General features: G+C 43.2%; 1 protein-coding gene and 1 long non-coding RNA gene across 2 annotated transcripts; both read right to left on the bottom strand.

The window, feature by feature from the left end:
- Nucleotides 1-47,127: 47,127 nt before the first annotated feature.
- LOC106576162 (uncharacterized) lies at nucleotides 47,128-66,858 on the bottom strand. Its single transcript, XR_001321903.2, has 3 exons — nucleotides 66,611-66,858; nucleotides 50,427-50,659; nucleotides 47,128-48,826 (listed from the first exon to the last, which is right to left on the bottom strand). It is a non-coding gene; the product is annotated as an uncharacterized lncRNA (long non-coding RNA).
- Nucleotides 66,859-68,912: 2,054 nt separating this feature from the next.
- LOC106576115 (hepatocyte nuclear factor 3-beta) lies at nucleotides 68,913-71,597 on the bottom strand. Its single transcript, XM_014153041.2, has 2 exons — nucleotides 71,254-71,597; nucleotides 68,913-70,493 (listed from the first exon to the last, which is right to left on the bottom strand). Exons 1-2 carry the CDS (start codon nucleotides 71,323-71,325, stop codon nucleotides 69,309-69,311), a joined length of 1,257 nt encoding a protein of 418 aa, XP_014008516.1. The 5' UTR covers nucleotides 71,326-71,597; the 3' UTR covers nucleotides 68,913-69,308.
- Between the last annotated feature and the right edge of the window lie 492 nt (nucleotides 71,598-72,089).

The raw sequence follows: 72,089 nt of genomic DNA, 5'->3' as shown, positions 1-72,089 counted from the left end.
TTGAGGAATGTACCACATTAGTCACAGGCTTCATCTATAAGTGCATAGACGACATTGTCCCCACAGTCACTATACGAACATATCCAAACCAAAAACCATGGATTACAGGCAATATCCACACTGGGCTAAAGGCTGGAACTACCCCTTACATGAAATGGGACATGCACATGGACACATGCACGAAAGCCCGCTACGGCCTCCGACGCGACATCAGACATGCAAAAGGACAATGTAGAAGGAAGGTGGAATCCTATTACACCAGCTCCAAGGCTTGGTGTATGTGGCAGGGCTTGTAGACGATAACCTCCAAAAGAGCGAAAGGCCTTTTATGCTCGCTGAGGAATACAACACTGAGTCTTGCATGAAAGCCCCTATTGTTCCAGATGACTGTGTGATCTCGCTCTCCGTGGCCGATGTAAATAAAGCTTTTAAACAGGTTAACACTCGCAAGGCGGCCGGGCTAGACGGAATACCAGGGCACGTTCTCAAAGCATGCGCAGACCAGCTGGTAAGTGTCTTCATAGACATTTTCAATCTCTCCTTGTCCCAGTCGGTGATCCTAACATGTTTCAAGATGACCACCATTGTCCCTGTTCCCAAGAACTTCAAGGTAACCTGCCTAACTGACTATCGCCCTGTAGCACTCACATCTGTAATTATGAAGTGCTTTGAAAGGCTGATCATGACACACATCAATACCATTATCCCAGACGCTCTGGACCCACTGCAATTCGCATACCACCCCAACAGATCCATTGACGACACAATCTCACTTGCACTTCACACTCCCCTCTCCCACTTGGACAGGAGGGGAAATAACTTTGTGAGAATACTGTTCATAGACTACGGCTCAGCGTTCACCCTGGGACTGAATACCTCCCTCTGTAAATGGATACTGTACTTCCTAAAAGGATGGGCCCAGTCAGTGAAGGTAGGCAACAGCACCTCTGCCACGCTGACCCTCAACACTGGGGCCCCTCAAGGGTGTATGCTTAGACTTCTCCTGTACTCCCAGTTCACCCACGACTGCGTGGCCACGCATGACTCCAATACCATCATCAAGTTTGTTGACGACTCAGCAGTGGTAGGCCTGATCAATGAGGGCAATGAGACAGCCTACAAGGAAGAGGTCAAGGACTTGGCAGTGTGGTGCCATGACAACAAACTCTCCCTCAACATCAGTAAGACCAAGGAGCTGATCGTGGACTGCAGGAGAAAGAGGGGAGAGCACGCCCCCATCCACATCGACTGGGCTGTTTGGAGGGGGTTGAGAGCTTCAAGTTTCTTGGCTTCCACATCACTAAGGACTTAACATGGTCCACACACACCTGCACAGTCGTGAAGAGGGCAAGACAGTGCCTCTTCCTTCTCAGGGAGCTAGAAAGATTTGGAATGGGCCCTCAGATCATCAGAAAGTTCTACAACTGCACCATCGAGAGCATCTTGACTGGATGCTTCACCACTTGGAATTGCAAATGTACCACCCTTGACCACAAAGCACTACAGAGGGCGGTGCGGACAGACCAGTACAGCACTGGGCTGATCTCCCTGCCATCCAGGACATCAATACTCTTAGAAAAAAGGGTTCCAAAAGGGTTCTTCGGCTGTCCCCATAGGAGAACCCTTTTTGGTTCCAGGTAAAACCCTTTTGGGTTCCAGGTAGAACCCCTGTGGGTTCCATGTTGAACCCTCTGTATAATGTGTTCTACATGGAACCTAAAAGGGTTCTACCTGCAGCCGAAGAACACTTTAAGGTTCTAGATAGAACATATTTTTCTAAGAGTGTACATTGAGTGTACAAAAGATTAAAGACACCTGCTCTTTCCATGACAGACTGACCAGGTGAATCCAGATGAAACCTATGATCCCTTATTGACGTCACTTGATAAAGCCACTTCAATCAGTGTAGATGAAGGGGAGGAGACAGGTTAAATAATTACTTTTAAACCTTGAGACAATTGAAACATGGATTGTGTATGTGTGCCACTCAGAGAGTGAATCGGCATGACTAAATATTTAAGTGCCTTTGAACGGGGTATGGTAGTAGGGGCCAGGCGCACCGGTTTGTGTCAAGAACTGCAACGCTTCTCGGTTTTTACACTCAACAGTTGCTTGTGTATATTAAGAACCACCCAAAGGGCATCCAGCCAACTTGACACAACTGTCGGAAGTTTTGGAGTCAACATGGGCCAGCATCACTGTGCAATGCTTTCGATACCTTGTAAAGTCCATGCCCATGACAAATTGACAAATTGAGGCAGTTCGGAGGGCAAAATGGGAGGTGTTGCGCAACTCAATATTTGGAAGGTGTTCTTAATGTTTTGTACACTCAGTGTATATCAGGCAGTGTCAGGAAGGCCCAACTTGCCAAAGACTCCAGCCACCCAAGCCATAGACTGTTCACTCTGCTACCCTCTGGCAAACGGTACTGGACCATCGGACCAACAGGTTCTGAGACAGCTTCTACCCCCAAGCCATAACCCAGCAAACCAGAAACATTCCCAGAACATTAGATTCCCCTTAAGTTATAGTTAGGGTTTTATCTAGCATTAGGATGAAAACATCCCAAAATACATTCAGAGAATGTTTTTGATCAAATCTGTTAATTTATCAAAAATGTTTTAGATAAAAAATATCCTTTGAATGGAAAACAACTGTAACAACCACCACAGAACATTCCCCAAAGTTTGTATAAAACATTTGTGTGATGTTGCAAGAACGTTCCTATAACTTTGTGGGCTATACTCGGCCTTGTCTTAGGACGGTAAGTTGGTGGTTGGAGACATCCCTCTAGTGGTGTAGGGGCTGTGCTTTGGCAAAGTGGGTGGGGTTATATCCTGCCTGTTTGGCCCTGTCCGGGGGTATCATCGGATGGGGCCACAGTGTCTTCTGATCCCTCCTGTCTCAGCCTCCAGTATTTATGCTGCAGTAGTTTATGTGTCGGGGGGCTAGGGTCAGTCTGTTACATCTGGAGTATTTCTCTTGTCTTATCCGGTGTCCTGTGTGAATTTAAATATGCTCTCTCTAATTCTCTCTTTCTCTCTTTCTTTCTCTCGGAGGACCTGAGCCCTAGGACCATGCCTCAGGACTACCTGGCATGATGACTCCTTGCTGTCCCCAGTCCACCTGGCCATGCTGCTGCTCCAGTTTCAACTGTTCTGCCTGCGGCTATGGAACCCTGACCTGTTCACCGGACGTGCTTGTTGCACCCTCGACAACTACTATGATTATTATTATTTGACCATGCTGGTCATTTATGAACATTTTAACATCTTGACCATGTTCTGTTATAATAATCCACCCGGCACAGCCAGAAGAGGACTGGCCTCCCCTCATAGCCTGGTTCCTCTCTAGGTTTCTTCCTAGGTTTTTGGCCTTTCTAGGGAGTTTTTCCTATGGAGTTTTTCCTAGCCACCATGCTTCTTTCACATGCATTGCTTGCTGTTTGGGGTTTTAGGCTGGGTTTCTGTACAGCACTTTGAGATATCAGCTGATGTACGAAGGGCTATATAAATACATTTGATTTGATTGATAACACATTTAATCTGTTCTTTAAAGGTTCCCAGAATGTTTCATTAGGTTGTGGGAACAGTCTGTTGGGAACATTGTGGGGACATCACAAAACCTATGTTCCCAAAACACAAGTTGTGCGGATGACTCTACAATGTTTATTTTGGGGTGCAAGAACGTTCCCAGAACACATTTTGTCTGTTCTTTAAAGGTTCCCAGAATGTTTCATGAGGTTGTGAGAACAGTCTGGTGTGAACATTGTGGGGATGTCACAAAACATATGTTCCCAAAACACAGAAAATGTCCAGTTGTGTGGATTACTCTACAATGTTTATTTTAGGGTGCAAAAAACATTTACCTGAAGTTACAAGGAATAAATGAGCCCATTCTCTTATAGCTCTTCCCACCATTTTACATTACATTTACATTTTAGTCATTTAGCAGACGCTCTTATCCAGAGCAACTTACAGTAGTGAATGCATACATTTCTCTTTTTTTTTGTGCTGGCCCCCCGTGGGAATCAAACCCACAACCCTGGCGTTGCACACACCATGCTCTACCAACTGAGCTACAGGGAAGGCTGGGGGCCAGCCTCATCTGACGGGCACACACACATACTTTTACAATCATCATTTGCTGCTGCAACCATGTTCTTTATTTTACTCTTATTATTATCTATCCTGATGCCTAGTCACTTTATCCTGCTTTCATGTACATACAGTATCTACCTCAAATACCTCGTACCTCTGCACACTGATCTGGTATTGGCACTCTGTATAGCTCCACATTGATCTGGTACTGGTACTCTCTCTATATAGCTCCACATTGATCTGGTACTCTCTCTATATAGCTCCACATTGATCTGGTACTCTCTCTATATAGCTCCACATTGATCTGGTACTCTGTCTATATAGTTCCACATTGATCTGGTACTGGTACTCTCTCTATATAGCTCTACATTGATCTGGTACTCTCTCTACATAGCTCCATTATTATGATGGTCCAACTGGGACTGGCCGTGAAAGATCTTGCCGTTGAGTCGCGTCCATGTAAATCCGTGTGAATAATGTATTCTACTGCTCATACAGGAAATAGAGATACCAAGCAACGTCATTGCCTGCAATTTTTCAAAACTTTTAACATACAGGTCAGGTAGTCACCATCTTGTTTTTATGTTGCCTGCATCCAGTACTCTCACCTCAATGATGAAAGGAAGCCACCGTGGAATACTGATCCTAGACCATTTGTTTATTTTCTGCCAAGGTTAGAGACTTTTCATATACAGCAGTGTTGTAAAAACAGATATACACATCTCCAGTGGTTCATGAACACTTCTCTAACTAAAGAGAATATCCAGTGATGTGGTAGTTCCATATAAAACATTCCAAATGTGCATCTGCCCTGTAGGCCTATGTTGTATGGTATCTACAGAACATTTTCACAGCGCTATAATGAAGTGAGTAGATGGCCGTGTTTGTAGTGTTTCGCTTGGGGTCTTTCCAAAGTGGGCCTAGTCTTCAGCTATGTGTGACCGGGGCACTTAGTGGCTCACACTAATGACCCTAATTGGGAAAGTGGGCCCCGTTTGGGGGTCATTGATAGACTGACTGGCATGTGTGGAATGTGACTAGGCAGCCCTTTCTCTCCCATTGTCTGGGTCATGCTATCAATTAGCTGCCTGCAATGGATATCTTAGTGGGGGAGAGACTGGTCATAGAGTGATGCTAAGAGTTGTCCACAGACACTGCCTCCAGGTTATGTTACTCACCAGCAGTACCCCAAACACAGTTTTGTCTTATGTGAGACTGCTAATAGCTGGTGTTGCTAACAGAGCTGATATGATGACAGAAATCAATGTTGCTGCCTTGACCCAAATTTCAGCTTTCCACACAGAGGTTTACATTTTTCAAACACCTGTAACAGCTATTTCCTGCAATCTAGAAATATAATCATTATACCTAATTCTATGTAAACAAAAAATATATATATATTTTCTTTTCTGTATAGGTTATCTTAGCTAAGATACAGTAGTTAGATAAGCTACTCTAACAAGATTGATAGCCTGAAATTGCTTGGTAGCAGGTTATGAGGTTGGGAGGTTGGAAACCTATGTAGCTGGCTAGCTAAAGCCAACTTCATAAAATTGTTAGGTGGCTAGTATTACAGAGAAACAACAAAACATTTTTTGTTTTATTTATTCATCAAGAAGGAATCAATAGGCTAAATAGCATGATCAAATTAATTTACTAGCATACCTCCTGGGAGTTCTGCCCATCACCAGCAGCTAAAATCAAATCGACCTCTGTGTTGTCACTTGACACTCTCTTTCCTCCTCCACTGAAGATACTACAAGCACTAGAGTAAGCTGTAGCATCTCTTTGCTCTATCTGCCTTCGAAGAAACCACTTCAAATCAAATCAAATTTTATTGGTCACATACACGTGATTAGCAGATGTTATTGCGGGTGTAGCGAAATGCTTGTGCTTCTAGCTCCGACAGTGCAGTAATATCTAATAGGTAATATCTGACAAATTACACAACATATACCCTATACACACATCTAAGTAGGAATGAATTAAGACTATATAAACTTAACAAAAAAACGGCCCGTCCCTTTTTCCCTTTTTTAATTTGTAAAAATCCAAATAACTTCACAGATCTTCATTGTAAAGGGTTTAAACACTGTTTCCCATGCTTGTTCAATGAACCATAAACAATTAATGAACATGCACCTGTGGAACGGTCGTGAAGACACTAACAGCTTACAGACGGTAGGCAATTAAGGTCACAGTTATGAAAACTTAGGACACTAAAGAGGCCTTTCTACTGACTCTGAAAAACACCAAAAGAAAGATGCCCAGGGTCCCTGCTCATCTGCGTGAATGTGCCTTAGGCATACTGCAAGGAGGCATGAGAACTGCAGATGTAGCCAAGGCAATAAATTGCTGTGAGATTGCTGTCTGTACTGTGCTGTCCGTACTGTGAGACGCCTAAGACAGCACTACAGGGAGACATGACGGACAGCTGATCATCCTCACAGTGGCAGACCACGTGTAACAACACCTGCACCACATCCTCCTCCCTCATGTGGTACCCTTCCTGCAGGCTCATCCTGACATGACCCTCCAGCATGACAATGCCACCAACCATACTGCTCGTTCTGTTTGTGATTTCCTGCAACACAGGAATGTCAGTGTTCTGCCATAGCCAGTGAAGAGCCCGGATCTCAATCCCATTGAGCACGTCTGGGACCTGTTAGATCGGAGGGTGGGGGCTAGGGCCAATCCCCCCAGAAATGTCCGGGAACTTGCAGGTGCCTTGGTGGAAGAGTGGGGTAACGTCTCACAGCAAGAACTGGAAAATCTGGTGCAGTCCATGAGGAGGAGATGCACTGCAGTACTTAATGCAGCTGGTGGCCACACCAGATACTGACTCTTACTTTTGATTGTGCCCCCCCCCCCCCTTTGTTCAGGGACACATTATTCAATTTCTGTTAGTCACATGCCTGTGGAACTTGTTCAGTTTATGTCTCAGTTGTTTGAATCTTGTTATGTTCATACAAATATTCACACATGTTAAGTTTGCTGAAAATAAACACAGTTGACAGTGAGAGGACATTACTTTTACATGGACGAGCGATGTCAGAGCGGAACGGACTAAGATACAGTAGAATAGTATAGAAAACAGTATATACACATGCGATGAGTAATGCCAGATATGTAAAAATTAAGTGACTAAGGTACCGTAGAATAATACAGAATACAGTATATGCATATGAGATGAGTAATGCCAGATATGTAAACATTAAGTGACTAAGATACTGTAGAATAGCATAGAATACAGTATATACATATGAGATGAGTAATGCCGGATATGTAAACATTATTAAAGTGGCAAGTGTACCATTCCTTAAAGTCACCAGTGATTTCTAGTCTATGCCTATAGGCAGCAGCCTCTAATGTGCCAGTGACGGCTGTTTAACAGTCTGATGGCCTTGAGATAGAAGCTGTTTTTCAGTCTCTCGGTCCCAGCTTTGATGCAGCTGTACTGACCTTACCTTCTGGATGATAGCGGGGTGAACAGGCAGTGGCTCGGGTGGTTGATATCCTTGATTAACTTTTTGGCCTTCCTGTGACATTGCGTGCTGTAGGTGTCCTGGAGGGCGGGTAGTTTGCCCCCGGTAATGCGTTGGGCAGACCACACCACCCTCTGGAGAGCCTTGCGGTTGCGGGCGGTGCAGTTGCCGTACCAGACGGTGATACAGCCAGACAGGATGCTTTCAATTGTGCATCTGTAAAAATTTGTGGGGGTTTAAGGTGACAAGCCAAATTTCTTTAGCCTACGGAGGTTGAAGAGGCTCTGTTCTTACTAAGGAGAATGGGGGGGGGGGGGTCCAGTCAGTATGCCCCCTCGGAAAAATACAGTTGACAGATCTTTTTACAAATAATTATGACAACGCATGGGCTTAAAAATGAAGTATAGTCATTCATTTAACATCTGAAAAATATTTACTGGACAAATCTAAGGGGACACGTGCATTTGTGTCCCCCCCCATGCGCATGAGGCCACTGTGGGATAGTAATTAATTTCACACGTCTAAAGTTTTCAAAGGTGATAACTAAGACCGACAAACCCATACAAGGAAATAGTGTGTGAACCATCCGATTCAGAGTACAAGCACATTCCTTCAGTGAGAGGCTGAGAACAGAGTATAGTGTGCTTTGTTACTAAGGGTGTGGTGGGCCATTTGTTTGTGTTATATATTGTAACTGAGTTTCCCAACATTGCGTGGGACCGAGAGGTCTGGATGGACAATACAGAAACTGGAGACTGGAGAATGACTAAATGGAGTGGCTCATACTGTAATGAACCACACCAGAGGTATTCCTCTCTTTGGCACCACAATGCCAATTAATTACCTTTTGAAGTGGTTTCCAATGCATTGTGGCCCACGCCTGTGATGAAGTTATAAATGCATCCTTTGTAAGTACCTTAGTGCCAGAAATATTGCAATCTTTATTTGCTTCCTGTATCTTTCAAACCCTTACTAAGATTGATTCAGTTCACTGGTTTCCTTTTAATATTGTGTTCTTGACATCATGGGGTAGAGGGATATGAAACCACATAACCATAACTGTCTATGGTTTCTTCATAGTAGTGGCGTGCGTCATACGCCTATCTTCCTGAAACGGGTCACATTTGAGCCAACCAGTCTGAGCTCTTTGTTATTCCAAAGAGAAATCTCCATCCACACAAAAACGTGTCTATGGGAACCTGTGATCTAGCATTGGGAGGCTAAATGCATTACTCTTTCTGAATACTGTCTGCCACCTGCAGACCTGCGGTAAGGTCTAGATGTGGCTCCACTAATACCACTACCATGGTACACTGGGCCAGCACCCAGCTGTCTGTTGCATTTGTAGGAGCGTGCGATTAAAGGCTCAGAACGTGCAAACTCTTCTTTTCAGAGGAATTATTAGCGGACACTGCGTTGTGGACTCCAGACACAATTCATCTAGCAGATGTTCATATTGTTAGTAACAGCAAAGAAAACATCAATGTGTTTTCTATGTTATGGTCTAATGGTTCAGTATAGATACCTTTTGATAAAAAGTGAAAGCAAGAAGCTCCAAGATTGGGGAATTGGAAGAAGGATTACTTAAAGAAGTTTTAAGAAATGCACGTATGTGCACCTAGCTATGTACTGTACCTATATTTAGTCATCCCTTTTATCCATGTTATAATATTTGACTCTACAGTGAGCACTTTCGCAGAACTACAAAAAACAATACTTTGTTTAAAGCCCAAGATATCTTCTAAGGAAAATCCAAATCCCAAATCCTTGATAATGAAGCGTCTGAATTCTCATATTGCCAGGTTTTAATTTGTGCAGCTAAATGTAAGCCACTGAGAGCCATGGGCGTGAGCCACGCGGACTCAGGTATGTGTCAATAGTGTTGCCCTGGAGCTGAACCCTCAGATACAGCTAGTTTGGAGGGAGAAGGAAAGGGTGAGGCAGAGAAAGGCAGGTGTGTCCTCCTGCTAGGTGACTCAGCCTGAGCCTGTGACTGCTGAGTGACAAATCAAATGCCCATTGAAAGACCCTGTTTGCTCCAAAGCTACTGGCTCCTTCCTCTGCACAGGTGGTCCCAGTCTCACACATCACACATATGCCAACGAACACGTACACACAGAGAAACATATATTTAAACATTTTGGGGATACAGTAGTATTATTCTGCATAGCTAAGCTTTTACTGAAAAACAATTATGTTTTGAGCTTGACAAACACTCCTGATGAAATTCAAAATCAAATATGGAAAGAGGTGGTGCTGCAAGTGGCGTGGCGGTCTAAGGCACTTCATCTCAGTGCTAAAGGTGTCACTACAGACCCTGGTTCGATTCCAGGCTGTATCACAACCGGCCGTGATTGGGAGTCCCATAGGGCATCGCACAATTGGCCCAGCGTCGTTAGAGTTTGGCCGGGGTAGGCCGTCATTGTAAATAAGAATTTGTTCTTAACTGACTTGCCTAGTTAAACAAAGGTGAAATAAATAAATTCATAAATAAACTGATGCTGTTCTTACAGGTAGGTAAAAACAGCTCACTCTTGCCTATGTCATAACATCTCTTGACAGGCCAATGACACACAGACAATTGGGAAACAGTTTATTTATTTTTATAAAGAAACTTGCACCACTTTCAGATGTCAGTCACCAGGCTAGTTTACCTAGATAGCTTTAGCATATTGTCAACTTTAATCTATAAAAGGTTGATGTTTGCAAAGTAAAGAATCCTTAAGAGTAATCTATTTGCTCACAGGGCCAGTTTAAATAAATGCATTACATAAACTTTTTCAGTATTGGTTTGTAAACACCGGGTGATGACTGCTGAGTAAATGTAGTCTCTGAACACGTGGCCATAGAGGAGCCTGAGGGAGTTCAGTAAATGTTTCAGTGTTCCAGTGACATCAGGTTTTGGGCCAGTGACTGTCTGTCAGAACTGCTAGCGTGTATATCTTCATCCGTCTGTCTGTTTTACCTCGGGAGACATGGATTAATGGCCTATTGTATGTATGGCTGTGTAGAATATGATGAAGAGGGAGGCAGACGGGCCAGATCGTGTCTCATCACCAGTAAAGCCTTTGGGTTGCCAGAAGGGACCAGAGCATCAATCAGACAGGGAGCTGCATAAATGCCCAGTGCCGACCAAGGCCTGGTTCAAGCCTTATCTATAGAACCCCTCTGGTTTTCTCCTAGCCCGCTGCCAACCTGCTATCCCTGTCTGGCAGCAATATGCAGTGTGTTATTGTGTCTGAATTCCACCATCCCCATGCCAAGCTTTACTCTACGTCAATTGCCTGTTTCAGGAATTGAGGTTGTGATGTGGTTGAAGTACTGGAAAAACAAAGAAGTGATGAGACAAAAAAGGGTGGCTTACACTTTGCTGTACGTATGTATACAGCAGGTGGTGAAAGAAATCTCTGACAGAACCCCTGATCTGTGCAGAATTGTGTTGCTTAAAGGATATTACCACCAGATGCCCACTTGGAAGAACATTAACTTTCCAATCATCTCCTTTCTGTTCAATCCAAACACCATCCGCCAAAAATCAAGCCAAGGCAACATCTTGGCTGTCAGAAAGATAATGAAGACAAAAAACTTCACCAGACTATGTACTAAACATAGGCCTATTCCAAGCTGATATTCCAAGCTGAAATATATGTGGTGACATTAAGATGCTAATAACGCAACCATGCACATCTTTCGTCTTTGTTTTGGGAAGAAGGGTCTGCATTTCAGCATTGCTTGAAACACAGCCATAGATGGCAGCATTTTGCTTCCTTTTCAGGATCTAACACAGTCCAACTGCTACTCTGTAATTATTTTTAGGAGAACATTTCCAGATATAGGCACAATGTATTTGCCAATTGTCATAAGAAAATATGGCTTTGTTAAGATGAATTACATAAATGCAAAAAAGGCAATCATCACTTCAAATATCTTCAACAGTTTGGGAAAATCATTGTGCTTGATTTCAGCTAAATTGTTTTTATGTCAAATGCTTTCTTCTTTTGAAATCATATCATCTGTATTATCCAAATGCACTATTACAATGATTTACATTATTCTATTGATAGTAATATTGATAATATATTGTATTCAGATTAATAAAAGGCATATCTGATTACTGGTCCTCGGGTGCATCAGCATCATATAATGTGTGTACTGATTCATTCTGCTGTTATGTGTTTCAGTCCGCTGGACGAGGAGGATGCATGTTTGTTTAGCCTCAACACACGATGAGTGCGAGAAAAAGAGGGAGAAAGAGAGGAATGTCTTTGTGACAGTTGTGGAGAGTGGTAGCTTTGTCTGCCTCCCTTGGTCAGTGTGGATATATACAGGGAGACCCGTATGAATATGGCATCTAATTGGGCAAAACTGTAGATAATTTGAAAATGGCATGTCAAAAATTCTAGTAGTTGGTGATCTTTTTAGTCTTGTAAAATACATCTTGATTATTTACCCTCAGGTGGGTAATGTATACAAACTGTATGATCAGGTCCTAGACTGGATACATTTGTAACTATTTGAATATTAGCATCATCTAAGTCTTTACCAAAAAAAGGTAATCCCTCAAAATTGGCATGTAAAACATAACAGAGAAAAACTGCAAGCTCTTACAAATGTATTCACACTTCTAATCATTTCTAAAGCATGAACTGTGGTGGTGGTTTTCTTTAAATTACACTTAATTAGTCCAGTTTTTAAAAATGGAAATTCATGCGAAGTGTTCCCTATACATGTTCTTGGCAGCATTGGGGTTCAGTGGTGCATAAGACAACCCTGATATCCTTCTCTTATTTGCTGATATACAGTGCATTTGGAAAGTATTGAGACCCCTTGACTTTTTCCACATTTTGTTACGTTACAGCCTTATTCGAAAATTGATTAAATATTGGTTTTTTTCCTCATCAATCTACACACAAGACCCTATAATGAAAAAGAGAAAACTGGTATTTGAAATAACTGCACATTTATTTAAAAAAATTAAAACCAAAAATACCTTATTTACATAAGTATTCAGACGCTTTCCTACGATACTCGAAATTGAGCTCAGGTGCATCCTGAGCTCAAACCAAGCCATGAGGTCGAAGGAATTGTCCATAGAGCTCCAAGACAGGATTGTGTCGAAGCACAGATCTAGGGAAGGGTACCAAAACAGTTCTGCAGCATTTAAAGGTCCCCAAGAACACAGTGGCCTCCATCATTCTTAAATGGAAGAAGTTTGGAACCAGAAATACTCCTCATAGAGCTGGCCGCCCGGCCAAACTGAGCAATCGGGGGAGAAAGGCCCTGGTTAGGGAGGTGGCCAAGAACCCAATGGTCACACTGACAGAACTCCAGAGTTCATCTGTGGGGATGGGAGAACCTTCCAGTAGGACAACCATCTCTGCAGCACACCACCAATCAGGCCTTTATGGTAGAGTGGCCAGATGGAAGTCACTCCTCAATAAAAGGCACATGACAGCCAACTTGGAGTTTGCCAAAAGTCACCTAAAGGACTCTCAGAACTTGAAAAACAAGATTCTCTGGCCTGAATGCCAAGTGTCACATCTGGAGGAAACCTGGCACCATCCCAAGGGTGAAGCATGGTGGTGGCAGCATCATGCTGTGGGGATGTTTTTCAGCGACAGGGACAGGGAGACTAGTCATGATTGAGGGAAAGATTATTGGAGCAAAGTACAGAGAGATCCTTGATGGAAACCTGCTCCAGAGTGCTCAGGACCTCAGACTGGGGTGAAGGTTCACCTTCCAACAGGACAATGACCCTAAGCACACAGCCAAGACAATGCAGAAGCAGCTTCAGGACAAGTCTCTGAAAGTCCTTGAGTGGTCCAGCCAGAGCCTGGACTTGAACCCTATCCAACATCTCTGGAGCACCCTGAAAATATCTGTGCAGCAACGCTCCCCATCCAACCTGACAGAGCTTGAGAGGATCTGCAGAGAGGAATGGGATAAACTCCCCAAATACAGGTGTGCCAAGCTTTCTAAAAATCAGTTTTTTCTTTGTCATTTTGGGGTACTGTGTGTAGATTGATGAGGAAAAAAACGAATGTAATCCATTTTAGAATAAGGTTGTAACGTAACAAAATGTTCCAAAGTCACGCGGTCTGAATACTTTCTGAATGCTCTCCATAGGGGATTTGTTGATAAGTTCCACATGAAGAAATTGTGTTCAGACATCAGTACATTTACTTGGTCTTTTGCACTGACTGGGCCAAGGTCAGTTTTATATTCTACTAAATTCAGAAAATGACACTCGAGATAAACAGAATGTTTACACTCCCCATGTGAGCTTGGGGTGATATGTAAATGAAGCCTTATTATTTCATCAAATTTGCATTTACCCTCTTAACCAAACACTACAGGGCTCCAATTCAAACAGCACTAATGATGGCTGGCCCTTTATGGCCGATTGCTGTATCGGCAAAAACGGGAAGAGCAATTTAGCAGGGAATGAATGGAGTAAAGCATAGTAGCTATCTGTGAGTGGCTGACAATAATTGGATCAACTTTGCTGAGAAATGGATGTGTTTTGATGCTCTAGTGCCTAACTGTCAATCACCTGGCTTTCCGCCAATTTATCATTCCCCTTTTATCTGCGGCTGCCAGACCTTTCCACGGCCGCCATTCAAGGTCCCGCTAATCAAACAACTTTTTAATAAGACTAAACTGCATCTCTGCAGCCTGTGAGTGGGCCTGGGGAGCTCACAGCGCATTGAGGGGAATGATGGGCTGAATATCAATTAACACCCTGACAAACTGTTTTAACACACTCTGCCTAACACAGAATTTTACTGAAATTGTCTGGTGGTTTCAGATCTGCCTATCCATCAGTGTCAGACCTGCTCTTAATCTGCCTCTTTGGGCAATATGACAGTAACCACTGAACATTTCTTCTCGCTTGATGGTTGTAGGGAAATGGTTCCCCTTTGTGATCAGTGTAAACATTATTGACTTTCAGTGCAAGTTTTCCCTGTGTTCCTTTATTCCCAAGGAAGCTATTTCAAACAACTCAAACTTAGTAAAACTAAGCTGATGCTTTTTTCATATCAAGGTATTTTAGACATGCAGCAGCAACATAATTATGCATACTTTCTACAATACCAAGCACAAATCAGACACACATAGACCCTTGGATAAAATCCACAAGTGGTCCCAGAAATAGTAATAGTTTTATTATTCAGTTTACTCTCCTTCAGCAGATGTGTTAAAGATGAAAATGATGGTGCCTCCTTGAGGTCTGGACACCACACAGCCTTAAGGCCACTGTCTGTCTAGTCTGAGGGCTAACTGGACCCATATTTTGGCCTGCTGCTTGGCGACACCGAGTGACAGCAATACAGTGGGGCGGTTCAAGGTCCTGCCAACTACAAGCTCCGCCTGTTTTCGCGCCTTGTCCTCAGAGTAAAACTGATGCCTCGCGGCCCTTCTCGAGCTCAGCAGCTGCTGGTGTCCGCGCGGCTATTGAGAAGTTAACAAGTTCAAAACAAAAGAAGTGACAAAACGTAACAAAGGGAGGGAGGGAACGGGGCATAAAGTTGCTGTGTTTAAGGAGGATCCCCCTGTTCGTCCAATACCACCAAAGGAGGGGAGAGAAAGGGGGCCTTGATTCGAGCCCTTGCTAGGTAACTGAGGGTCGGTTGTTTGGAATGCGTCTCCCACCATGTCTCTGATATCCCACCCTGCAAGTACCCTGCCTGTAGGTCACAAAATCTTGAGTCTAAATGACCAATCTATGTATTTCCTTTCCTCTACAAAAAATGTCCTTGCTAGGAAACAACATCCTGACATTTTGAGTGTGCCTGTCAAATTGCTATCTAATTGTAGCAGGGCTGCAGGGGGAGCTGATATCTGCTGTTCTCCCATTCCCTGCCGCGGGCCCTGCCATTCACAAAGCCAGGGGATGCCACACACATTCTGTTTGTTCTACATGAGCAAACAGATTGTAAACTGGTTGATAATTTTTTTCTGACAATGTCATTTACGGTTGCCAGCCTTTTGTCTGCTCTGTTTGCTTTATTCAAATATGAACCGAGTGGACCTCCCCTCCACGCTCACTTCTGCATTAAAATCACATCAATTCACTTCCATTTCGTCTTATCTGAAATTCATTGGAGGCAATCACTTGGTTGAATGCTCTGGCATTGCCATGGAAACCAAAGGTCCTGTGTGGACTTCAGAAGGATTAGGAACTTGTAAGATTTAAGTCTTGAAGTACACAGTTTCTTTGTTGTGCTTCCCTTTGATTTGGAGGGGAGCCTTTTCTAACTTTGGTTACGTGAGACAAATCAGTATCTGCATTTACGTCCTTCAGTGAGATTGATAAATATTCATTTGTCCCCATGCGTTGATCTATCTATACATTTACCAATCTATTTAACAGATGCTCCTATAGTTGTTTGTCTGACCCTGATCTGCATTCATATGGCATGGTGATCCCTGTTCACTGCTCTAAAATGTATTTTTTATTTCAACACAGCTCTGCTTCATTTGTCAAGCAGCAATCTTTGTGCTGAAACTATGACAGTCCAAGTGGCATGCGGTGCCTGGTGCCCTGGTGGCACCTCTTCGCCCCGGGCTGGGGACAATAAATCCAGCTCCCCAAAACGAGTAGGGCCCTCCTTGGGCGCTTGCCTCCCGGGGTTTCCCACTCCGCTCCCGAGGCATCTCCCCTTTGTTCGTTGAGGTTAGGGCATGCAGTGCTGAGTTATTCACATCAAACTGTCTGGCTGGAAGCGACTGCAGATGTTACTGTTTTTGTGTTTGGTTTTGTCTCCTCACTCCCTCTTTTGTCTTCCCCCGTTTCTTGTCGGCGTTGGATGCCAGGACGTTTGGCATGAGACTTTTTAAAAACCTGAAAAAACGTGTCCAGTGAAAGAGGAGCTGAGGCCTTGGCTCCTGCTCGTGAATTGAAGGTTTTTCTTTCCTTTACAGTCAAAAGTACAAAGCAAACAATTTGAAGTAAATTGATTCATTTTTAGTTGTGCCAGGCAACCAAGAGCTGATTCTTTTTGTCCTCTTTACCATCAATGCTAACATCTATTACCCTTCGTTGTCTGCCATGAACTTAACGCATTCCAAATATTTCCCTCACTTTTTACAAAAGAAAAGAACAAAAGAAAACCCTTGAATAGTTTGGACATTTTAAGGAACAAAAGGATTGTCTACATCAAAACACTAAATGAAGTCCCTCAAATATCTTGTAAATATATTGACTAATGTGCATGTAATCAACATGCTTTGTATGTTTTATGCTGTATAGGAAAGCTAGCTAATTTAATTCCATCTGTTAAATGGGACAACCAACATAATGTAAATAAAACACAGTATTCCTCCTCAATACTCAAAGTTAAATCCAGCTATAGGCAGAGATAAGTGGAGAGTGAGGACTATGCGAGGTGATATCGTTCACGTATCTATTGCGTTTAACAGTTATAATGGTAAAGAATGTACAGTATATATGATGTATTTTGAAAACAACCAACATTAAGTTTCAGATCTATATTATGCTACTGTTAATCTCATGCTAATCCTGCTTTTTCAGAGCCAAAACAGTTTTGTAATGCATCAATAGTATTTAATGCACCCACAACATTCTCTGAAATTTGAGGTGTAAACAGAAGTTCCTTCCACTGACAAGCTGTCACCTGAAGCATCTAAACAATCAATGTCCATTTGCAACTTGCTATTTACCCCTCTGTTGACACCCATACTACCTCGGCAAATTAAGGTCATATCGGCAGATATTATGCATGACATTATACATGGCATTTTTGAAAGGACAACCAGAAACATTCGATATAAAGTAAAATAAACTATTCACAGCTTCACATTCAACCCTCTCTGAATTTTGGTTCATATCATTACATAGTGGATTAGTCAACAATGTAAGGACACATTTGTGTCATTAAAATGTTGATTGATAAAAGATTGGTGTTGATTGATTAATCATTGATGCTACTATAGTTTAATTATATGGATAGTTGAGTTAGGCTGTGGAAGTAAGCTTCCAAATTGGATAATAGACATAAAGGAAATCCTAGGCTCCTTTTTCCATCTTGTCTGTTTCCCAGACCTCTGAATACATATAGTGGATTTGCAACAAAAAAACTAGCTTGAGTCATCAGTTTTACATCTCTCATTTTGGCCATGAAGGCAAAATGATTCAACCTTGAACATGGCATAGAGCACAAAGGATCGTCTCTGGGAAGCTTTTGACAGAGTCCTGTCGCTGCCTGTTGAGACAATATTATATCTATGGAAGGAGGATTATTCCCAAATACCAGTCCCAGGTCTGACAAAGGAACCTGATGATAGCAAATTAGGCCTGGGCTTTTCTATATTTAAAGAAGCAAGAGCAATTTCTGAAGACTAGCAAACTTGGTGGTCTCAGATTTTTTATAATTATATATTTACCTGTGGTTGCCATACATTATATAACAAGGTCACATCAAAGTGATAGTGATGAAGAAGGGAAATTAGCATTTGACTCAATATATGGCTATACGTAACATTTATAACTTTCCTGGGTTACAGCAACATACTACTAACTGGGCCTTCAGTGTCATCATGTATGGTCCAAAATAGAATGAAAGGTGGAAAAAAAATTGTGTAGGTTATTCTGTGGTCAAGGACATGTCTTAGTTTTTCGTTGACAGTCTCCACTGTGCTAAGAATGAATCAATAGAGCTGACCTGTCCAGCACAGTGTTCCTATTGGCTGACTGAGGCCAAAGCCAGGAAAGGTCTGGATCAGCAGAGTACACAGGAAACTGAGAAATCCTTAGAAATCCTATAACAAATGAGATGGTATGTCAATGACCAATAAGATAATAAAATAAACTCAACTGAGGATGGATAATTCATTTGTAAATGTTTTATTATCCTAGTTAAAATAGGGGTGGAAAACAACTACTACAAGGTGGTATACCAATGTACTACTTTATAATGGTTGGGTATGTTTATGGAACAAGAGAAAAATGTATGTGTTTTGTTTTTGCACCGGTCACAGTTAGCACATAGAAAAAATTTGGAAGACCGGCATTATATGTGACCATAGATTAATGATAGCGATATCACAAGATGTTGAGTCTCACCAGCTCTATCTCCGTTCTGTCGGCGTTGCCCTGTGTGTCCCTGTGTGTCTGTGTCTCTTACACAATCAGCCCCGCTATTGATCTCATTGATGCTGAAGCCACTCCATGTCCTCTGAAAGACTGGCTCACAGAGCGGTGACATTGATATGGCCACACTGAGGTGGGTCTTTTTGTGGCTGCCTGTGTGTGGGACTGGGGGTGGGGGCCGTGCACTGAGCTGACCTTAACAGAACACAAACAACAAAAACTAGAAGGAAGTTATGGAGGGGGGTGCAATAGCTAGTGCTAAAGGGTCAAACTGCTATTTTGGAGGTAAAAAGTAGGAATGCCTTTGACACTATCTCCCATTGGACTCAAAATGTTTCTAGCCTGTCTGATGTCTGTGATGGCTCCTTTGCCTGATTAACACTGGGCTTGTTTTGTAATGCTACCTACCACATGTCCCACTGGATTGGAAGGTAACGTGCTCTTCTACATACTGAGATTACCTATAATAACATTAAAGGAGAAGGTAGCATTAACATTTTACTGCAGTGGGCTAAATCAGGGTCACACAGTGTTTCTTGGTAGTCTTAAACAAATCTACTTTGAAACTAAGGTATACACCTCACACACATGGTTATGGATTTAAAAAAAGACACCTGTAGTATGTCAGATATAGAGTTGAAATATATTCAATTTTGAGTTTGCATCCCAATATTACGCTTTATATACATCACAGAAGACTGAAATATAACAAAACCATTGACACAGAAACACCGCATTTACTGGGTTTAATAATATATATGTTTATGAATTATGAAATAATAATAAAATATTAATAACATTCCACCAATGAAGCCTCTAGGTCATTTGACTGAAGGAAAGGGTTACAGTTGCCAAGTTTTCTTTTTGGGGTGATAAGTAAAAGTAAAGTTTTTTAAATATTCTGTCACAACTAAAGGGTTAGGCCTAACTTATCTTTGTGTGCCCTGTCTGAAAGGGAAAGCGTTCCATCAGAGCGGTGTCTGTCAAGTCTTTCCTCATGTAGTAGACTACATGTAGCTACACGAGGATCGCCTGCACATCTGGCTTTTATTTTGGTAGCTAAGTAGTATCTAAACATTGGTTAATCTAAAAAATGCCTTATTGTAATAGGTCCAGGTGGAAAGGATGTCTGGTTCCACACTCAGCATTTTCATCACACTGATTCCTACCTTTCCTGCATTTCATGCGTATCATATCACTGTCATTAGCCTGGCACTTGCTTTTATTGTTTTGTAAAGGAGTCCATTTTGATAGGATTAGCTGTAGCTGGAAGCCTTGTTATAGTAGACTTAGTTTACTAAATGTAGGGCTGTATTGTGCAGCCGGAGAGAAAGTTTTTAAGAGCCGCGGCCATCCACTTTCTAGATATCCAGAGGTATAACTCTACAGGCAAGGTGTGACCGTTGTCCCCCGGAGAGGAGAGGCCATATCCGTGGCAGGGCATGGAAACTATCACAGATTACAAAGGGAAACCCAGCAGCAAGCTTACAAGTAACGTAAGCCTACCAGATGAGATAAATACCTTCTATGCATGCTCTGAGACTATCAACACTAAACTATGCATGAGGGAACCAGCTGTTCCAGACAACTGTGTGAGTACGCTCTCCATAGCCGATGTGAGCAAGACCTTTAAACAGGTTAACATTCACAAGGCCGCAGGGCCAGAAGTATTATCAGAACACGTACTCAGAGCATACACTGACCAGCTGGCAAGTGTCTTCACTGACATTTTTAACCTCTCACTGACCCAGTCTGTAATACCTACTTGTTTCAATCAGACAACCATAGTCCCTGTGCCCAAGAACGCCAAGGTAACCTGTCTAAATGACTATCACCCCGTAGCACTTACATCTGTAGCCATGAAATGCTTTGAATGGCTGGTCATGGCTCACATCAACACCATCCTCCCAGATCCACTACAATTCACATATCGCCCAAACAGATCCACATATGATGCAATCTGTATTGCACTCCACAGTGCCCTTTCCCACTTAGACAAAAGGAGCACCTATGTAAAGAAGGGTAGCCTGCCGCCCTCGAGCACTAGGGAGGGGGAGCGGGAGAAGGCGTGACATTAGCCCCCCTCTAGGGGCGCCACACGGCGTCCTAGCTGGGCGAGCCCGGCGAGCCGGTTGAGGCGTGGGAGCCTGACGATCCGGCTGAGGTGTGAAAGCTGACGATCCCGCTGCAGCGGAGAAGCCCGATGGGCCGGCTGAAGCATGACGTGACATGAGAACCTGCCGAGCCAACCAAGGCAATGAAACCTCTACAGCCAGCTAGGGTGTGAAAGCCCGACGAGCCAGCTTAGGCACCCCCGGTTCCATCGGTGGTGGAATCCAAGCCTGACGTCACCAACAAAACCAAAAAACTCATGGGCCGGCTGAGGCATAAAAGCCCGACAAGCCGGCTGAAGCATGACCTAGGACTGGAACCTGCTGAGCCAACTGGGGCAAGGAAACCTCTAGAGTCAGTTAGGGCATGACAGCCCGACGAGCCAGCTTAGGCACCCCCGGTTCCATTGGCGGGGGCCCCGGGTCTGACGTCACCAACTAAACAAAACCCCCAAAAACTCCCTGATGCTTCTTGTAATGGTGTCCGCATTCTGTAAGGATCGACGCAGGAGATGAGAAGCATGTACAGGGAGTGAAGGTTCAATAGCTGACGGACATGAAACGGAACAGGAACAGCGTCTGGACAGGAACACATAACAACAATTAATGAGGACACAGGGAACACCACCGAGGGACAGACAGATTTACAGGAGGTAATCAACAACGTGAAGGAGTCCAGGTGAGTCCAATGAGCGCTTCTGCGTGTAATGATGGTGACGGTTGCGTGTAAAGAAAGGTAGCCTTGTGCTCTTGAGCACCAGGGAGGGGGAGTGTGAGCAGGCATGACAATGTGAGAATGCTGTTCAGTGACTACAGCTCAGCATTCAACACCATAGTGTCCTCCAAGCTCATCACTAAGCTAAGGACCCTGCTATTAAACACCTCCCTCTGCAACTGGATCCTAGACTTCCTGACGGGCCGCCCCCAGGTGGTAAGGGTATCCAACAACTCATCCGCCACGCTGACCCTCAACACGGGGGCCCCTCAGGGGTGCGTGCTTAGTCCCCTCCTGTACTCCCGGTTTACCCACGACTGCGTGGCCGCACACGACTCCAACATCCTCATTAACCGTTTACTGCAGTGGGCTAAATCAGGGTCACAGAGAGTGTTTCTTGGTTGTCTTAATAAACAAATCTACTTTGAAACAAAAGTATACTCCTCACACACATAGTTACGGGCTTATAAAAAGGAAGACACCTGTACCATATCAGATATAGAGTTGAAATGTATTCCATTTTGAGTTTGTATCCCAGTATTACACTTTATATACATCAGAAGACTGAAATATAACAAAACTGGATTTTCAGCACGGTTTTTTAAGTGATGTTTGTTAATTATGAAATTATGAAAAATATGAATAACATTTCACCCATGAGGCCACTAGGTCATTTGACCCAAGGAAAGGGTTGTAAATTTGCAGATGACACGACAGTGGTAGGCCTGATCACCGACGATGAAGAAACAGCCTATAGGGAGGAGGTCAGAGACCTGGCAGCAAGACAAAGGAGCTGTCCATGGATTACAGGAAACGGAGGGCCGAGCACGCACCCATCCAAATCAACGGCGCTTAGGTGGAACAGGTCGAGAACTTCAAGTTCCTTGGTGTATTAAATACACTGCTCAAAAAAATAAAGTGAACACTTAAACAACACAATGTAACTCCAAGTCAATCACACTTCTGTGAAATCAAACTGTCCACTTAGGAAGCAACACTGATTGACAATAAATTTCACATGCTGTTGTGCAAATGGAATAGACAACAGGTGGAAATTATAGGCAATTAGCAAGACACCCCCAATAAAGGAGTGGTTCTGCAGGTGTTAACTACAGACCACTTCTCAGTTCCTATGCTTCCTGGCTGATGTTTTGGTCATTTTTGAATGCTGGCAGTGCTTTCACTCTAGTGGTAGCATGAGACGGAGTCTACAACCCACACAAGTGGCTCAGGTAGTGCAGCTCATCCAGGATGGCACATCAATGCGAGCTGTGGCAAGAAGGTTTGCTGTGTCTGTCAGCGTAGTGTCCAGAGCATGGAGGCGCTACCAGGAGACAGGCCAGTACATCAGGAGATGTGAAGGAGGTCGTAGGAGGGTAACAACCCAGCAGCAGGACCGCTACCTCCGCCTTTGTGCATGGAGGAGCAGGAGGAGCACTGCCAGAGCCCTGCAAAATGACCTCCAGCAGGCCACAAATGTGCATGTGTCTGCTCAAACAGTCAGAAACAGACTCCATGAGGGTGGTATGAAGGCCCGATCGTCCACAGGTGGGGGTTGTGCTTACAGCCCAACACCGTGCAGGATGTTTGGCATTTGCCAGAGAACACCAAGATTGGCAAATTCGCCACTTGCACCCTGTGCTCTTCACAGATGAAAGTAGGTTCACACTGAGCACATGTGACAGACGTGACAGTCTGGAGACGCCGTAGAGAACGTTCTGCTGCCTGCAACATCCTCCAGCATGACCGGTTTGGCGGTGGGTGAGTCATGGTGTGGGGTGGCATTTCTTTGGGGGGCCGCACAGCCCTCCATGTGCTCGCCAGAGGTAGCCTGACTGCCATTAGGTACCGAGATGAGATCCTCAGAGCCCTTGTGAGACCATATGCTAGTGCGGTTGGCCCTGGGTTCCTCCTAATGCAAGACAATGCTAGACCTCATGTGGCTGGAGTGTGTCAGCAGTTCCTGCAAGAGGAAGGCATTGATGCTATGGACTGGCCCGCTCGTTCCCCAGACCTGAAACCAATTGAGCACATCTGGGACATCATGTCTCGCTCCATCCACCAACGCCACGTTGCACCACAGACTGTCCAGGAGTTGGCGGATGCTTTAGTCCAGGTCTGGGAGGAGATCCCTCAGGAGACCATCCGCCACCTCATCAGGAGCATGCCCAGGCGTTGTAGGGAGGTCATACAGGCACGTGGAGGCCACACACACTACTGAGCCTCATTTTGACTTGTTTTAAGGACATTACATCAAAGTTGGATCAGCCTGTAGTGTGGTTTTCCACTTTAATTTTGAGTGTGACTCCAAATCCAGACCTCCATGGGTTGATAAATTGGATTTCCATTGATTATTTTTGTGTGATTTTGTTGTCAGCACATTCAACTATGTAAAGAAAAAAGTATTTAATAAGATTATTTCTTTCATTCAGATCTAGGATGTGTTGTTTAAGTGTTCCCTTTATTTTTTTGAGCAGTATACTTATCATGGTCCACACACATGAACACAGTTGTGAAGACGGCCCTACAACGCCTCTTCCCCCTCAGGAGGCTGAAAAGATGGGCCCTCAGATCCTCAAAAAGTTCTACAGCTACACCATTGAGAGCATCTTGACTGGCTACATCACAGCTTGCTATGGCAACTGCTTGGCATCTGACCGCAAGGCGCTACAGAGGGAGTACGTACAGCCCAGTACATCACTAGGACCAAGCTCCCTGCCATCCAGGTCCTCTATACCAGGCGTCACAGGAAGGCCCTAAAAGATACTCCAGCCACCAAAGTCATAGGCTGTTCTCTCTGCTACCGCACGGCAAGCGGTACCAATGCACCAAGTCTGGAATCAACAGGACCCTGAACAGCTTCTACCCCCAAACTATAAGACTGCTAAATAGTTAATTAAATAGTTAACCAGTAGCTGCCCGGAATATCTGCATTGACCCTTTTTGCACTAATCTCTTTTGACTCATCACATACGCTGCTGCTACTGTTTATTATCTATCCTGTTGCCTAGTCACTTTACCTCTACCCATATGTACATATCGACCTCAATTACCTCGTACCCTTGAACATCGACTCAGTACTGTGCGCTGAGATGCTGTCTGTTCTATTATGTTAGACCTGTGGCTTGTTCATCATGCTTCCAGGTCAGAAAGATACTTTTTCTGCCACGGATTAAACATTGATAGAGCATACAGAAGCTCAACCTGACAACAGGGCCATGGAGTCAAGCCAGGTCCTTCAACACCATAGACTCTTCAGCGAGGTAGATCAGGAGGTTGAAACTGGACTGGAGACACCACACACTCAAAATGCTTCAATAAAATTGAGAATACAACTATAATCAATGCTTTCTGATTACATGTTGATAGTAGCATGAAGTAGCCATATTGCTAATTCACAGTCATCCCATTGTGCACTGTAGGATGAATGCCATTTTACTCCATTGACAATGCTTTGACATTTCACTAGAATAGGACATGTCTCTAAGGCTGTCTCTAATTAGACCATAATGCTGATCTGTTGTCCTGATTAGCATTGAATAGACTTTGATCACCATGTATTATCAGATTACTGTGATAGCCTACCTTTGGATTAAGACAAGGTCCCTACTCATTGTGTTTTCATGCTGTGAGGAAAGGGGGGTGTGGGCTGGCCCTGGAGTTAAGCCTGATGGCTCCTTTGTATGTTGAAAATACCACTTTATCAGGCGGGGCTGTGGGGAGCCGCGAGGTCCAGCACAGAGCGGGGGAGAGGGCTCCTCTTTCAGTGGAAGCAGCTTGCTTGCCGTGCTTGGGTCTCTCCTCTAGGTCCTGTCCTCTTTGTGCAGCCAGCAGCAGGGCGCGCCAGGGATGACACCTCAGTCCAGTGTGTTTGCTCAAGGAAATAATCACTAATTTCGGAATAACAATACCAGCCCCTGATCAAGACTAATTGAATGGCGGCATGCCATTGAGGCGATGAGGAAGCTTTGCTGAGCATCGGCCCATCAATGGTGTGTTTGGCCAGGCAGCTCTGTGTGATTGATATACAGGCAGAGATATACTGCACACATGATGGGGGCCTGGACCACGGCGAGCTGGGAGGAGAAGCCTGATATAAAAACATCATTAGTCATGAATATGCCTCAATGCCCCTGCAGCGATGATTCAATAAGGCTTTTCAATTGAGGAATGCTGGATTACCCTGCCCATGCTATTGGATAAGTTGTCTGTATTGTTGTGCACACTGGTATGGCTCAGAAAAAATATGTGACCCCCATCACGCTCTATAAAAATCCAGGGCTATTCATAACCCATCTGTGCACATGCATTTCTAAGTTAAGACGTGATGCTTCAATATTACTGGCAGCTTTGCAAAGAAATGACCATCCCTAACCTATAAAAGGGTCAGCAATCTTTACATTTTTTCACAGCATGCTATTATTTGGCACACTCAAAAGACTAAATATGTGAAACTATCTAGAGGACTTAAGGGTGACTTAAGGACTGACATCTCTGTCCTGGCAAAAGACAAGACATAATTCCATCTCCACATTATTCCATCTCCACCAAGGTATTTCACCACAACTTAATTCAGTCCAACTGAAAGGGGATCGGAGCTTTGAATGAAGTGTTGGACAAATTGAATCCACCTTTTCTCTCGGAATTCCACCTTGCATTTAAGCACAGCTTAACCTGACAAAAGAAGTTGCTGCATGTGTTTTGCCGTTGTGTTATATTATGGAAAGAAAACAGCTAGCTGTAGAATGGGATTACAAAGGAAGAGCAAAAGTTCAGTTCGAGAAATGATTAGTCTTAAATAGTTGAACATGTCAACTTGGCATAGAGACTACTGCAGCTGCTTTTGACTTGTTGTAAGTAGGCCTTTTTTGAATTTGTGCCTTGTAAGCATTTTTTTAAATTGCATATACATTAATTTTGCAGAAGCATCTTTGATTTTCAGCTACAAACATATATTTTTTGTGAAATGTATTGTAATATTAAATACTGTACTGAATGGAAAGGAAATTCCACACGTCACAGCAATCTAAAACAGACTGAGATCATTCTGAAATTTTACTCATTTATTTTTTGGAAGAAATAACTATTGCTAAATGAGTTCCCAAACACTAATGTCAATAAATATCACAACAACACATGCAGACAACAAGACCACACAGACATGAAAAAACGGAATGCCTGATATCAAGGCTCCCATCTGCTGTTGGATCAATATTTTGTGCAAGCCTCGTAGGCCTGTCTGTTTACCCTAGGCATCTGTGCCTGGCATACCAACCCTGCACAATGTTTGAGCATGTGACTGTGTAATAATGGCAGATAGGGGAACTAATAGCCACTGCAATATCTGTAGCTTGACCCAATGTGTCCCTCCCTAATTGATCTATAGATTACCATCAGACACATCAGTCAGGGGTTAACCTTCTCTGTTAGCACCACAGTCTTTGCTGTGGATTATCAGGCAATTTGAAGGGTGACGGCAGCGACGCCGGAAAAAGCTATCAGCTATCTTGGTTAAAATTTCAATGCAATTTGTTGTTGCCAGAGAGAAGAAAACATTAAATTGGTGGCCATCGTTTGGCATTTATAAATTGATGTCCTCCTCTGATCGCTCCCTTCCATGGCTGTGTGTCACATGGTCTGCCTGTCTCTCCCCATCCTGGATCCACCCAGGCCCAGCTACTGCAGCCTGGCCACCTGACTCCCTGGCCTGGCCTATATGTACACTTGGTCGGTCTATGTAAACTTTGACATGTGGATGTCAATCTCTCCCATATTTGCCATGGGCTCTATCAGACCGTGATTCGTTTTTAGAGCTCATTTGGAGCAAAAAGACAACATGGCCTGCAGTATGTTAGCCAACCGACTGCACCACTGTTGGGCCCTGAATATTTACATGGGTCCTGGTTGTTTTATTAAGGCTCTCTCTCTCTCTGTAGGTGATGTCAGAGGAGTGCTGCTGGTTTGGCTCCAGCCAAGGGTTTATCAACTACCAACCACGGAGGAGTGTGCCGTTCACATACAGTATCCGGACCTAGCCAATGTTTGTTAGTTAGTCGTGCTACTCCTGTAATTGTACTGTAGATACTTAAAATGTTGTGGAAGTCAACATTGCAACTTTGCTTGTTTGTGAAAACCTGCCATGATATTATCAGTAAGTTTGTCCAGACCTGCTCCTACAAATACAAAGGGAGAGACTTCATATGGATATCAGTAATAAAACAATGCCATTGCCAGGTGTAATCATTTTCTCTGAGATGCTCCCAGTGAACTTGATGGGATTAAACCTGTGGATATTGGTCAATGACAAATCTAAGTGTTTGCCTAAAACAAATGGCCCCTAAATGTGTACTCAAGCCAGAGTAAATTTGATTGTGGTGAATGGGGGTGGAGGAGGTACTCAGTCGCTCCTGTCAACACCGGGTAAGGAAGAGAAACATTTTCTTTGACACGGAGAAACCAAAGACGGTGATGGCATGCAAATACTGCTAGAGGCCACTGAGCGGCTGTCCTCTACAGAGCCATTCTGGACAATAGGGACCTGCGGTGTCTCGGGTATCTGCTGTGTCTCAGGACTACATTGGCTACATTGACCTCTGATAAAGGTGATAACATTTTACTATCATATTATTATAAATTAATTTAGTATTGTTTGGTGATACACGGATCATATATCTCCTTTTTAAAGTGGCGTAAGGCTCTGACTCCCTGCAAGTTAATTTTGGATGATTTCTGAAGGATTACAGGGATAGAAATATTAGTGTTTTTGCAAAAGGTGTTCTCCATCATCTTAGTTACCTAAGGGAGGTTGACCTTCATTTCCTGTATTTTCTTTATATTACCGACCCTCCCTATGGACAAACATATTCCACAGCAAACTGCCTTATCCATACACAATCTGTCTACCATGGTCAGAGATCTTATGAAAAGTTATTAATGTCGATTTTTTTTTTTTTTTTTTTACTCCCTCACTCATCATGTTACAATCCGGCCTGGTCCAGTCCTTCTCTGTGCTGCTTGATGTCATGGTAACTAGGTAACGGATGGAACACTGCAGGGTCTCGGTTTAATAAGGTGGTTGGATAGGGGATCGGGGAGAGATTCCTGTATTGACCACTCAGGGAAAGATTGAATGCTGCTGACATTTCATAGGAGGAATTTGCAATTTCCACAAATATGAGGCTGTCGGCAGCCCAGCATGACAGCACATAAAATCAATTCAAATAACCTGAAACCCTAATACCTTGATCCCTGTTAGTGGAGGGATGCATTACAACTAAGACACTGGGAGTGGGAGACACAACCCTCAGGCTGATTCCTGACACTTATCGACTGTCTCCAGGCCAAACACAGACGCAATAACAATTAGGTGGGCCAGTGGGCCAATTCTCTCCTTCACACACATGCACACACGGACTCTCACACCCACAGATTCCTCCGGTGGAGATAGATGTGAGACACAGATATGTTGCCGTGATTTAAGTTCTTTCACTGTTTGCAGAATGCTCATTTATTTATTTCAACATGTAATGGAGCTTGATAGATGAATGTATACATTATCTGATTTAATACTTTGAAAGCCTTGCATACGTTTGGCACATCAACAAACTCACAATAATCAAATGGTATGGAAAAATACTTTGGAAGTCTTTACATGGATATGCATTTACATATAGCCCCACAAGCATCGGGGCTTGTAAATAGACATTGTATTATTTTAAATAATCTCAAACTGGATTGTATCTCATTGGGAACACTTGGATCACACCTGTTGTGACACTCCATGGAGAGTGGAATTATCAGGCTTACTCCAGCCGTAGCCAAAAGGAGATGGTGAAAAGAAAATTGCTCTCCCACGGTATGCTTTTCTTGTGTTTGTTACAAGAGCCCAATTTGAAGGATTTGGAAGTTGTGCTGCACAATGGCTAGTAAGAAGGGAGTTAATGATTTAGAGTGTTTGTATCCTCCATAACCAACCCACAGTAGAGCAGGTGAAGCAGGACAGGTGGCTCCTTTACTACTTCCAGAGAAATTGGCTCCGCTTCAAAACAGCAGCCTGTGAACGTCACACTGGTTTGAGTCTATATAGAGCATGCTCTGAAACAAAGAGATACTCCTGCTAGGGAGAGCATTTGAAAATACATTTTCCGAAATACCCTGTCTCACCCCTGACATCACTCTCAAGCGTACAGTACCTCGCCATGGTCATCTGAAATGTAACAATTACTGTCTTGTTCTCCTTTGTAAGATACTTGCTATTTTTGCATTTACCTTGTCGCTTAATCATCATTACTGTCTCCCAGCAAACTTTCTTGAGGAATGTCCCACAGTTAATTTGACAAGATCATTTATGCTTGGGGCTAGGATTTAGACTTGGACTGTAGTGTACTATGCCCTGACTGGCACACGGTTCATTTCCTGTTGATTACACTATTCTATGGCTTGTGTTTCCACTGAGATGATAATACAGCTCCTGCTGCCTCAACTTCCTGTCTATGTCCTTGGCTGTAGATCTGGCTCAGTGGATGTGGTCTCTCCCATCCTCCTTCCCTCCCTGCCTGTCAGCCTAGCAGAGAGCAGCCTGGCAACACGTGCTGAGACACTGAAATTGTTCAGAGTGACCGCTGGGTGAGTCACCATGAGGCAAAACTCTGACGTGCGTACACACACACACACACACACACACACACACACACACACGTGGAAACCCAGACATGCATGCATACACATTTACGCCACAAACACACTCTCACTTTCACACACAAGCACGAGCACTCACTCTACTCTCTGTCCTTTACTGGCTACCTTGTCCCCTGGTCCTGGTCTCTGAGTGGGGTGGTTCCACACATTTCTGTGAGTTCTTTTCTACATTCCCTAAGAAGAGTGCTCACTGATGGATGTGAGAATCTGATGCCTGGTCGTAAAGCTCTCCTGTCAGGAGTTATTATAGGACCATGTTGTGATGGAGGACAATTGGAATGCCACTGTGCTGATATCTTAATCTGCGTCTGTGAGGAAGTGGTCACCGCTGGGGGGGGGGGGCACAGGTGACCCATGATGCTGGCTGGCAGGTACGGCTGGAGAAGGAGACAGGCCTGGACACCTCTCACCCCACCCTGACCTCTTACCCCTGCAGAAGGAGTGTGTAGCGGTGTGTACAGGTTTTATAAGCCAGGCCGAAGTTAAAACAGCCATCATCATTATGTTGAGAGATTGAGCTGTGGCGGGGTAATGTGTGTGCTGAGTTACTCTGTCTGTTTGTAAGGCCCTCACCAGGAGTGTGTCTGCTGTTGACGTTCTCCATTTAATATCGTTTGAATCTTTCATCAAGATGCCGAGCCTTGTTACAAGAGCCCTTTTGTTTCCAGAGCTTTTTGTAATTTTTGTGTGTGTGTGTGTGTGTGTGTGTGTGTGTGTGTGTGTGTGCGTGTGCGTGTGTGTGTGCGTTAGAGAGAATAGGGAATACATGTGTGTGCAGGTTTACGTACTTCTGTCTATGTACATTACTTTTTCTTAAACTTTTCAAGTAGAAGGTCATTTTTCTGCTCTCCCATCCATTGTCCATCCTGGGGGAGGGGGATGGGGGGTCTAAGGGTGCGAGGCCTGGAGTGGTCATCATCCAGCTGCAACTCCCCCCTCACTGGCACCTTTTGTGCAGGGGACCCTGACGCAGCCTTGAATACAGGTCACAGCAGGTTACTGACAAAGCTCTGTGAAAGGGGGGTTTTGTGTGCGTGTCTGAAAGGAGCGACGCGCACGGTTAAAATTAGCCTGCCTTCAGTCAATGCAGCGCCAGGCTGGGCCAAGCTCCTGCCTCCATTCAGCCACGTGAAAGTTGATTCTTTCATTGTGCCGCTATCTTGTCACAACTCCTCCTTTACTGCCTGCTTTGTTACCCGCTTTGTAGTAGCGTCATCACACTGGCAAAGTCAGCCTCATAAAAGGAGTTCATTTTGGATTCACTGCCCTTCAATGAACACTGGGAACTTTCTTGCTTTGTGTCTTTATCCATAAATATATGATCACTCATTGGCCTGTCAGTCTGTCACTAAAGATTATTTCTGGAGAATTTCCTCCTTACCTTTCTTTGTGCACCAGTTCACCCACGTAGGTAATCAGCCTAATCATTCACTACTGTGTTTGACTCTTTGGTTGGCCATTACAGCCTTACAAATGACAGGTAAACCTTCTCTTGACTCATATAAATGGCAGGGAAATTTATATTTTATTCAGTAAAACATAATGTGTTCTCAATTCACCTGAGTCAAATTAAAATGCAATGACTTAATCCAATCTTCATAGGTGGTCAGGTGATTTTCAATAGCCAAGTGTTTGTTTTGATTGTGCTGTCAGCTATGACACATCTGATCCTTCAAGAGATTGCCTCAGAGCCTCTGAGCGTACAGGTACAGGTAGATACATGGATCCCACCCATGGAGCAGTTATTCATCAGTGTATTAATGAATCAGCGCTAGGCAGCCAGTCAGTCATTGGGTTAATGGATGAGGAGGACATCCTCGTCTCCATGGCACAGTCCGCTCTGTCAGATGTGGCGCTTTTAGGAAGCAATCGTTTAACTTGCTTGTCATTTGACACCGCCTCCCACTGTTCTCTCTCTCCAGGGCTCTCTCACGTTATCCGGGGCCTGGGTCATGCCAGGAGAACACACACACAGAGAGAGAGAATTGAAATTGAATTGAAACTGAAATTGAATTAAAATTGTTCAATCTACTTGAACAGAGCAATACTCAGTCATGAGGCATCAAAGCCAAAGGAACTGAATAATATTAACAAATGCTATAGATGGATGGAATGTAGTGTGGAAACCTACCAAAAACAATTAGGCAACAACAAATTCAATCCCTTTCAGACAACTTCCTAGAAAAAAACATTCCACTGTAATAGTGAAGGTGTAAACTTGGCAGTAGAAAACCTAAACAGTATATTTGACCTCTCAGCTTCCTATCAAATCAAAAAATTTCAAACAGAAAACTGAAGATAATTTACAAAAATGCAAAAACCTAAGAAAGAAATTGAGAAACCTATCAAACCAAAAACATAGTGTCACGACTTCCGCTGAAGTTGGTCCCTCTCCTTGTTCAGGCGGTGTTCGGCGGTCGACGTCACCGATCTTCTAGCCATCGCTGATCCATTTTTCATTTTCCATTGGTTTTGTCTTGTCTTCCTTCACACCTGGTTCCAATCCCATCAATTACATGTTGTGTATTTAACCCTCTGTTTCTCCTCATGTCCTTCTCAGTGATTGTTTGAGTGTATGTTATGTGCAAGTTATGTTCTGGTGTGCGACGGGTTTTGTACCCAGTTTTATTATTTGGATATTTTGGTTTTCTGAGTTTTGTGAGCACTTATTAATTGGCTGACTCCCACCACGGTAAAGGAGGTGCAGCGGTTCTTAGGGTTTGCCAATTACTACCGGAGGTTTATCCGGGGTTTTGGTCAGGTAGCGGCTCCCATTACCTCACTGCTGAAGGGGGGCCCGGTGCGCTTGCAGTGGTCAGCTGAGGCGGACAGGGCTTTTAGTCACCTGAGGGCTCTGTTTACCTCGGCTCCCGTGTTGGCCCATCCGGATCCCTCTTTGGCGTTCATAGTGGAGGTGGACGCGTCCGAGGCTGGGATAGGAGCTGTGCTCTCTCAGCGCTTGGGTACGCCACCAAAGCTCCGCCCCTGTGCCTTCTTCTTGAAGAAGCTCAGCCCGTCTGAGCGAAATTATGATGTGGGGGACCGGGAGTTGTTGGCTGTCGTCAAGGCCTTGAAGGCATGGAGACATTGGCTTGAGGGGGCTAGATACCCTTTTCTCATCTGGACTGACCACCACAATCTGGAGTACATCCGAGTGGCGAGGAGACTGAACCCTCACCAGGCAAGGTGGGCCATGTTTTTCACCCGTTTTGTGTTTACCCTTTCCTACAGACCAGGCTCCCAGAACGTTAGGGCAGACACATTGTCCCGGGTGTATGACACAGAGGAGCGGCCCATGGATCCTACTCCCATACTCCCCGCCTCTTGCCTGTTGGCGCCGGTAGTGTGGGAGCTGGACGCGGACATTGAGCAGGCGTTACATGCAGAGCCCGCTCCCCTCCAGTGTCCATCTGGGCATCTGTACGTTCCATCTGCTGTCCACGACTGGCTGATCTATCGGGCCCACACGTCACCCTCCTCTGGTCATCCTGGGATCGGTCAGACGGTGCGCTGTCTTAGTGGGAAATACTGGTGGCCCACTTTGGCTAAGGATGTGAGGGTTTATGTTTCCTTCTGCTCGGTGTGCGCCCAGTGTAAGGCTCCTAGGCACCTGCCCAGAGGTAAGTTACAACCCTTTCCCGTTCCATAGCGGCCATGGTCGCACCTGTCGGTAGATTTCCTGACCGATCTTCATCCTTCACAGGGTAACACCGCGATCCTGGTCGTTGTGGATCTTTTTTCTAAGTCGTGTCATCTTCTCCCTTTTCCCGGTCTCCCTACGGCCTTACAGACTGCGGAGGCCCTGTTTACTCACGTCTTCCGGCACTACGGGGTGCCTGAGGATATAGTGTCTGATCGGGGTCCCCAGTTCATGTCAAGGGTCTGGAAGGCGTTCATGGACCATCTGGGGGTCTCGGTCAGCCTTACCTCAGGTTTTCACCCCGAGAGTAACGGGCAGGTGGAGAGAGTTAACCAGGATGTGGGTAGGTTTCTGAGGTCTTATTGACAGGACCGGCCGGGGGAGTGGGCAGCGTTCGTGCCCTGGGCAGAGATGGCCCAGAACTCGCCCCTCCCTCCTCCGCTAATCTCTCTCCCTTCCAGTGTGTATTGGGGTATCAGCCGGTTCTGGCTCCTTGACATCAGAGTCAGACCGAGGCTCCTGCGGTGGACGACTGGTTCCGGCATGCGGAGGAAACATGGGACGCCGTCACCGCAGTGAGGCCCCGGTGTTCGCACCGGGCGACCGGGTCTGGCTCTTGACCCGAAATCTGCCCCTCCGCCTGCCCTGCTGGAAGCTGGGTCCGCAGTTTGTCCTGAGGAGAGTGAACGAGGTTACAGCTTCCCCCCAATTACCGCATTAACCCCTCGTTCCATGTGTCTCTCCTCAGGCCGGTGGTGGCTGGCCCGCTCCAGGAGTCTGAGGTGCGGGAGGTTCCTCCACCCCTTCTGGACATTGAGGGGGCCCCGGCGTACTCCGTTCATTCCATACTGGATTCGAGACGTCGGGAGAGGGGCCTTCATTACCTCATGGACTGGGAGGTGTATGGTCCGGAGGAGAGATGCTGGGTTCCGGTGGAGGACGTGTTGGATCCTTCAATGCTGCGAGATTTCCACCATCTCCATCCGGATTGCCCTGCGCCTCACCCTCCGGGTCGTCCCTGAGGTCGGTGTCAACGCGCTGCTGGAGCCGCGCGTTGGGGGGGGGGTACTGTCACGACTTCCGCCGAAGTCGGTCCCTCTCCTTGTTCGGGAGGGGTTCGGCGGTCGATGTCGCCGATCTTCTAGCCATCGCTGATACATTTTTCATTTTCCGTTGGTTTTGTCTTGTATTCCTTCACACCTGGTTCCAATCCCATCAATTACATGTGTATTTAACCCTCTGTTTTGTACCCACTTTTATTATTTTATATATTTTGGTATTCAGAGTTTTGTGAGCACTTATTAAACGACTCCGTTTATACCAAGTTCGTTCTCCTGCGCCTGACTTCCCTGCCACCAGCACGCACACATTACACATAGAGACCCAGAAAACCTGAGTCTACGCCTTCACTATGGTGAATCACTAAAACAATACAGAAATACACTACGGAAAAAGAAGGAACAGCACATCAGAAACCAGCTCAATGTAAATGAAGAATCCATAGATTCTAAACACTTCTAAGAAAACACTAAACAAACAACAACATGAAGAGTTATCTATCCAAAACAGAGATGTATGGGTAAACCACTTCTCCAATCTTTTTGGCCCTAGAACAAACAGCAAAAACATATATATTATCAAATACAAATCTTAGAATCAACTATTAAAGACTACCAGAACCCACTGGATTCTCAAATTACCTTGAATGAGCGACAGGACAAAATACAAACCCTCCAACCCAAGAAGGCCTGTGGTGTTGATGGTATCCTCAATGAAATGCTGAAATAAACAGACAACAAATTCCAATTGGCTATACTTAAACTCTTTAACATTATCCTTAGCTCTAGCATCTTCCCCAATATTTAAAACCAAGGACTGATCACCCCAATCCACAAAAGTGGAGACAAATTTGATCCCAATAACTACCGTGGGATATGCGTCAACAGCAACCTTGGGAAAATCCTTTGCATTATCATTAACAGCAGACTCGTAGATTTCCTCAGTGAAAACAATGTACTGAGCAAATGTAAAATTGTATTTTTACCAAATTACCATATAACATACCACGTAGTCACCCAGCACACCCTAATTGAAAAACTAACAAACCAAAACAAAGGCAAAGTCTTCTCATGCTTTGTTTATTTCAAAAAAGCCTTTGACTCAATTTGGCATGAGGGTCTGCTATACAAATTGATGGAAAGTGGTGTTGGGGGAAAAACATAGAACATTATAAAATCCATGTACACAAACTACAAGTGTGAGGTTAGAATTGGCAAAAAACACACACATTTCTTACTACAGGGCCCTGGGGTGAGACAGGGGTGCAGCTTAAGCCCCACCCTCTTCAACATATATATCAACAAATTGGTGAGGGCACTATAACAGTCTGCAGCACCCGGCCTCACCCTACTAGAATCTGAAGTCAAATGTCTAGTGGTGGCTGATGATCTGGTGTTTCTGTCCCCAACCAAGGAGGGCATACAGCAGCACCTATATCTTCTGCACATATTCTGTCAGACCTGGGCCCTGACAGTAAATCTCAGTAAGACAAAAATAATGGTGTTCCAAAAAAGGTCCAGTCGCCAGGACCAGAAATACAAATTCCATCTAGACACCGTTGTCCTAGAGCACATGAAAAACGATACATACCTTGGCCTAACATCAGCGCCAAAGGTAACTTCCACAAAGCTGTGAACGAGCTGAGAGACAAGGCAAGGCCATCAAAAGGAACATGAAATTTGACATACCAATTAGGATCTGGCAAAAAATACACTGCTCAAAAAAATAAAGGGAACACTAAAATAACACATACTAACACACTAAAATAACACATACTAGTCAAAATGAGGCTCGGTAGTGTGTGTGGCCTCCACGTGCCTGTATGACCTTCCTACAACGCCTGGGCATGCTCCTGATGAGGTGGCGGATGGTCTCCTGAGGGATCTCCTCCCAGACCTGGACTAAAGCATCCGCCAACTCCTGGACAGTCTGTGGTGCAACGTGGCGTTGGTGGATGGAGCGAGACATGATGTCCCAGATGTGCTCAATTGGTTTCAGGTCTGGGGAACGAGCGGGCCAGTCCATAGCATCAATGCCTTCCTCTTGCAGGAACTGCTGACACACTCCAGCCACATGAGGTCTAGCATTGTCTTGCATTAGGAGGAACCCAGGGCCAACCGCACTAGCATATGGTCTCACAAGGGCTCTGAGGATCTCATCTCGGTACCTAATGGCAGTCAGGCTACCTCTGGCGAGCACATGGAGGGCTGTGCGGCCCCCCAAAGAAATGCCACCCCACACCATGACTCACCCACCGCCAAACCGGTCATGCTGGAGGATGTTGCAGGCAGCAGAACGTTCTCTACGGCGTCTCCAGACTGTCACGTCTGTCACATGTGCTCAGTGTGAACCTACTTTCATCTGTGAAGAGCACAGGGCGCAAGTGGCGAATTTGCCAATCTTGGTGTTCTCTGGCAAATGCCAAACGTCCTGCACGGTGTTGGGCTGTAAGCACAACCCCCACCTGTGGACGTCGGGCCCTCATACCACCCTCATGGAGTCTGTTTCTGACCGTTTGAGCAGACACATGCACATTTGTGGCCTGCTGGAGGTCATTTTGCAGGGCTCTGGCAGTGCTCCTCCTGCTCCTCCTTGCACAAAGGCGGAGGTAGCGGTCCTGCTGCTGGGTTGTTGCCCTCCTACGGCCTCCTCCACGTCTCCTGATGTACTGGCCTGTCTCCTGGTAGCGCCTCCATGCTCTGGACACTACGCTGACAGACACAGCAAACCTTCTTGCCACAGCTCGCATTGATGTGCCATCCTGGATGAGCTGCACTACCTGAGCCACTTGTGTGGGTTGTAGACTCCGTCTCATGCTACCACTAGAGTGAAAGCACCGCCAGCATTCAAAAGTGACCAAAACATCAGCCAGGAAGCATAGGAACTGAGAAGTGGTCTGTAGTTACCACCTGCAGAACCACTCCTTTATTGGGGGTGTCTTGCTAATAGCCTATAATTTCAACCTGTTGTCTATTCCATTTGCACAACAGCATGTGAAATTTATTGTCAATCAGTGTTGCTTCCTAAGTGGACAGTTTGATTTCACAGAAGTGTGATTGACTTGGAGTTACATTGTGTTGTTTCAGTGTTCCCTTAATTTTTTTGAGCAGTATACTTTAATCAGTTATAGAACTCATTGCCCTTAATGGTTGTGAGGTTTGGGGTCTGCTCACCAACCAAGAACTCACTCCCAAGAACTCACACTGCATTTCAATGCTAGAGGCATCACTACAGACACCCTGGTTCGAATCCAGGTTCTATCACAACCGGCCGTGATTGGAATTCCCATAGGGCGGCACAATTGGCCCAGCGTCGTCCAGGTTTGGCCGATGTAGGCCGTCATTGTAAATAAGAATGTGTTCTTAACTGACTTGCCTAGTTAAATGAAGGTTAAATAAAAAATATAAAAAATAATAATAATGTGACAAGCACCCAACTGAGACTATGCATGCAGAATTCGTGTATATATTTCAAATGTAAAACACCAAATAATGCACGCAGAGCAGAATTAGGTCGATACCCGCTAATTATCAAATCCAGAAAAGAGCCGTTAAATTCGACAACCACCTAAAAGGAAGCGATTCCCAAACCTTCCATAACAAACCCATCACCTACAAAAAGATGAAGCTGGAGAAGAGTCCCCTAAGCAAGCTGGTCCAGGGGCTCTGTTCACAAACACAAACAGACCCCACAAAGCCCCAGGACAGAAACACAATTAGACCCAACCAAATCATGACAAAACAAAAAGATAATTACTTGACACATTGGAAAGAATTAACAATAAAACTGAGCAAACTAGAACAGAGAGTATACTAAACAGAGAGTACACAGTGGCAGAATACCTGACCACTGTGACTGACCCAAACTTAAGGAAAGCTTTGAGTATGTACAGACTCAGTGAGCATAGCTTGCTATTGAGAAAGGCTGCCATAGGCAGACCTGGCTCTCAACAGAAGTCAGGCTATGTGCACACTGCCCACAAAATGAGGTGGGAACTGAGCTGCACTTCCTAACCTCCTGCCAAATGTATGACCATATTAGAGACACATGTTTCCCTCAGATTACACAGACCCACAAAGAATTTGAAAACAAACCCAATGGGAGGGGAGAGAGAGAGAGAGAGAGAGAGAGAGAGAGAGAGAGAGAGAGAGAGAGAGAGAGAGAGAGAGAGAGAGAGAGAGAGAGATCCGAAAGTCTCCAAGGTGCCTCTTATCTCGTTTGTCATCTCTTGATCAGGTCTGTTGTTAAATCGTTCATGCTGCTGCTGAGACTCCTGGGCCCTCCATTACTGAAAAACTGCATTCAACATTTTCCTCTACACTTTTTCACCTGATCCAGTAGAAGATGTCTCTCCCAACAATTGTAAAGTGAATACATTATAATTGGGTCATTTTGGTCCCTTTTATTCTACTTTTAATCAGTATTCCCATTTCCTGTTGTTGTCAGGATGAAGTGACGTACTGTGACTGTTCTAACTTTTTATTCAACCTTTAACCAGGTAAGTAATTGGGAACAAATGTCCAATAATAAAGGTGATGATATTCCATTCGGACTATAAGACACAAGGTAAGTGGCTGAAAGATGCCTGTTCCCAGGTTGTTCTGCTCCTGCATCCTTCCCTCCCCCTCCCCTGCAGGCCTTTTGTTAGATGTCTCTGGGTGCTTTAGTCCAAGCTTTTCCTGCCTCTCTACTGCTGATGGAAGGGATTGGTCATGTTCATTTAAACAACAGGTGAGCCAGCCCAGCTGCTTCCTGCATGATCCTACCTCAACAGCTGTCATACAGACACACACACAAACAAATGCATACGTACACACACACATACACACAAACATGCATGCATGCATACACACACACAAACAAACATACACACACACCCTCCCCCCACAAACAAATGTACAACAAAAAAATTGACTCTCTACTCCACACCATACATTTTTGTTGCATCTAGCTATTATAATATATAAAACTGAATTTAATGCAGTTCACTAGATTTCTGATGTTTTGACATGCTGTCTGTTCATTATAATGACTATATATCTCTTCTAAGGAGTTGGCTGGACTGGTAGATTAATCATCTGTCACTGTAATTTTCCATGCACCTTTGTGACGGTCATAACATTCGGCCCTTAGATGTACCTTATGAATTGCCTTATTTGCAGGAGACCAACAGATTAGTATTTACTCCAGTAATTGAATGGAAGGGTCCTATTTAATGATTTATTTTACCTTTATTAAACTAGGCAAGTCAGTTAAGAACAAATTGTTATTTACAATGAAGGCCTACCCCAGTCAAACCCAGACGACATTGGGCCAATTGTGCGCCACCCTATGGGACTCCCAATCACGGCCGGATGTGATACAGCCTGGATTCAAACTAGGGTCTGTAGTGATGCCTCTTGCACTGAGATGCAGTGCCTTAGACCGCTGCACCACTCGGGAGCCCAAATAGCCTATGTTGTAATCATAAAGAAGAGACAGAGTGTTTGAGTGAATGAGAGGTTATTAGAGGCGTGATGGCGGTACAGCTAAGAGAGCTGTGCTTACCATCAAGTAAACTTGGGTAATCTCATGACTCTGTATCAGAAGGTCAATTTTTTGGGGGGAGGGGGCAGGTTTTAACCCTATCCCAAACCTTAACCCTTACCTTAACCATTCGTAATGACTGCCTAAACTTAACAGGGGACACAGGTAAGGTTGCCTTGTGAGAATTTGTCGGCGAGTGGGTAACACGCTTCTACCATCCGTCCTATTGGCCAACGTATAATCATTGGATAATAAACTGGATGAGCTCCGTTTGAGACTATCCATCCAACGGGACATTAAAAACTGTATTATCTTATGTTTCACGAGTCGTGGCTGAACGACAACATGGATAACACACAGTTGGCTGGGTTTTCTATGCATCGGCAAGACAGAACAGCAACCTCTGGTAAGACAAGGGGTGGTGGTCTGTGTCTATTTGTCAATAACAGCTTGTGAGCAAAATCTAATATTAAGGAAGTCTCAAGATTTTGCTCGCCTGAGGTAGAGTATCTCATTATAAGCTGTAGACCACACAATTTTTGCAGCTGTCTATTTACCACCACAAACCGATGCTGGTGCTAAGATCGCACTCAATGAGCTGTATATCGCCATAAGCAAACAAGAAAATGCTCATCCAGAGGTGGCGCTCCTAGTGGCCGGGGACTTTAATGCAGGCAAACTTAAATCCGTTTTACCTATTTTCTACCAGCATGTCACATGTGCACCCAAAGGAGAGAAAAAAATCGAGAATACCTTTACTCCACACAGAGACACGTACAAACCTTTCCCTCGCCCTCCATTTGGCAAATCTGACCATAATTCTATCCTCCTGATTCCTGCTTACAAGCAAAAACTAAAGCCGGAAGTAACAGTGACTCGCTCAAAACGGAAGTGGTCAGATGACGCAGATGCTAAACTACATGACTGTCTTGCTAGCACAGACTGGAATATGTTCCAGGATTCATCTGATGGCATTGAGGAGTACACCACATCAGTCACCAGCCTCATCAATAAGTGCATTGATGACGTCGTCCCCACAGTGACTGTATGTACATACCCCAACCAGAAGCCATGGAATACAGGCAACATCTGCCCTGAGCTAAAGAGTAGAGCTTCTGCCTTCAAGCAGTGGGACTCTATCCCAGATGCTTATAAAAAAATCCCGCTATGCCCTCAGACAAACCATCAAGCAGACAAAGCATCAATACAGGACTAAGATTGAATCATACTACACCGGCTCCGATTGTAACGCCCTGGCCATAGAGAGGGGTTTTTGTTCTCTATATTTTTGGTTAGGCCAGGGTGTGACATGGGTGGGCGTTCTAGGTTTCTTTTTCTATGTTGGTGGTTTACTTTGTTTTGGCCGTGTATGGCTCTCAATCAGGAACAGCTGTAGATCGTTGTTGCTGATTGGGAGTCATACATAGGCAGCCTGTTTTTCCTTTGGGGTTTGTGGGTGAATGCTTTCTGTTTAGTTTTGTACCTAGCAGAACTGTAGGCTGTCGTTCATTTTTGTGTTTTGTTTAAAGTGTTTCTATTAATTAAATATTGAATATGAACACTCACCACGCTGCGCTTTGGTCCCCTACTTCCACAGACGACGGTCGTTACAGATTCACCCACCAACAATGGACCAAGCAGTGTGAGAGGAAGGAGCAGAAGGTTCAGGATTCTTGGACGTGGGAGGAATTACTGGACGGAAAGGGACCATGGGCTCAAGCTGGGGAATATCGCCGCCCGAAAGAGGAGCTGGAGGCAGCGAAAGCTGAGAGGCGGTGGTATGAGGCAAGGGAGCGCAACAGGCACGAGAGGCAGCCCCCCCCCAAAAAAATTGGGGGAGGCACACGGGGAGTGTGGCAGAGCCAGGATGGAATTCTGGGCCAACTTCCCATGAGACTAAGCACGCACCCCTGAGGGGCCCCAGTGTTGAGGAACAGTATGGCAGATGTGTTGTTGCCTAACCTTACCACATGGGGGTGGCCTATCAGGAAGTCCAGGATCCAGTTGCAGAGGGAGATCTTTAGTCTCATGGTCCTTAGCTTAGTGATGAGCTTTGAGGGCACTATGGTGTTGAACGCTGAGCTGTACTCAATGTACAGCATTCTCACGTAGGTGTTCCTTTAGTCCAGGTGGGAAAGGGCAGTGTGGAGTGCAATAGAGATTGCATCATCTGTGGATATGTTGGGGTGGTATGCACATTGGAGTGGATCTAGGGTTTCTGGGATGATGATGTTGTGAGCCATGAACAGCCTTTCAAAGCACCTCCATCATTGCGATCAAGACAAAGGAGATGATCGTTGACTACAGGAAAAGGAGGGCCGAGCATGCCCCAATCTCATCTATTGGGCTGTAGTGGAGCTGGTTGAGAGCTTCAAGTTCTTTGTTGTTCACACCCCAACAAACACACCAAGACAGTCGTGAAGAGGGCACGACAAAGCATATTCCCCCTCAGGAGACTGAAAAGATTTAGCATGGGTCCACAGATCCTCAAAACATTATACAGCTGCACCATCCTAACTGGTTGCATCACCGCCTGGTATGGCAACAGCTCGGACACCGACTGCAAGGCGCTACAGAGGGTAGTGCATACGGTCCACTACATCACTGGGGCCAAGCTACCTGCCATCCAGGACCTCTATACAATGCGGTCTCAGAGGAAGGCCCTAAAAATTGCCAAAGACTCCAGCCAATCTATTCATAGACTGTTCTCTCTGCTACCGCATGGCAAACGGTACCGGAGTGCCAAGTCTAGGTCCAAAAGGCTTTTTAATAGCTTCTACCCCCGAGCCATAAAACTGCTGAACAGCTAATCAAATGGCTACCCGGACTATTTGCATTGACCCCCCCCCCCCACCCTTTTTTTTTACACTGCTCCTACTGGCTGTTTATTATCTGTTATCTATGCATAGTCACTTTACCCCTACCTACATGTACATGTTACCTCAATTACCTCGACTAACCTGTACACCTGCACATTGACTCGGTACCAGTACCCCCTGTATATTGCCTGTTATTGTTATTTTATTGTAAAAATAAAAAGGTTTTACTTTAGTTTAATTAGTAAATATTTCTGTAGGTCTTATTTTTCTTAAAACTGTATATAGTGTTGGTTAAGGGCTTGTAAGTAGGCATTTCACGTTATGGTCTACACCTGTAACTTCTAAATTTAACGTTTGGAAAAATGGAACAATACAGAGCAACAGGAGCAACAAAAACATTTTGAAATGTGGATGAACGTCTAATTCTGCAGTGAGACTGTGAGAGCTTGTTGCAGAGAGGTCTCCTGCCCTGTCTCGCCTACGACCTCTATCCATTATCCTGGCAGACGGCCTTTGTCTTGGCACCATGTAGAAAATGAATACTCACTGATGGGTTGAGCGGCACTTCTCTGGGTGAAAGAGGCCAGCTGACAGACAAGGCGAGTGGGGGAGAGGGGGGTCAACATTTACCTGGCTGGAGGCACACCTGTCACTGAGAATAAATCAGATATCAGATGAAACTCAAAACATCCCACTGTTCCAGGAGGGGAGAGGTGCTCCACAGTAAACCAGCTGTTACGTTTTGTTCCACGTTCTTTATGATGATATACAGCAGTGGTATCTGGCCGAACCATGTAAACTAGAACTCTAAGTAGCACAATCAATGAAGGGAAGTTGATGTCCAAAGCTGATCTATTTTTACACTGGGCATGTATCATTTTATATATTCTGTGTGGGTCAAACCCTGCAACCTAATCTCTTAAACAAAAATAGGTATGTTTAATTGCTCTTCTTGTCTGGAGAGAGGTTTGCAGATGCCTGATGTGGAGAGATTGGCCCTGCAGTGACCCATGACAAGCGTGACTGCTGTGTATGTTGCCACCTCCAATGAGCAGTCAACCAATTGAAAGGAACTAAATGGAACACCTGATAACAGGTTATATATATACAGCGCATTCGTAAAGTTTTCAGACCCCTTTACTTTTTCCACTTTTTTTATACGTTACAGCCTTATTCTAAAACGGATTAAATAACATTTTAAAAATCAGCAATCTACACACAATACCCCATAATTACAAAGGGAAAACAGGTTTTTAGAAATGTTTGCAAATGTATTCAAAATAAAAAACAGAAATACCTTATTTACGTAAGTATTCAGACCCTTTGCTATGAGACTCGAAATTGAGCTCAGGTGCATCCTGTTTCCATTGATCATCCTTGAGATGTTTCTACAACTTGTTCGGAGTCCACCTGTGGTAAATTCAATTGATTGGACATGATTTGGAAAGGCACATGCCTGTTTATGTAAGGTCACTCAGTTTACAGTGCATGTCAAAGCAAAACCAAGCCGTGAGGTCAAAAGAGTTGTCTGTAGAGCTCCAAGACAGGATTGTGTCGAGGCAAAGATCTGGGGAAGGGTTCCAAAAAATGTCTGCAGCATTGAAGCTCCCCAAGAACACAGTGGCCTCCATCATTCTTAAATGGAAGAAGTTTGGAACCACCAAGACTCTTCCTAGAGCTGACCGCCCGGCCAAACGGAGCAATGGGGGAGAAGGGCCTTGGTCAGGGAGGTGACCAAGAACCTGATGGTCACTCTGACAGAGCTCTAGAGTTCCTCTGTAGAGATGGGAGAACCTTCCAGAAGGACAAGCATCTTTGCAACACTCCACCAATCAGGCCTTTATGGTAGAACGGCCAGACAGAAGCCTCTCCTTAGTAAAAGGCACATGACAGCCCGTTTGGAGTTTGTCAAAAGTCACCTAAAGACTCTCAAACCATGAATAACAAGATTCTCTGGTCTGATGAAACCAAGATGGAACTCTTTGGCCTGAATGCCAAGCATCACGTCTGGAGGAAACCTGGCACCATCCCTACAGTGAAGCATGGTGGTGGCAGCATCATGCTGTGGGGATGTGTTTCAGCAGCAGGAACTGGGAGACTACTCAGAATCGAGGCAAAGTTGAACGGAGCAAAGTCCAGAGACATCCTTGACGAAAACCTGCTCCAGAGCGCTCAGGACCTCAGACTGGGACGAAGGTTCACCTTCCAACACCTTCCGTAAGCACACAGCCAAGACAACGCAGAAGGGGCTTTGGGACAAGTCTCTGAATGTCTTTGAGTGGCCCAGCCAGAGCCCGGGCTTGAACCCGATTGAACATCTCTGGAGAGACCTGAAAATAGCTGTGCATCAACTCTCCCCATCCAGCCTGACAGAGCTTAAGAGGATCTGCAGAGAAGAATGTGAGAAACTTCCCAAATACAGGTGTGCCAAGCTTGTAGCGTCATACCAAAGAAGACTCTATGCTGTAATCGCTGCCAAAGGTGCTTCAACAAAGTACTGAGTAAATGGTCTTAATACTTATGTAATGTTTATGTATGTATGTTTTTTTTATATCAATTAGCAAATATTTCTAAAAACCTGTTTTTGCTTTGTCATTATGGGGTATTGTGTGTAGATTTATGATGACTTAAAAAAAAAAATGGAATAAGGCTGTAACGTAACAAAATATGGAAAAGGTCTGAAGGCACTGTATCTACAGTACCAGTCAAAAGTTTAGACATACCGTCTTTTTCTATAGCTTTACTATTTTCTACATTGTAGAATAATAGTGAAGACATCAAAACTATGAAATAACACATGGAATCATGTAGTAACCAAAAAGGTGTTAAACAAATCAAAATCTATTTTAGATTTTAGATTCTTCAAAGTAGCCACCATTTGCCTTGATGACAGCTTTGCACACTCTTGGCATTCTCTCAGCCAACTTCATGAGATAGTCACCTGGAATGCATTTCAATTAACAGGTGTGCCTTGTTAAAAGTTCATTTGTGGAATTGAAGGTCTTCATGTCAAATATTTCAATGCGTTTGTGGGAAAGTGATTTCATTATATAGCAAACTAAAGCATATTTCCTTTAAATACAAGTCAACACTATCCATCCCTTGATCACCTTTTCTAGAGAGGAGTCAAGTACATTGGTGGTGAGCTTTCTTTTCAAAGAGCATATCATTCATGAATTACATTTTCCATAGAATGGAATATTCCTTAATTGAAAGTGTAGGCCTGACAAAAGACTAGGGGTTAATGCAGTGCATAGCAGCTTAGGCACACTTTGCTCTTTTGAAATTTTAGCATTGTGCCTGCGACATCAAAAGGGCCTTTGAGCATGTCGCTATGTTCAATGAGCTTTCATCTTCTTACCTCATTACTGGAAATAGTTATTTGATTGAGCCGAGTTTCATCCGACAATAGGCTAGACAACTTTGACAGTAGCACAATGACTTGGCAACAAAGCTGTTGTCTGAAATCCTCCCGAGATGGTTGGCCCCCATGCTTTAACTCAACCCCCCCACGCTTTGACTCAGATCCTGCATGTGAATTATAGTAAAATCTCAAAGTGAGGATTTGTAACTCCTCAGATCAGACTGTTCACAATCACCTCACATTAAATCCCCACAGGGATCTACTGTATGACATGAGTTGAGCTGATCAGATGGGTCTCCTTGGTTAGTTTCTATTGAGGCCTGAACAGCATGTCCATAAAGAAAGCTTACAAGAAGTGAAACATACTGCTATTCTTTCAACTGTCCATCTTCTTTTTCAACATTTTAGCAAATTGAAAATGGCAGGTAGTAGCTACAATAAACAATTGCAAAGAATTTCAGGCAATAAAAGGTAGAAAACATATTTCTTAAAAAATAATACTTTGAATTATAGATAGTGTTTTTATTATTTTCCATTTCCAATATTCTACATCAGGACCCCAATATTTCTTCAATCAGTTTCAGGAGGAGAGCAAACACAGCTTTGAGTGAGTCCCTGGATTGTGTACACACACAAACTCAGAGAATTGGGCTCAAAAAGTCAGCTAGATCGTAGAGTTCCAAAGGTACTGCTGGCCTCAGAGGAAACTAGTTTTGACCTCCAGCTCATTCTCTCTCTCTCTCATCCCCCCCCCCCCCACCTCTCTCCAGCTTCATTTCCTCTCCTGTTGATTTGGAGTGTTTGTTTTTAAACACTTTTATCATCTCAGCTTTACAGGCTCACTGTAATTGCAGGGTATGAACCGAAAGACCTGCTAACACACAAATAAATATTTGACTGAAACAAAAGCTGTCCGTCTGACCCTGGTCATGTAGATTGTAGAAAATTACAAATCTAATGAATTGCCCTTATTGTGGAGACTTTCCATGCTGCATTTTTTCTATTCATAGACCAACCAATCAGAACCACACTTTTGTTCACGTTATCATGCTGTTCATTTATCTCGCTGCCGGAAAGCCGTGTTCAGATAACGCCAACATATTATATGATTGTGTTATCAAAGTTGTGCTACAGAACGCTCTCAGTCGTTTTACAAAGGGACAGACGTTATTAAAAAGAAAAGGGTTAAGTGCCCAGACTGTGTTTATAGAACCTTGAAAACAACTCAAGAACATTTTCAGAACTCAATCAAATCAGAACGAAAAAGTATACTTTGTTGACAGAAAATATGCTTTTATGTATTCATGATTTATTCGTCATCCTCCTGTCATGAAACATTCATGAAACAATCAAATCAACCACTCCATTTTCTGAGAATCAGATTGTCTTCCTGCATATTTCTGAGAACCCATAGCACCTTTCTGAATATCTCGCTCTCATTTCCCACTACGCTTCCCAAGTACCGGAGTGTTGAACCCTGTTTGACACCAGGGTCACTGGAATTGACACACTTTAGGAAAACCACATTTGGTTTGTTTTAGAAAGTGAGAAATGGAACACCATTCATATGTTTGCTCTCCCTCTATACTCAAGACCAGAGCAAGTGCCAAGTGGGCTCCAGTCCTCACATTTTATTTGTTTGTTTCTTTGGAGAGTGGGAAAATTTGTGGAACACTCGGAGGACATTGGACTTGGGCTGTGGTGAGTATCTCCAGCCACTGCGGTCAGTGACAAAGCTAAGCTAGCCAGGGAGTAAGTAAGGGGATGGGCTCTCATTTAGCCAGGCATTGCTGCTCTTGTTTGTGGTTGTCCCTGACAGCGTCTGCGACGGCAGTCCAAAGCACCTGTGTTTGCTCACTAGCGTTCCCCCAATCTGCTTGAAAAACACTGCGAGCAAGTCACATGGCTGCAAGATAACCCGGGAACCATGGGAATAAAAAAGCCAGGACTTTTAGAACAGTTAATCATTAATGGTGCCTCTTTTTTGTCCCTATTCAGCGCTGCCTGACACAAGCTTTGATATTTCATAGATGCAGACAGGTCAGAAGCAGACGTAGCCAGGTAGACATGCACTCAGAGAGGAAAGTGCCTTTGTGTGTCTGTGGATCTGTGGTGATGCGGGGAGAAAGCCGTAGGCAGGACTGCATCGATCCCATTGGTCCCATTCCACACATAAGTCAAGGTAGGCCGTCTCCATCTGTGGAGGATAAAGCCAAAATAACACAAAGAGTTAATCCCCAACAAAACACCTCTCAGAAAAACTTCTTCAACACTGCTTTCCTCAAATATACAACAGCACAAGACTTCAACCATTATAGCATATCACTGAGCTTTCAATATGTCGTATAGTGTCAGAAATGGTGTGGTGATAAGAACGAGAGCTTGACATTTCCCAATAAATGTGTATTTTGATCGAATCTAATCAGGACCACCTCTGTTTGTCCAACATTGTCCCTGTTTTATCCACCCATAGTTCATTAAAATACCATATGCTTGGTTTGCTCCCTAGTTCATGATGTGAATGAGAAGTCCAGGGCTCATTTCATGGCTGTCAAAATGGGCTTTATGGCAGAAAGGGGAAGCATAAACTAGCTTTCAGAAAGGCCACATTTATCTTACAGGAGAATTAAGTCTACACAGCCTCAATCTTATAACCCACAGAAAGGGGCAGCGACAGCCCTTATCTCCCATTTGCCTGAACTTGCCGATGGTTTTCTAAAGAGAGTTTGTCACAGTCCACCCACTCCAACCCCCAAAGCCAATTATACTGTATGAGAGTTGGAGAGGGTTGTGGAAGCTCAAGGGTGTATGGCTGAAAATATAGTGAAACGTAAGTGAACAAAGTGGCTGCCATATGTAGGGTATTTTGCAAACTACGAGTCAATCATTAACGCGGCGTATTCAGAGATATCTGCTCTCTCCTAGTGAGGAGAAGTGAGAGATAAATGGAGGTTTGTGTTTCAAGGAACAGTGTGAAGCTGGGACTAAAAGTGCTTGGCACACAGCAGTAGAGAAACTACAGTTAAAGAGTTTTCATGCCAGAATCTCACTCAGAAAATGTCACCTTTGTTCCATTAACAATTAGGTCAAGTTGATTCATTCAGGTAAGAGTAAGGGATCGTATTAATAGTAGTTTTAGAAAGAACTGCTATGAACAACTGATGTTGTTGCCTTGACTGAAAAGCTTTTACTACATCCCCTCACTTCCCAATTTCTCCTTGCCTCAACTCCCTTCATCACTGATACAACAACATTCAAAAACAATTGGTAAACAGCCGCAATAATATTTATCCATTTATTAGCTCTAATGACTTGGAAATAATTGCTTCCTTCCTTTCAGATCCTCTTATCCATATTGTTTGTCTTATGTTGTTAGCCATTTTCTTTTCAATTTCATACCCTTGAACCATGTGCTTGTTTATAACAGGCATGTCTGAACGTCATAGAGTGGAAATCCTCCCAGTACATGTGTGTTGTCTTCCATGGCCAGTTTATTTGCTAATCCTGGCTACCCATGATAAGGACAATTGCTGCCCCTCTCCATAACTCACCACCTCTCCTGACCACAATCAGCCACTCTTCTCTGAGTCATGTAAATACATTAGCATTGTATAATTTTTTTTAAAAAATGGTCAAAACTAAGGTGGCAATAAATTCCATGCTGCTTCACCCACCAGGAAATAAATTGGGTTAAGCCGAGTCAAAGGGTGGCTTAACGACTGTATGCTTCTAACAAAGGTTCCTGTTCCAGAAGGGCAGGTAGGAGATGGATGGCTTGGTAAACATGGCTGACATACCTGGCGGGTGCCATGGGGCGGTCACAGCACAGCCCACGACTGAAGGGACATTGTGTGTGGCAGTCAGATCCATCTGCTTCTTCTGTCCGAACCAGTACTCTCCTTCTATGTATCATTATGGCCTCCTCTACTCTTATCCCTCCTTACGTTGAGGCCTCCTCTCCTCCCTATCCATCCTCTCTCCGAAGGCACCTCTCCGACGGCACAGCCATGGAGCTCTCCCCAGCAGAGCCCTGATAGACAGAGAGAAAGAGAGAAGCTCCGTAAACCCTTTTCCCTTCTTTATTTGATGTGTGGTTATAGCTCTGCTGTGATCCGTCCTCAGAGACCCAGCATTTCAAAACCACTCAAACAGGCTGGATGTGCTGATAAGCATGGGATGGCGACACTGAATTCCCAAAGCATAACATTTTATCCAGTCACAGTTAAGAACATACAGGCTATTGCAAAGAGAAATCTCACAGATTATACAAATGAGAACTTGTTCATACACATTTGACTTCTTAATGCTGTTTTATACCAATGTCTATCCTAATATTTCGGCAATAACACAACATATACATGCATACAACTTTTAACATTAGCTTTGATATTGTCCCAAAAAAATAGGTTGAATAGAGAGAGGTAAATTGTTATATTCCCTGTGAGAAAGTCAACTTTGCATTGTGGGAGACAGAGACAGAACTAAAGCAGCTCAGTGTGGGTAGTGGTAGGTAGGTAGGTATAGAGAGGAGAATGGGGAACACCCAGGAATGTTTAGCCAACTTGCCCGCCACATTCAAGCACGTGTGTCAAAGGTGTTTGCAGGGTGTTGACACCTCTGCATAGTGAGAAAGGTAGTGATGTGAACGACATGGTCAGTGGGCTGCTTGTGCTGAGTACTCAGTGTGTTTAGCGGACCCCATGCAGAGGCACAGTATAAACATATACTCAGAAATACCACAAAACAAGTGCCACACAATAGGCACACTGGCATAAAACAAATATAGAATATTGAGCAGGATCTAAAATAAAATTGCAGTCGTAAAATATGTAAGTTTCCCATTTATATAATATATGGTCATTTGTCTGTAACCGGGGAAAGGAAAAATAACTTGAATTCAACAACAAATCTTAGATTAACAATTGTCATCCTTTTAGAAATTGATGGATGGATGTATGTTGCTCTTTTGTCAATTACTCAGTCAACATCACCTCCATTTTGGGATATCTCAGAATTATATACCATTTCGGGATATCTCAGAATTATGTGCCATTTTGGGATATCTCAGAATTATATTATGACCCTACATGCTGAGGAAGAAAATTTGCTGAATTTTCTGTCTGTTAACACAACTCCAAGACATATTAAATTATTTTTCAATTATGTTCTACTAATGTAATTAATTTGGTCTTAATTTTCTATTTATAGAATTCAAGAAAAACAACACAGTTACATAATTATAGTCAAATGTCATGTAATTGAAATAGTAACTTTACGAAACCCACAGACAAATGGGTCAGTATATTGACTTTAATTATTCTCAAAATCCTATGAAAACCTCGGAACTATCTCACAAAAATTATAGAAATAAATCATTGCATTTATAGAATGCTAAGAAATGCTTTCCTATTCATTTGACATTCTTCCGTGGGGAATAATGTTCTTGTTCATTTTCTATAGCTCTCGCAAAAGTAAATAGTATGTAGCCCTACAGAAGATGTGTAATATTATCCACACAGTGAAGTCATTTCATTATGAAGGCATTTCATGATGTATCTATTTGCCTCTAAATTATATAATATACAAGGACAACTTGCAGTTCTCCTAAAAGTTTTAATTGTAGTACATAATTGTATATTTTCCTTATAGGAGCTACAATCCTTAGTTGCTGCATTCATTTTTGGACTTATACATTAGTGATATACCCATTGATTCTTGAGCTTATTTCAACTGTCATATCCCATCAGAACCAAAAATATAAGCTTTTTTTAATCCAATGTTTGTAAACAAAGGAAATGTAAACAAACACTGTATAGCCTCAACAACAACAAAAAAAACATTTTAAACTATAATTGTGATATTATGGATCGTCAGCCCTTGCATTCATTTCTCTGTCTATGAATTTGAGGATTTACATTTTTCCAGGCCCATCCCTCAGCTTCTTCCCAAAACAGAGACGGGGTGTCCGCTTTGTTATTGTTTCAACTACAGATTCTAGCTTTATAGGTTTGTAAGATGCTTCATAAAAACAAATAAAAATGGTATTATATTGTACAAAGTCTTTCAGTTGATCAAATCAAAGTATCGTGAGGAGAGCTTAAATGAATGTCTTACTAAGTGAGATATGGTTTAGTTAAGAAAATAGAAAAGGCCTATTTACCAATATCTTGTTCTGCAATTTAATTCAACATAATGTTCTAGTGGTTATCAAATCGTGAGTGAACATTGACATACAGTACATTGTTGAATCAGCTGTTAATTCAATCCACCACAAGCTGCAATTTAAGAAAAAAGACAAATAATGCCCTTGAAAGTATATACTTATTTGAAGAGAAAAACTATATATTTACATTTGATTGCATTTCCCATACAATGGCAAACTAATATTTGCCAATAAAACATGCATTTTTAAATACATACAATGCAAAGTGCATCACCTCATTCAACTTCAGGAGAAGCCAATGACAATGAATTCTGCCTATGACCATCCACTAGGAGCTGCAGGGCCTGATATTTCACGGCTGTGAATGTAGCCTCATGGCTTTAGACAACCGTACAGGTGACAAAAGACCACCTTGAACACAGTACATGTCAGACGGCCTGAAGCATCATAACATAAACTCTGAGCGAGTCCTCCGAGTGCTCTCTGACACAAGACAACAGCACAGTGAGCTAGAGGTCGACAGTGCTTGGGGTAATTGGAGGAGTGTTGTACGTTTTATCTTGTATGACTCACTGGCTCATTCTCCATGTTTGAATGCCAGGAGATTGTGTGTTGTACGGAACCCAAAACTGATGTTCTCAGAAGTCATAAATTACACGGCCACTGACAACCTTAAGCAGTGTTAAAATGCCTTGAACATAGCTTTATTTCAGGGTCATTGGAGCGTGAAGCTGAGAGGTCTGCCAAGCCCGGCACCACCCACCCCACAGGCGGCTGCAGCTCCGCTCACACAGCCCAGTAAGAAACGCATTTCTCCTCCCATACCTGAGCTCTGACATGCTCACCAAACGTTTAGAGGCACAATAAACTGTCAAGCTGCTCACTCTCAACCAAAACAAGCACTTATTGTTCCTTAAAGAAGATTTTCTCTTTGCTAATATCCAAGCTACATTTGATCTATATTTTATATTTGATCTCTTTTGTAAAATCATTGACATAAAATTGCTCCCTCTTTGGGTATTCAGCTCCACTTCCATCGTGTTCCAGAGTTCATTCGGAGCAGGTATTAGCACATCTCTTTGAAACATGACCAGCTTGTAATTGCCCATTCTTACACTGGGATAATCAGGCTCACATGCTGTCCCTCTGAATTGTAATCCATGCATAAAATGCATAGTAGAAATTGACAAGTCAATGACAGGAATTACCTATAAAATGGAAGCAACCTCACAAGGTTCATTGTAACTTTGAATTAAAGGCACTATGTTCCACCACCATCCTCTCACCATCTGGATCTGACCACCCACAGGGCCCTGTGACATTACAGCCTTTAAGGTGGGGGATGGGTGTGTATTTGAGTGTGTGTGTATGATATCAGACGTTTTTTGGAGAAATTGTTACCATTTTTACATTTCCTCAGTAGACTACAAGAGGGAACTGTAGTAATTGCTGTTCCTGTCAAATAGACATTACAAACACTCTGTCTGAATACAAATTCCACTAATAACTAGTCAATGTAACGCAAACACAAACTAACAAACTGAAACAAAAGACCACAACATGGATCCTGGTCTCAGTCAGGGCGACTACTGGCTTTATTTGGTTCTAACTTGAGTTGACATTTGGTAATTGAATGACTGCATCTGATCGCTCTCTCAAGGGCCGTCTGCAGTATTCAGCAGTATAGGAGCCTAAAGGACATCTCTGTCAACGTCTGAGGCTGAAAAGCAATGTTGAAATGTCTATTTCACTTTGGTGGCTCCTCCCTGTGTCTTAGTTGTGTATTTGAGCTGCGTTTCCTTCATGGTGAGCCCTGCTCCATGTGAACTATACATATGCAGTATGAAGTAACTGTTGATGGGGATCATTATCATATCCTGTTCTTGACTTGTGCTGCCTCCTTTCTGGAGAGAAGAAGGGTCATACGTTATTCCTCCACCCTAACCACCTCTCCGCTGTTTAGCGAAGAGAAAGGGATTCAAGCCTTAAACGGAAGCACATGCTAAGGTGAACCTTAGCCACCGAGATACACAGGCGATAACCCGTTCAATTAGACAGAAACATCATGTCAGGCAGTACGTAGGCAGATAAATGACGATACAGTACGGTGTACAATGGGAATTAAAAGTATAGGGCAGCTGGGCTCTTATCTGGCCAGGGCGAAGAAAACCGGCAACAAAGGGAGGCCTAAGACTAAGAGGCTTGATGCATGGGAAAGCCATCCGTCGGCCATTGTGGCTGCCCTTCTGCTGAGCAAATAGTCCAAACTGTTCATTCCCCATCTCCCATTCTCTCCGTGGTACATTGTTTGTGTCCTTGCATTTCATTCTGACTGAAGAAGATTGCTCTCAGGGCCAGTGAGCAAACAGTCCAGAAAAGAGCCGGCTATCTCCTGCCGTTCCCAGGAGAACTAGCATTTTTATTTCAGCTCCAAGCTGTCAAAGGATTGGAGAGTTTATGTCAGGATCCTGAATTAATTAGTTTTAAGCTGGGGGGGGAGGGCGGGGCGACCACTGCGTTTTATCACCAAATGTTCAGTCAAATGTTTCCTAGCAATTATGCACCCCCGCCTGCTACGTATAGGCTTTCAGTCACCAGACATTTGGTATTGGATACATACAGGATGGATTTCGGGAACACAAATGATGCGTTTAGTTGTTGTAATGGCAGTACAATGGTATGAATAGTGATGGACCAACTTCTGTCCAGGATTTGGTGGTACGGGGGTGAATTGAAAAGTTTCTTGTTTGTTTTTTTCTATGATGATGATGATAGATACATGACTCAGGCTTGGCAGAAAATTGACAGAGCTTGCAGATGCCGCCATAAAACATATCTGGTCAGACATTTGGTGGAATGGGATATAGAGTCTGGAACCTCCGTCAGAACAGCTAAAGTGACCTTAGAACCTTCTGTCACCCACAAAATCATCCCAAATCACTGCTTACTTAGCAACTAGATATGAAACATTTTGGAGACATTTTGGAGACAACAAACCAGACAACTGTTCCTATTCAGTCCTACTTAACAACTCCTCTATCATCAGAAATGTCTTGTTTTACGGTGCAAACGCCATACGACGCCACCCTGACTATGACAGGAGAATTGTATGTGTTGATCTTATAGTTTGTCTAAACATGAAAACCAAAACACAGTGTTATTCAAACCTCTGTGAGAGGCTGGTATGCATTTCCATCCTCAACTCATTAGCACTGTCCCACACGATGCTGTAGCATTTGTATGGATTAGTCCTTTACAAACTACCTTTCATAAACACATCACTGACAATCATCAATCTGCCCAGTGGTTTACATCAGCTTACTGACTCAGTGTTCATTTTAAGTATGACCCCACCTGAAATTTGCATCATTACAGTAACGCAACAGTCTCTGAAACCTCAGACAATCCCAAACACACAGCTACTGTAACTGGAAACAATATTTTTCAGAAGAAATGTCAATGGGGTGTTGCACCAATACATTGAAGAAACCAGAAATAACATGTTTTATGTGTCTTTGGTATAAATAGTTGAATACTTGCCGCTATAGCACATAGGGAAATAAAGGTATCCGATCATGGATGGGTGACTTCTTCATCAGACAGGATATTAAACCCCAGTCCAGACTATTTCACAGACAGCGGTGAACAGGCGATGGGTTAAATCGTGTGTATCAGGGGAATAGTCTGTTAGAGGAAACGTACAGCTCTTGTCTTTAATGATAATCTGCTCAACTGCTCTATAGACACCAACGAGCTTTCCAGGACCCTTCAGTTAAGCATCAGCCTGTACATGATAAACGCCCCAGCCATTTATATGGGATTCAATTGGGGATTTATTTAACTCAAGTCAGGGTATGAGAATTGATTAAATGGCTGACAGTGCTGCTACACATGGAGGGAATTTAATTTGAATCCTTGGAGGATACCTCTATGGGCCGTGGGAGGTCATGTTAAAGTGGGTGGTTATTGTTCTACGCTTAGTTTTCAATTGACACTTATCTTTACACACTTTGCCATGTTATTGCTGTCGATTGGTTGTTATTAAATTGAGTTGAAATGTTATTAGATGAGGGCTTCCCTGGGCAAGACTGAGAGGGGTGGGTTGCTTTAAAGGGTTGAAATAGCCTATGCATGGTAAACAATGCACAGATCAGGAGCAGTCCTCTGTACTGTTATACCATGAAGGAGAACAAATACAGGATTTAACAATGATTTTTTTTCTCACTCGTATGGTATTAAAATGAGCACATTATTTGAATGTCATTGATTCTCATGAATGTTGAAATGGCATATATGTCAGCCTCCCTGACAAGCTGAGGCAGTGTAAAGTAAAGGTATTAAATTCAACTTGGAAGCAGATTACAGAATTCACCCCTGCAGAACACTTTTTCCCCGCGTTCAATAAATTGGACAAGTCCCATTGTAAGATGGCCTATCACACTGAACATGTCTGCATAGGGAACTTATACAGAAGAAAATATTACGTAGTTTGTTATTCAGAGCGTTGGGGGGCCACACGGGCTTGTTTGCCTTTGCTGGAAGAGGAGATTGCTTTGGGGTTTAAATGAATCGCTGGCGCACTGCGTTTATAGGTTTCATTAACTTTTAATGAGTTGTATGTCCTTCGCTTTGACTGGCCTGTGGGCTCAGGCCTCAGCTCCCTAGGATTGGAGGTGGGTGAGGAGAGAGCTTAGCAGCCATTCCTGTGAATGTCTGCACTGGATGGACACAGGAAAAGGAAATACAAGTCGTGAGTCCAAGGCAGAGAAACCTTCAGCTAGATATCCATCAGTTATGCCAGTCTGAATTTAAAACCCCACTCAAAGGTTTTCAGGCTTCAGGGGGAATAAAGGAATCATGTCGGATCAATATATGATAACTGAGAAGAAATCTCTTTACCACAGCTGAATGAAATAATGTTTTATGGTGGCTTTCCAACATAGTTCCCTCTCAAACACTTGCATCAAACCCATAGAGAAATGTGACTGTCAAATTCATATACACGTTACAGAAAAAGGCTATAGAAGCACTTAAACAACACAATACACATGCATAACTTCTCCATTTCAATCCCGATAATACCTAGATTCATATTTTGGACTTCTCTAATCTTGATTTAATAAAGTGTCTTGCTGCATGGTTGAACACATGTATTATCTTGCCATGGGCTTCCTGAGCTTCATGTATGTCTTTGGGAAGCTAATCTTCCATCCTAGCATGCCTGAGCCTCTCTTCACTGTTCTCTCCTCAGAGACAAAGGCCTTGCCTGTCCTCCCCATTTCATGTTCTTCTGCTTTATTCAATAAGAATCAACACCACTTGTACATTTTTGATCTTATTTCTCACTTAATCCTGTTTATCCACAAGGCTGTGCATTCTGTATTGCTGATTACTTAGTATCCACATCACTGCGTATATTTTCAGATGACTCTTCGGTAAATTTAGGTTAATATCTCTCCTCACCATGACGACCTACAATGCATACTGTAGGACAAGCACCGACAATCCATCCACTCTGAGTGATACAAAAGCAGCAGGGGACTGAGAGGCACCCCATCCTGCCCTGAATAGGTTGTCTTCAGGTCCGTGCTTGTCCCATCAGCTGCTGCCTCCAGACAGTCAATGGGTATTGTTGCCTGGCCTCTCTGTGATGCCAGCACAGCCCTGTGTGTGTGTGTGGATGTGTGGACCACACGGCCATGCGGCCTGGCTCAGGGTGAGTGGAACCCCTGGTCTGAAATGTCACACTGCCGTGTTAGAGAGGTACAGACACATCACAGTCACCCTGTCCCCCTCCTCCTTTTCCTATCGTGTCAGGTATTTATACTGACCCTCTCTCTGACCACTACCTGCTCTGCTCTGCTTGGTCAAATCCGAAATGATGTCTGGAATGTATCTTCTGAGAATATCAATAAATAAGAAGCCAGCTGTAATGTATAGTGTTACCTTTACTTCAAATAGGAGTTGTTTCCTCAAAACTGTCTCTATATTTTTTCCCCCGATATATCTGTTCATATCTCAGACATTGTGTATGGGAAAGAGGTGTGTAGAGTTAAGAGGTGTGTCTGGGAGGAAGGTGTGTATAGGAGAGACGTGTGCAGCCTATAGAGGCAGAGGTATAGGAGAGAATTTGTTTTAGTTTTTAGTTTTTCCCAACAAAAGGGATTTATTACAAACAGAAATGCTCCTCAGTTTCATCAGCTGTCGGGTGGCTGGTCTCAGAAAATCCCGCAGGTGAAGAAGCTGGATGTGGAGGTCATGGGCTAGCTTGGTTACAGGTGGTCTGCAGTTGTGAGGCCGGTTGGACGTACTGCCAAATTCTCTAAAACGACATTGGAGGCCGCTTAAGGTAGAGAAATTGACATTCAATTCTCTGGCAACAACTCTGGTTTCAAGTTTCAAGAGAGTTTCAAGTTCCTTGGTGTCCACATCATCAACGATCTATCATGGTCCAAACACACTAAGACAGTCGGGAAGAGGGCACAACAAAACCTCTTCCACCTCAGGAGACTGAAAAGTTTCGGCATGGGTCCCCAGATCCTCAAAAAGTTCTACAGCTGCACCATCGAGAGCATCCTGACCGGTTGCATCTCAGCCTGGTATGGCAACTGCTCGGCATCTGACCGTAAGGCGCTACAGTGGGTAGTGCGTACGGCCCAGTACATCACTGGGGCCAAGCTCCCTGCAATCCAGGACCTGTATAATACACAGTCAGAGGAAAACCCATAAAATTGTCAGAGACTACAGTCACCCAAGTCATAGACTGTTTTCTCTGCTACCGCACAGCAAGCAGTACCGGAGTGCCAAGTCTAGGACCAAAAGGCTCCTTCCTTAACAGCTTCTACCCCCAAGCCATAAGACTGCTGAACAATTCATCAAATGGCCACCGGACTATTACATTGAACACCCCCCCCCATTTGTTTTGTACACTGCTGCTACTCGCTGTTTATTATCTATGCATAGTCACTTTACCCCTACCTACATGTACAAATGACCTCTAACCTGTACCCTCTAACCTGTTATTGTGTTACTTTTTATAATTTTTTACTTTAGTTAATTTGGTAAATATTTTCTTAACTCTTCTTGAACTGCACTGTTGGTTAAGGGCTTGTAAAGTAAGCAATTCACAGTAAGGTCTACACTTGTTGTATTTGGCGCATGTGACAAATAAAGTTTGATTTGATTTGATTTGGTGGACATTCCTGCAGTCAGCATGCCAATTGCACGCTCCCTCAAAACTTGAGACATTTGTGGCATTGTGATGTGTGACAAACCTATACATTTTAGTGTCTTTTTATTGTCCCCAGCACAAGGTTCACCTGTGTAATGACCATGCTGTTTAATCAGCTTCTTGATATGCCACACCTGTCAGGTGGATGGATTATTTTGGCAAAGGAGAAATGCTCACTTACAGGGGCGTAAACAAATTTGTGCACAACATTTTTGAGAAATAAGCTTTTTGTGCATATGGAACATTACTGGGATCTTTTATTTCAGCTTATAAAACATGGAACCAATACTTTTTTTCAGTATTTATGACTTCCGATATTAGTAATTTTGAAATTCATTGAAAATATTGGTAAAAATGATTTGAATAGGCACATCAAAGCAGGCCCAATGAACCTGTGAATTTGTAAGGGAAACCTGGCCATGCATTCAAATTTATAAAAGGTAGCCTACTGTATATAAGGTATCCTTTTACATTTTTTACTTTGCATAATTATCATAACAAATTAGAAATATTGTAAGAAAAAGTGCAAGTTCTTTTTAACTTGATATATTTTCGCTTATAAATGAAAATGAAAAGAAAAACAAAAATTGTTGTCTGACACCTAGTTTTTCCCCATATATTGAAATGGCCAGAACAGGCTACTCAAAATTCTTATTAGTAAGAATCAGTAAATCAATTGGTTTTGTTATCTGTAGTTCTCAAAAAAATCTTTTGAATGTTTATTTTTCGTATGTGCCTCTTGGTCTTATACAATATTTGTTACACTGAACAAAAATATAAACACAACATCCAACAATTTCAAAGATCTTACTGAGTTACAGTTCATATAAGGAAATCAGTCAATTGAAATAAATAAATGAGGTCCTAATCTATGGATTTCACATGACTGGGCAGGGTGCAGCCATGGGTGGGCCTTGGAGGGCATAGGCCCACCCACTTGGCAGCCAGACCCACCCACTGGGGAGCCAGGCCCAGCCAATCATAATGAGTTTTTCCCCGTGAAAGGGCTTTATTACTCAGCACCCCAACCCTCCCTCAGACGATCCCACAGGTGATAAAGCCGGATGTGGACGTCCTGTGCTGGCATGGTTACACGTCGTCAGGGGCGGAAATCCCGGGGGGGACGGGGGGACACGACCCCCCCATCCTGGGAAAAATATGATTTGTCCCCCCCAATATATCACTGAAACATAACTATGTAATTTAAATAATATTAATAATACGCAATGAAAGCAATTGTGCTGATTATAGACACTTAATAGCGCGTTTTTAAGTTTCAAAAGATTGCAACCCCCCCCACCCTTTGCCTCACAATGGTTTGATCCACTGCCAGTTCCTTAGCTTGCTAGGTAACAGAGAGGTCGTATCTACTGTCTGAAAGGCACTCAATGCACGTAACCGACGTGAGGTTAATCCAGTCAATCGCGCACACACACTAGCTGAATATGCAGAGCTAGCGCGCAAATATTAACTATTAAGCTAGCTAGTACCTATTCCATTTATGTGGCGTCGTCAAAGATGGAATCAGCATGCAGATGATGTAAGTTAGTGCTTCAAAGTCCCTGTGATAAGGTTAGCGATAAACTGAAATCCAAACTGAACAGAACTACACTCTCTTCAACCATTGTCTTAAATATATTTAATGGTCTCGTTGCAAAAGCTAAATTGTCGCAAGTGAACTTTATTTATTTATTTTATTTCACCTTTATTTAACCCGGGTAGCAAAGATTATAGCAAACACCACTGAAACTGAATTGGTGCTGGCTAGCTTTGCAAATTCAGCTATTGTTGGAAGCCAGCCAATATGAAACAAACTATTAAAATTACAAAAGGTTGCAGCATATGTTGTGTAAATGGTGAACTCATACAGCTGTCAACTCTTGTCATTTTAATCCGTTTCACATTTGCTAGCTACCTTTTAGATCGAAGCCCAAATAGAATGATTGAAGATGATAGAAGCCCATCTCCTACTGTAAATAACCTACACACTGTGTGTGTGTGTGTAGCCAGCCAGCCAGGTAGAAAAATGGCAGAAAAATAAAAGACGCACATCAGAGTATTTTTCAATACACCAAAACGCATAGTAAGAACCCTAGTAGCCTAATATCTCAAAGACTAGTTGATAAAATGTTCATAAGAAAGAAATTAAATTCTAATGGAAATGTTTCACAATGATGTCATTAGGCAGAGCAGGCAACAGATGGCACACAGACAGCAGAGTTGGGGACAGATATGCAGGGACAGACTGGCAGAGACAGGGAGTCTCAGGTAAGTTTGTTGAGTCTTTGTTTGGCAACATTATGAAAGGTTCTCAATTTTTTTTACTTGTAAAATAGGAACATAATTGGAAAATGCCATGGATACCCCCACTCTCAACTTAAACTGGTGACTGAACTAAGATTTGTTAAAGGTAATGGTATTGCTGTTGTGATTAGTTGTGTAGTTTTGGGTACCGGTAGTTAGGAGTACGGCAAACACCTTATTTCTTTGGTTCCTCAATATACATTTACCATATTACAATGGAGGCTATGTGTTACAGCACTACTTTTGGTGTCCCCCTCAGGAATTGCTCTTGAGAAAATGTCATGTAATTGTCCCCTAACTAGTTGATATCAGATTTTCGCCAATGCACGTCGTCTGCTTATATGAGGCCAGTTGTACGTACTGATAAGTTCTTTAAAACAACGTTTGATGCAGCTTCTGGTAGAGAAATTAACATTAAATTATCTGGCAACAGCTCTGGTGGACATTCCTGCAGTCAGCATGCCAATTGCACACTCCCTCAAAACTTGAGACATCTGTGGCATTGTGATGTGTGACAAACCTGCACATTTTAAAGTGGCCTTTTATTGTTCCCAGCACAAGGTGCACCTGTAGAATGATCATGCTGTTTAATCAGCTTCTTGATATGCCACACCTGTCAGGAGGATGGATTATCTTGGCAAAGTAGAAACGCTCACTAACAGGGAAGTAAACAAATTTGTGGACACATTTTTTGAGAAATAAGCTTTTTGTGTGTATGGAACATTTCTGGGATTTTCAGCTCATGAAACATGGGACCAATACTTTACATGTTGTGTTTATACTTTTGTTCAGTGTATATATCCCTTTCATACACAGACCAAAATCCCACTAATTTACCATGCCTGCATTTATATACCAACTTTTTTATATATCTGAAAGGGGTTGGGGGTAAAAAACATGGAAAATAAAAGTCACCTAAAGACCTACTCACGATTCCTGCAATTTCACAAACCCTGTAACCAAAATACAGGTATTGGGTCTGTGTGAATGATTCTCTGATTTTTTGCAGGTAAATTCATTACACTTCCATTGTTAACACCTCCCTAATTTGAACTGCAAACCGCCCCCATGGTTTAAAGGCCCAGTGCAGTCAAAAACGTGATTTACCAGTGTTTTATATATATTTCCACACAATGAGGTTGGAATAATACTGTGATATTGTGAAAATAATGATAATCCCCTTTTAGTGTAGGAGCTGTTGGTGAAGACCGCCTGAAATCTTTGCCTGTTTTGGTGGGATGGAGTTTTGACCTGCCTGGTGACATCACCAGGTGATAAATTAGTTAATAGACCAATAAGAAAGAGAGTTCCAAACTTCTCTGCTAATAAGAGCTAGCTCCCCACTCAGATCACTTCCAGACAGTCTTAGCAAAATTCTTGTTTGAGAAATTGTTCTTTGCTAACAACCTATTTTTGTTTCTTTTTGACTATTTTAATTGAAAACAATCACAGTAAGGCACTTTGTTACCCTGAAATGATTTAATAATTAGATAAAACGGCTGCATTGGACCTTTAACAACACCCCCACCTCTCTCAATTGACCAGTTACCCACTGATATTTGTTAAAGGGGTATACCTGCGAAGAAGTGCTAAATAAGGGACTGTTTGAGAGGGGGTCATATAAACATTGCCTCATATTTGATCATCAATTTAATTTGATCATCCATTTCAAAGGAGTAATCATATCAATAGTCTACATGGATAATAATAATAATAACAACAATAATAATAGTAATAACAATAATCATCATCATCATAAACATAATAAAAAACAAAAATATGATTATTTACTCACAGTGTAAAAATAGGTTTCCCCCAGCAGCAGACAAGCTATGTTCCCTTTTTTTGTATGAATCTATTTAGATAAAATAATTGCAGGCCTATATAAATGTATAGGCCTAGATGTATTGTATCCTAAGCGTATACACTTATTTGAATAGCATTGAAAAGTATTCATGCAAAGTGTCAACTTGTCTAATTGAGAAAATGGCCACTAATGTTAATGTTAATTGAAGCGAGATGGGTGGACATGATGAGCGTAAATCATGAGAGGAACTGACTGCTAAGAAACCATGGGTGGCTTTGAGTTTTGACTTTGTTGTCCTTTAATATACTGTGGGATAGCAGTTTCCCTTGCTAAGATATGGGATTAGGAGTATTTCGCGTGAAAGAGGAGTTAAGTCGGGGTATGTGGACGGTCCCACCCCTGCAATAGGCTGAAACAGAATTACAGCTTGTTAGACCGGTGTCCCGCTATCACCCGGGAGACCGTTCTACTTGGGTGTTCCAGGCCCTGGTGGCTGAATGTGAGCTTAGGCTACTAGTGCTTTCAAAGGGAATATAGGGCCAGAGTTGGAAACCCATCAAAACACAGGTGTTAATGTAGGCCTATATGCCTATGGGACTATGTGTATTTACTGCTAGAAATTAAATTGCTTTATTCAACTAATGCAATTCTGGTTCCAGTAAGAACATGAACTATGGCAATTTAGATTATCAAGAACAATACCCCGGGACAACAATATATGTTTTAAAAATAAATACCTATTTTTAACCTGTTTCAAACCTGGACATCTTGTTTTGATGCTTGTATCGATTTATCCCAGTGTTATGAGAAACATTATCCCAGTTTTGTTCCAAAGCTCGTGCAATAGAAAAGCAAACATAAGGACAGATAAGCTTTCAGTAAATCCAGCCTCAGACTCTAGAGGGGAGCATGAATGGACAAAACCTGTCGTGATCACTGCAGGAGGAATTTCATCCAAGTTTGACCACAACTTGTTCCAAGAATTCCAGACTAGGTTTCAGTCTGGAGGAATGCCATTGGTTCCTAATCTAGAAATATGCAAATAGGAAGATCGGTAAGAACTGTAATTAAATTGGGTTACCAATTTAAGCTGTACAAACGCTCATCTTGTTGCTATAACAACCGTGAAGAGGTTGCCACTGATGGTGCGCCCATGACCTTAGCAGAGGCATCTCTCTCTGCTGACATTTCAAACCCTTTTTGGTGTGTGTGTTTGTGTGGACGCGTGCGTGCGTGCGTCTACCTGGCCAGGGCATCTGCTCATTATCTCTATTGTCCATTTTTCCTATTTGAGCGAAAACAACTTTTCGGAGGTAGGCCTTTTTAAATGGTCCTACACAATAATGAAGGTTCGCCATGTCATGTATTTTAGGTAACTAAATTGTATTATGTAGGCCTAGGAGACTGATGTCAGTGGCGTAAACGCTCGTGTACGTTTGGTAAAAAGGTTCTCCAGTGCAGATTGAGGCCGGTTACCTTTGAACCAGGGTTCCAAAAGGCCATTCCCATTTCACTCCACTCTGGAGGACGCTTGACTGGGGTTATCCCCTCCATCAAAGGAAGAGTTTCGGCATACGCTCATTTAATAATGGGTAATAGGTATTTTCGAGGGCTCTTGCTCCTTGTGAGAGCGAGATTGGAGGGGAATTAATTATTGAAAAACTGTCCCCAGTGTTTTTAGGGCGCATTATGCGGTTTTATCTCAACATTACAAATGTTATTACTTATATTTTCTAAACACAATGGTATATTTTTTATACAGTACGATTATTAAGCAGAAATAAATGAAGCCTTGTTTTTTTCTTATTATTATTATTATTAGCCATAGATTATCATTAGAAGTCCTTAACCAATTGTAAATGGGTACCAATGAGATGGTGAAAAGAATGAGGATAATTTATGATAGCTAATTAATGGAATAAAAAAATGGTGACATTTAGAATTCCACATAGGCCTATTGATTAAAGTGTTTGAATTATTCTCAAGCAGTGTGCGTAAAATTATGTTTAAAACATCCCCAAAAGAAAGCCAATAGAAAATTGCAAACCCAATTGATTTCTGAAAACCGGAGGCACACAGCAGAATCCTCAAAAATGGATAGGCTATAAACCAACCGAACGCCAACATTTTAATGTTGTAGCCGCAGGGTTTGATAGTGTAAACCTGAGTTCCATACGCAAGTGCTCCTCTGATGACATCAATGATATCTATCAGCTGTAATAGCTCTATGACACGCCATTTAAAGACACTGAGGCCACCTCTATCACAGAACTTGCAAATCACCTCAGCCTTTTTGAAGATTTGAACTCCGTTGTCATACAATCCAATCCCTCTTGCTCGAGGACCTTTCTCATGAGCCCAGGTTTGAGTCAACGCTCAACTCTCATCTTGCCTACCCCAAACAAATAACTCATATCACAAAACGATTGAATTGAAATAAATTTAGGAAACATACAATCAAATCAAATGTCCATACCTGTGCAATACAGTCGATGCTTATTGGCAAGCTACCGGAGCCCATTGTGCAACCTCGCCTTCAGCTACTGCAAAGGGCTGGAGACATCACGGCATTTATTTGAGCTCAAACTCTGTCACTGTTGACTTTAGCACAAAGCAAAGATTTCAGTGCCCCGCTAGTTTAAAAAAAAAAAAAAGTATTGTTTTACCAAGATATCGATCAGTGTGCTATAAAAAAAATCAGCTTAGCATTATGTCTAAAAACAAGAGAACGAAATGTGCGGTGACGTCCTATTCAAAGTTTACACTCCTGCAATTTGGTTGTGCATGTACACTTCCTATATTGTGGGCATAGCCTCGACTCCATTGTTTACTGCCTTTGTTTATTCGCAGATCACTGGTGTTTAAAGTACGATTTGTGAGAGGGACTGGAGAATAAATGCACCCTTTACGTGTTCAGAAGGTGAACCGGTGTCCTATCTGGCAGGGAGACAAACTTCCTCTCTGCCCTTGGATTTCCAAGCACATCGGCAGGGGCTTGGTATCCCCCGGGTCTGTGGAGTGAAAGATTGGGCGTCTTGTCGTGTTGGGAATGTGAGAATTTTGATTCATTTCGAATACAACTATATCTTATCTTTAGGCCCATTGAGAAGGGATCTCCAAGTAGTTTAAAAGAATCCCCAGACAATGGCTTAGTGATACAGAACAAAGCAGGCAGAGCATCACATTCAGTAGACACTGTTCTCAATCAGCACTGTTCTCAATCAGCACACAGCTATTCTCTGACGCTACGGGATACTTTTATGTAATAATGAAACACATTTCCTTGAAAGATCTCAACTTTAGTGTGTCTTCCATTAGGGGGGGACTCACACTGTGTTTGTGTGTGTGTGTGTGTGTGTGTGTGTGTGTGTGTGTGTGTGTGTGTGTGTGTGTGTGTGTGTGTGTGTGTGTGTGTGTTAAAGAGGGAGAGAGATACTGTATGTAATAAATGTGATAATGCGTTATGTTGTAAAATAGTCTATAGACACGACTAGCGAAAGCCTTGTGCCAATGTAATTACTAGTAATCATTAATAGTAATGATTAATATAGGCCTAATAATTTTATTGAGCACTTAGGACATAAAGCACATTTTAACATTGGTCTTCATTCTGCACTAAGATATGAGTAGGCCTGTCGTTGTTGTTTCTGCTTTTTGACATTGAGCTGCCCTTGACTATATGGTATCATACACGACTGTACGTTTGAAAAAGATTGACACCATAATATTATGACAGAAAACACATGACTGTGTTGAGCAGAGCTGGAGGATATTGTTTGGTGCATGTCCTCACCTGTATATCATAGGTTGACTGCTTGTGGCCATGTCGTCAGCAGCTCCACCCTCCACCCCTATTTCACAACTGTCACTTGGAATCTAAAGTTTGTGACAAATCATAAAGCTATACTTTAGCCTATGTTTTGCTGTTCTTGTTTGCTAAATATCTAGGAGCCATGTGGTCAATATTGCTGGTTGCGTTCGCCTAGGAATTGTGTACATATGAATTATATTATAGCATTTATTATTAATTATATTAATATCATTAACATTTTCGATATAAAATGGTAGATGGAATTCAATCAAACATATTTGGCCAAAGTGAGAATAGTCTACTTGTTACCCATGGCAGGCACAAAAAAAGATCGTTGTGAGACCTAAGGCCCTTTTTAGACATTTTTGTTCAGGGGACATGAAGGTGCAGATCTCAATATAGATGAATAACTGCAGTCAAAAAAAATCTACAAATTTGAAATGCTAAATATTCTGCATATAAATCTAGTGTATTTCTTGCCTCTTTTTTTACTATTATAAGCCTTTGCTTTTTTGTCATTGTCAAAATATGTTGCCACTTACTGTAGTCATTGATAGGATCAAAACCTTTTTTTCCTCCATCTTCAATACACAACTGCATAGGACGCATCTCGATACGTTATGAACATGGGTGACAAGATAAAAATACGCTTTTTTTCGTGGTGTAATGTTTAAAGTAATTCCTCCTTCAAGTGTTTTTCTTCGACATAATATACCCCTTTTTTAATAGTTAAGAGATGCTGATGTTGATATTTTCAATAAAAACGAATATTGTCATTCTAAGTCAAATATATAAGGCATGGGTTTATCTGGTGCTGCCGCTGTTGATGCTGCTAATGGTATAGGCCTATGCACACACCTACTACAACCACTACTACTAATAATAATAATCATCTTTAATATTGTATTATTATCATAATTGCATTGCTGCGTAGGCTATAAATAAATAAATAAAATCCACCATTGTGTTCAGAAAAAAATCCAAATAACACTTTAATATAGATTCTGTTCTTGTTGTCAACTACAAGAATACACATTTACAAGCCATAAATAAGAATTACACAATTGATTGAAGAACTTTAGTCTCCCACAATGCATTAAAATCATTTAAAATTCCCGCTATTCAGATGCATTTTACAGTAGGCTAATCGTGTTTTGGTCCATTCTCAAAGCAGACTTTTAAACAGATTTTGACACATTATTATTAACATCCCTTTACAAAATATTTACTAAACCAACTTGACAACTACATCAGTGGGAAACGTCAAAAATATATGGAATAGGCCTACATAATATGCACAAACTATCATTTTACAAATGTACAAATTGCTGAAAAAGGTCTGTTTGAGGTTTGGGGTCAAAGTTTATGAGGAGTTCATAATAGGCCTGGAGTAGACACCATGATAGTAAGATGCATCAGCGGGTATTGACGAGGAATCTAAGCCCGTTTTGCCCATTGAACCCATGGATAGCGCCCCGGCCATGGGGGAACCGTAGCCGGAATAGTGCATCACCTGCTCGTAAGTCTTTAGATCCATTTTGTGATGCTGTTGCTCCGAGGACATGAGGTTGTTGATAGAGAAGGGGTGGTTGAACGAGTAGTGATGCTCGGGTTTCAGGTGTGCTTCGTGTGCGAGGACCGAGTGATGCTGGGACATGAGGTGCCCATGTGCCTGGGAATGGGACACCGGTGAGGTGGCGTGCTCCGGACTCAGAGCCTGGGTCGACTTCATGTCTGACAGAGACCTTTTGTGGTCGTTGGGGGACAGGTTGGAATGGGGAGACTCGTTGCCGTTGCAACTCTCCGAGCTGCTGTTCGAGCCGCCTTCTGATGTCTTCCGACCCGACTCCTTGCACATCTTCTTTTGGCCGGCACACTTGAACCGCTTCTGCCTCCTCAGATAGCAGCCGTTCTCGAACATGTTTCCCGAATCCGGGTGGAGGGTCCAAAACGAGCCCTTTCCGGGCTTATCTGGGGATCGAGGCACTTTGAGGAAACAATCATTGAAGGACAGAGAGTGGCGAATTGAGTTCTGCCAGCGTTGCTGGTTCTGTCGGTAGAACGGGAAAAGGTCCATGATCCACTGATAGATCTCAGCCAGCGTCAGCATCTTGCTGGGGGACTGTTGGATTGCCATAGTGATGAGGGAAATGTAAGAGTACGGGGGCTTGGCGTGAGTGTAGCTCCTCCGGTATGTCTTGGGGTCCCTAGATCTGTTGATGCTGGACTGTCCATACATGGGGCTCATGGCGTTCATGTTGGCGTAGGAGGAGGTTAGGGAGTTCATGGACTGAGGCTGCGCGGTCATGGGGCTCATGCTGGGGCTGAGCGCGGCGCTCATGGCTGTCATGCCCGCGCCCATGCTGTTCATGGCTCCGGTGCCCGGTGACATGCCGGTCATGGAGGGGCTCATGGCTGTGTTCACGTATGACATGTTCATGGAGTTGGCTGCCATGTTGGCCGTAGTGCTCATGCCCGACATGCTCATGTAGGTGTTCATTGAGTTCATGCCCAGGCCTGTGTTCATGTTGCCAACCGAGGAGTAACACTAGAAAGCAAGACGGAAAACAAAGATTGTTAGCCTGTTATGTATTGAGATTTTAGGAAGTTTGACACTACAGCCTATAGATGTATAGTATACTTAATATAGCTATGATACTAACATAATAACAGTAGCCTAATATCAGCAATAATAATAACAATCAACAACAATACAATTATCATTAGGCCTATTATTAAAACGGTGTGATAATAAATTGGTGTGAAAGCAAGCAATCCCACTGCAGTTTCGTGCTCTGTTGAAATCCAAGTCTAAATTTGGTAAAGAACATTTCTTGACAATAATATAATTTCACTCAATGATGTGACCAATTGTAATGTCTAGCCTACACCAAGCAAGTACAACGAAGAGTTGTCAACATGTCTTACCTCAGCTAAACATCATTAAAATAGAAACTCGATCAACTTGTTCTAGTGTGTAATAAGCATAGGCTATATATATGTGGACGATATTAGGCTAAAGAACCTGCAACACAAATATTTGCTCCATGGGTAAAGAAAATAATAAAAAACTGTGTATGATTTTGTAAAGATAAATGTAGACATATGCAATTACAATTTGAGTAAAACGTTTCCCCTACATGTCAAGAACATCTTTGTTAGGATAGTGCCGTGCGTAGAGATGGGGCAGGATTTGGAGGCGCCTCAAGTCAATATTTGATCACAAAGTTAATATTATCTCTGGGCTAATATTGAATTGTATAAAATGGGATCGGCTTTAGACGAAAAAATATATTTAAGGTACCCACCTCGGGCTCTCCGTAGTAGGTGCTCCAGTCTGTGTGTTCGTGTCCTTCCATTTTAACTGCTCCAAGCATCATGGAAGTTCCGAATAGTTTTCAAACTGTTTCTCCGCAGAAGAAATGGCAAAACGCGCTCTAACAGACGGTGATTTGGGACCACGGGGTATTCGGGTCGTTGGTAGCCTATGCTCTGTCAAGGACTGGCGCATGTGTGGTCTGTCTTTCAGCCAGCCGTGCCCACGGGCGCTGAAAAGCGTCTGGTGATGACTGGAGTTGAAATGACATTCAAAGCTGGCTGTAAACGCTATGATATAGGTCTGTGCGCCAGTCGAGCCTCCAATCCCTAGCCTACTTCTTCGCTTGCCCTATTTGAATAATCTCCTCACACCTAGTGTTGAGACTCCTCGACGTGCCCCCCTATTGTACACCTGCGCGAACTAAAATGAACAGCCTCATGAAAAGATCCACTATAAACTAATCTTATTTAATGTCAGAAAGGGGGGGGGTTAAGTGCTGCTTTAACGCTGCTTTTTCATCGTGCACGTTGAAAAAGCAGCGTGCACGATTCTGTGATGTTATTTTTCAGACATTGCTGAAAAAGTCATTTAAAAGCATCTTAATTGTTTTTCCCACCAAGGCCTGAGGCCTGGTGAGTATTTGACGAGGACATGTACTTGTTCACTAGTCTACTCCGTCTTATTGAAGTGTTATAACAAATTAACCGAATTAAATATAGCTTTGGTGAGGCGATAAACTAAATAATTGCTCTAAGTTTATCAATTAGTTGATATAATTTGTAGCCTAAGCTAACAATTCAGGGTATTCAACCAGTTTTACAGTAA

This window comes from Salmo salar, chromosome ssa01, assembly GCF_905237065.1.
Source record: "Salmo salar chromosome ssa01, Ssal_v3.1, whole genome shotgun sequence".
In the NCBI taxonomy this organism is placed as follows: Eukaryota; Metazoa; Chordata; class Actinopteri; order Salmoniformes; family Salmonidae; genus Salmo; species Salmo salar.
This window is presented reverse-complemented; position numbering and strand designations above follow the sequence as displayed.

Bases quoted from the DNA above. Each gene is read 5' to 3' on its own strand.
- LOC106576115 (XM_014153041.2), bottom strand. From the start codon at position 71,325: ATGATGCTTGGAGCAGTTAAAATGGAAGGACACGAACACACAGACTGG. The intron at 70,494-71,253 runs GTGGGTACCTTA...CTTGCTTTCTAG, and splicing joins CCTACTACGGAGAGCCCGAG to TGTTACTCCTCGGTTGGCAA.